Source organism: Nyctereutes procyonoides, unplaced genomic scaffold (assembly GCF_905146905.1).
Source record: "Nyctereutes procyonoides isolate TBG_1078 unplaced genomic scaffold, NYPRO_anot_genome, whole genome shotgun sequence".
In the NCBI taxonomy this organism is placed as follows: Eukaryota; Metazoa; Chordata; class Mammalia; order Carnivora; family Canidae; genus Nyctereutes; species Nyctereutes procyonoides.
In genome coordinates, this window is record NW_026575042.1 from 9,280,992 (window position 1) to 9,353,080 (window position 72,089).

The following is a 72,089-nucleotide window of genomic DNA, read 5'->3' on the forward strand; positions in this document are numbered from 1 at the left end:
AAGATACAGATGCAGTGAAATGGCAGAACACCTGCACCCCGATGTTTCTAGCAGCAATGGCCACAATAGCCAAACTGTGGAAGGAGCCTCGGTGTCCATCGAAAGATGAATGGATAAAGAAGATGTGGTCTATGTATACAATGGAATATTACTCAGCCATTAGAAATGACAAATACCCACCATTTGCTTCGACGTGGATGGAACTGGAGGGTATTATACTGAATGAAATAAATCAATCGGAGAAGGACAAAAATTATATAGTCTCATTCATTTGGGGAATATAAATAATAGTGAAAGGGAATAAAGGGGAAAGGAGAATAAATAAGTGGGAAATATCAGAAAGGGAGACAGAACACGGAAGACTCCTAACTCTGGGAAACGAACTAGGGGTTAGTGGAAGGGGAGGTGGGCGGGGGGTGGGAGTGACTGGGTGATGGGCACTGAGGGGGGCACTGGAGGCGATGAGCACTGGATGTTATTCTGTATGTTGGCAAATTGAACATCAATAAAAAATAAATTTATTATTAAAAAAAAGTTTGCCAACTCTTGCCTTAGACTAACAATGACTAGAAACATGACAGTCAATCACAAGTATAAGGCCTCGATTGGACTCTGGATTTTTAAAAAAGCTGTAAAAGAAAATTGGAGAAAATTTGAGAAAATTTGAGTATGAACTATATTATTATTATATGTTAAATTATATTATTGAATCAATGTTAGATTTTTTGGGTGTGATAATGGTTTTGTGGTTATGTGGAAGGAGTCCTTCCTCTGAAGATATATGCTGATATAGTTAGGAGTTCAATATCAGGATGCCTGTAAGTTACTTTTCAGCCAAAGAAGAATCTCTCTCTCTCTCTCTCTCTCTGTGTTCTGTGTGTGTGTGTGTGTGTGTGTCTATAAAGAAAGATCAAACAAATGTAGTAGATTGGTGAATCCAGATAAAGGTTATATGATGTTTGTTAAAATTTTGTTTGACTTTTTAGCTTTGAACTTTTTCCAAAAATTTCACGTGTGTGTGTGTGTGTGTGTGTGTGTGTGTGTGTGAGGTGTAGTGAAAGAAATCTTAAAAAAAAAAAGAACTTTCTTAATCTTAATTCTCAATCTGGATAAATATTCCAGAAGTCAGTTTTCAGGCTGCTTAAAATGATTCATTTATTTTTTTCAAAATCTAAACATGAAAAAATTTGAAGCAAATTTCTCCAGAGTCCTGACATTCTCTTCCTATTCTCATAGATAGAATGATGATAGCTGTTTGAGAGGAGAGGAGCTGGGTGCTTTCAGCCTGGGGGGGGCCCAGACACTGAATCAGCGGGCTGAAAGGGAAGGCCACCATAATGTAAGAATATCTAGTTACAGGGCAGTAACTAGAGAGAGCAGGTGGCCTCTCCTCTCAGTTCCTAGTGGTTAGTTTTGAACTTTAAAGAATGGGAAATTTCCGAATTAACAACAGCTCCATGGAAAAAATGTGGTTGAGTGGTAACATGGTCCTGGGTTCAAATCCCAGCTTGGCCACTTTCTGCTAGTAGGGTGTGTCGAATAAAGACAACCATCAGTGCCCGAGCTAATATTCAGGGGATATTTGCTGTGTGCCAGGGTATGTTAGAAGTTCACAAATATCCATTTAATTCTTACAGCACTGGGAGGTGAGCTGTTGTTGTCATTCTCACTTTACAGAGGAAGAACCTGAATCCAAATTTGTTAAAAACTGGCCCAACGTCTCCTGCATAGTGGATGAAAGAGCTGGGGTTGGCATCAAGCCATGTCCCTCTGAAGCTCCCACTTGTCACCATGACACCATACAGCCTTTCAGATACGGCTGTTAGGGAGAAGAATCACGGTAAACATCAACCAGCTGATGGTTTGGCTTTGACGAGGGGCCAGTCTACGTGCATGACCTTTAACACTCTCAGGTAAAGCATGCACTAGAGTGACTCATCTTTGTGATTGGGCCATTCCAGATGAGGTCTCTGCAAGGACGATTTTTAAGGGAATCAACCCCAATCCACAAAATGGGAGATCCTTTATATGGAATGATGTAAAAGTTTACCAAATTCAGTTCTGGGTGGCAGGTGGGTCAGCTAGCAAATTCTAGAAAGCCAGGCTTTCCACTGGGGATATGTGCCTGAACATCCTCCCCATGGAACTCTAGACACTTACTCTTCTTTGCTGCACACTCCCTCCTCTTCACTGGTAGCAGAAAAGAGCACCCAGGGCAGCCCCAGTGGCACATCGGTTTAGCACCACCTGCAGCTCGGGGCATGATCCTGGAGACCTGGGATCGAGTCCCACGTCAGGCTCCCTGCATGGAGTCCGCTTCTCCCTCTGCCTGTGTCTCTGCCTCTCTCTCTGTGTGTGTCTCTATGAATAAATAAATAAAATCTTAAAGAAGAGAGCACCCAGGGTGGATTTCCTGTCAGCTTAGCCAGAGAGGCTCCCTCATGCGGGTTGGGGCAGGAACCAGTCACAGATACTCCCAGGGAATGAGAGTGAGCTCAGGGAAAGATCATGCACTTGACCTCATCAACTTGAAGCTTTACCCCAAACTTCCTTTTTAGCCTCTTGTAGGTACGTAATAGTGTGCCCGAGTTGGAGGGACTGAGCTCTCAGACTTTGGGGCCTGCCCTATGGTTGGATAATGATCAGACCAGGGGGCTGCAGATAGCCTTGGCATGGTTACCTAGCTTGGTGCCTCTGTGTGGCACACACACACACACACACACACACATCCATGATAGTTCCTTAACGTGGGTCGGTTTATCCTGGGATGCTGGTATTTCCCTGGATGGCATCATGCCACCCTTTTGGGTGTGTGTAATCTCCAGACTACCCTACCCTGGCGAGGTTCCTTGAAGGGAGGAGATCAGCTCATCCTACACCTCTCCTGTCCCATCAAGCACAGAGGTGGCCCTGCTGGAATAGCCTCTTTTAGTCCTCTCTTCCTAGAGCCTTGGGTTCATTTCTAGATAAGTCGAGACTTCTCTGTCCATTGTTAGAAAGACACTATTCAGATTTTGCACATAGCTGCGCAGGCAAAAACAAGATTTCTAATGCTGAGGATTGGAGAGGAGTTTCGCAACTCACAATCCAAAGGAGAAGTGTGGGTTTCCTCAGCTTCCCCCCACTATGGAGATTAATGTCATTGCACCAGTGACCAACGGGCAGTGGGGCAGTAAAATAAATATGCATCATGCCAGGAGGAGCATGAGGACGCCAAAGGCTTCCAGCTTCCCTCCCTCCTCAGCTGAGGGGCTGGTGGGCCAGGCTTCCTTGAGGGAAATCAGCCAGCTGAGAGACCCGGGAGCACATCGTGCAAGCAGCAAGTGTGGCCACAGCTCTGGAGGCAGCCTTCGGCTTGGGCCACACCTCGCTAAATGTCCTACACAGGAAGGAGGAGGCACATGGGGGCAGACTGTGAGAGCTTTCCCTCCTCACACTAGGCGCTTCCAAACCCTTCCCATCATTCCTCACCCACTGTCCCTCTGTGGCCTGCCTTTCTGACTGTGGGTTGTGGCTGGAGGGCAGATGTGGGAAGGGACTTTAAAGAGAGAAAGGGAAGGAAGAAGAGAGGGGAAAAAGAATAAAAACTGAGAGCCATTGAAGTCAGAGGAGCAGGGAGAGTGGCCAGAGGGAAAGTGGGCCCAGAGGGATGGAAGATGGGGACATCTGTTGAGACCTGATCCAGCTCCACACTAAGCACTCCTACCGCAACTAAGCAAATCCTTAAATTCTCCTGACAGAGGGATGTGAGAAGGCACCCCCAGACTTACCTCAGGCCTCCAACTACGGGGGTGTAATGGACTGCTGTGCCCAGTGGCATGAGTGTGGTGGGAACATCAGGATGGGTCCATCCCCACTCCTCTGGCAGTGACTTTGGCTCCATGACACGCCAGTGGCCTTGCCCAAACAGTCTTCCCTCTGTCCAGCCCGGGACACATCTACATGATGGTCTGAAGGCCGTCTTAATTCCCCAGGCCTCTCCACTTCCCCTCATGTCCCTGTGTGTCTCATCTTTTCCCAGCCCGGCTTTGCCTCTCCAATGACCCGAAGTAGCAGAAACCCTAACACTAGGTACTAGTGTTATGTTTATTTGACATCTGGGAAAACCAGGGCACAGAGAGATACAGTGAATTGCTTCAAGTTTTGCAGCCAGTATGTGGCCACACTGAGACTTGAACCCACCTGCTTACCTGCCATCCACTCTCAGTACCCTTTCAGACATGGGGCGACAGACTGAGACAAGTTCAGAGGTGAACCCACTGCCACATGGCTATTGTGGCTCAGATGCCCCAGGGTACATAGGAGGCAACCGTCGGTGGTCTGGGGCCCTGAGCTCCCCTGCGTGGGGATGACATCTTCCTGTGCCTTTCAGGAGTCACAGGGGGTAGCTCACAGGTGTCAGGGACAAGTCTATGCTCTTTGATGGCATCCCTCATGTTTTCCCAGGCATCAGCCTTCCCCCACCTGGCATCCATGTCTCCTGGGGAGCCATGTGTACACCTTGGAGGCTCCAAGCAGCTTCAGGCTTGCTGGTTTCCACATGGATCTGGGGAAATGGTCTTGCCCCTCGAAGGATCTGGGAAGGTCCCATGAAGGCCTGGGGCCACATGCCTCCTGCTCCTCCTTCTCCCTTAGCATTGCCAGGCCCAAGTACCTCAATACAGAAGCAGCTTCCTGAGCTACACTCTAGTCACCCCAAAAAGACAGCATCCTGCTGACTAGGGAACAGCTCATGTCTGGCTTCTGAGAGGGACTCAGATAGCACATCCTGCCTCAACTGAGATTCAACCTTCATCTGCCTTGGTGTATGAAAGCCCTGCTCTTCCTTGAATTGGTGGTGGAAGGACCTGGAAGACAGGGAAGTAACAGAAGCCAGGATATAAAATGATGAGTGGATATGGGGAGGAGAGAAGGTGCATCTCCAAAGATGTCAGGTCCCCACCAGGAGCAGGTCCTTTGGCTGGCAGCAGGCCAGGGTGATGTTCATTTGGCTTGCCTGGACTATGAGGGCTGCTGGGTGGGTTTGCCCACGTCAACGCGACCCTCTGAGGTCCCAGGATCACTGCTCTTTCAAACATCCCTGACCTTCTCAGCTGGCTCAGGGATCCTCTCAGTGGTCCCCTGGGTTCTCCTGGGGCTGCTTCGTCCTCTTCGGCAGACAGAAAATCCACACTTCCAGGTTATAAAGCCACTGCTACTGCCCTGTACCAACTTGTCCCTCTTTTTGGCCCAAGGAAGGAGTGTGTGTGTGCATGCACGTGTGTGTGCATGTGCACATATGTGTGTATGCGTGTGCACACCTGTGTGTGGTACCCAGGGCTCTGTCTCTTCCCCATTCACTCCTGGCTGCACAACTCCCCCACCCCCAGAAAGGAAGAGTGCCAGCATCAGAATGGTGACAGCAGGATGAAGACCACCAGTCAGTGCTGGTGGGCTTTTTGCAGAGATGACAGAAAAAGGGCGTCCAGCAAGGCAAGCCCCATGACCTCTCAGACGGTGGCCTCTGACTGCAGTTGCCTGGCAGGTAGATGAGGATGCTGTGAGGGACAGCAGAAAGGTGCTGTGTGGCAGAGGGTTCTGGGGTGTGTGATTGCAGTGAGCAGGCCGCTCTGAGGCCTGGCTGGGGAGGTGAAAAAGGGCAGAACCAGAAGGGAGGGGTCCCTTCAGTCCCCTGTGTCCTGCGCCAATGTGGTCGCTCCTCCTGTGCTGTGACCACACTTAGCATACCAGCCTCTTCCTCACCAGGCTGAACATTTTCCCACCTCGCTGGTTTCTAAGTCTGCCACCACAGCACCCACATTACCTAACCCCTCTGCCTACAGCCTTTCTCCTCTGACCTTGGGCGGCCTGAGGCCCTGCCACGCCAGGGGGGTGGGGGCACACACTACCCTCCCTTTTTCTCATTCCTTCTTTCCAGATCCATTCATATCTACCCCATTTGGAATGTGTGCCAGGCCCTATAGAGCAGGAAAAGTCAGGGGATTTTCACCTAATATTTTTCTGGTGACTTTTCAGACACCTAAATTCCTTAGGCAGTGGTAAAGAGGGAAGTTCCCACTGTTCTTTCCTTCTAGACACTAAGAAGATCTCTTGGGCAGGAGGAGGGGGCTGGGAACCCATAGATGTTGGTCCCAGAGAGCAAGGCCCTGCCCCTGCCTCCTGCAGAGCCCTGGACAGGCTGCAGGGCTCTCAATCACCCATGAGACCCCAGGGGCAAAGGGGATCTGTGCCTTGCTTCCTGGGCAGAGTCCTCAATAGGAACAGGCTCCCAGACAGGGAATGGATCTAGGCAGACAGGGCCATAACCAGCAGAAGCCATGCTGGATTGTGGCGTGAATTCTGGACCTACGGTGTGGCACGGACAAGTGAGGACAGAAGCTGTCCAGGAGGCCCAGGCAAACCAGAAGGGGAGCCAGGCCACTTGCATGGCTCAGTGGCTGGCATGTAGGGGAAGGTGGCAGTCTGGTGGGCACATGCATAGAGAGAGAGGGGATGACAGGAAGGGTAGCTACCAGATAGGATTGCATGGAGCTGTAAGGAGCAGAAAATCCAATGCATGGCGGTGTGAACAGTGGGAGGTTCTGTGACTTCTGCATTTGCGCAGCCCAAGTGGATACAGTGCTGTAGTAACGCCACTTAGGCCACCAGCACCTTACCCCTTCCTTCTTTATCATCCTTTTACTAGGAAAAAAGAAGGAGCCAGTTGTGGTTTTTGATATAGGAAATAAATTTAGTTCATGCAAATGATCCATCCTTAGAAAATGAATCATAATTATAGAAGTGCATTCTTCTTTAGTTATATTTAAATATATCTCACAAATATCAGTGTGCTAACTAACTATAGCTACTTCTGAAACTTGAAGTTGCCTCCTACTCAGCCAAATGGCAAGATTTTATCAGTGGAAACTTAGTCACTATTCCCCCACCAACCTAGCTTTATTGAGATATAATTTACATACATTTAGGGTATACAGCCTGGGGGTGCCTTGGTGGCTCAGGGGGTTAAACATCTGCCTTAGGTCATGATCCCAGGGTCCTGGTCATTGGGGTCCTTGCTCAGTGAGGAGTCTGCTACTCCCTCTCCCTCTGCCATGCTCCCCTCTTTGTTCTCTCCCTCTCTCTTTCTCAAATAAATAGATAAAATCTTTATATTGAAAAAAAAAGGAATGTACAGCCTTATGATTTGGCACACATATATATTGCAAAATGATTACCACAATAAGTTTAGTTAATACATCCATCACCACACATAATTATCTTTCTTTGTGTTTGGTGAGAAACATTTAAAATCTCCTGTCTTGGCAAAGTCCAGGTATTGTTAACTATGGTCAACCACAGTGCAATTAGAGCCTCAGGACTTACTAGTCTTATAGCTAGAAGTTTGTACTCTTTCACCAACATCTCACCATTCCCTGCACCCCCTCCAGCTCCTAGCAAGCCCCATTCTACACTGTTTATATGAGTTTGGCTTTTTTAAACTTCACGAATAAGTGAGGTCACACAATACTGGTCTGTGTGTGTGCCTGATTTGTTTCTTTTTTTTTTTTTTAAAGATTTTATTTATTTATTTGAGATAGAGAGAGAATGGAGGAGGGTCAGAGGGAGAGGAAGAAGCAGACTCTCTGCTGAGCAGGGAGTCTGATGCAGGGCTCGATCCCAGGACCTTGGGATCATGACCTGAGCTGATGGCAGATGCCCAATTGACTGAGCCACCCAGGCACCCTTGATTTGTTTCATTAAACCTAATGACCTCAAGTTTTATTCATATCATCCCAAATGTTAGGAATTCCTTCTTTTTTATGATTGAATAATATTCCATTATATATATATATATATATATATATATATATATATATATATAATCTTTTTTTTATCCATCCATCCATCCATCCATCCATGTATCACTTAGGTTGTTTCCATATCTTGAGTAATGCTGCAGTGAACATGGAGGTGCAGATATCTGTTTAAGATAGTGATTCTATTTCCTTTTTATTTCCTTCTGGTAAATACCCAGAAGTTGGATTTCTGGGTCATACCATGGTTCTTTAAAAAAATTTTTTTGTTGAATCTCCCTACTGTTTTCCACAGTGGCTGCATCAGTCTCTTATCTTTTGATACTAGCTGTTCAAACAGGTATGGTATGGTAACTCTTCGTGGTTTTGATTTGCATTTCCCCAATGATGAGTGATGTTGAGCATCCTTTCATGTTATCTGTTGGTCATCCATATATCTTCTTTGGAAAAAAGCCTATTCAGGTTCTTTGTCCATTTTCTGACTGGATAATCAGTATTTTTTTTCTCCATTAATTTTACACCAGTAAATCTTTACTACTTTATCAACATCTTGCATATTCTATTTTTTTTAAAGATTTATTTATTTATTTATTTACAAAAGACGCAGAGAGAGAGGTAGAGACATAGGCAGAGGAAGAAGCAGGATCTCTGCAAGGAGCCCGACGTGGGACTTGATTGTGGGCCCTGGGATCATGCCCTGAGCCGAAGGCAGACGCTCAACGACTGAGGCACCCAGGCATCTTTCTTGCACATTCTAAATAGCAGCTGCTGAATGTACCCAGCATATGTTGGTAAGCACAGAAGTCATATATTTCCAAGGCCCACTCACGCTAACTACAGAGCAGAATAATATCTTTTGCATTTCACCCTTCATATTCTGGTAAGCAAAACCGCGTTCATGAAAATGAATGTAAAATCCATAGTGTGTCCCAATCTGAATATGCATCTCAAGCACTTTAAGATATCACATAGGTTACTCGGGATACCTGTGTACATAGATGTCAAGCCTACATATCCTTGCCTCCACTCTGCTCTTGAAGAGGGAAGAGAACTTACAGGCCCATGGGAAGGTTCCTAAACACTGGAATTAAGGCCAGTGGGTTTGAGATAAGGGCAGCTAAACTGTGCCCTCCAGGGCAGCAGACAGAGGAAAAGAGATGTGAGCCTGTGTTAGCCCCTCCTAGAAAGGGTGCCAGGTGCTTGCACTGTAATCTCTCATTTTCTCCTCTGAATACAGTCATCAACATCCCATTGTTCTTTTTTTTTTTCATCCCATTGTTCTGATGGCTAAACTAAGGCCCAAGGCAATTAACTAAACTTCAAAGATCAACACTGTCAGGGCAAGGATGCTTAACCTTCAAGTCCAGGCTGATGGGGAGGGGTAAGGATAGATCTTAATGGACATGACAGTAGCAAGATGGCCCAGGGCTCCTTCTGGTCTCACTAAAGGCTCTGTGGAGGAGAGATGCTAGACCCAGGAGCTAGCACATCTGTAGTATTTGGAAAGAGGAGGGAATCTGTGGGGGCAGATATTCCTTTCCCCTGGGAGTGGCCAAAGTTTGTCAGTGTGAGTGGAAGAGAAATTCCTGAAAGACTAAAGTTGATTACCTGGGCTCCTTATATCTCCTAGGGTTGCTCTGGCATTATATTTAGGATCCGTACACAATGCTTTCATTGTCCTCTTTGGCCAGTAAAGGTACAGAAGATTTCAGACATAGTCTTAATTCTTCACTGTTGCAATTGCACTATCCCTAGGCCGTGCATTTTCAAAAATCCTTCCTTCTGTAAGGTTCTGCTGCCATCTTATTGGTTCATGCCTCTTCAAGTAAAATACCTGGATGCCTTTAGGCGTGACAAACCAAGTGTGATAAATACTCCAAAGAACTGGCATTAGCATCCTGTGCCCATTATTCCCCAGCCTGTGTGTATCCGCCCATGTTTTGAGTAATGATGAATTAGTGCAGTCATTTCTGCTACCTCTGATTAACTTACGTCAATAAATACAATAACCATGTTGTAGCTAAGAGTCATTTTCTTTACTTTCAGATTTGAATAGCATCTGGCTAGCAGCCTTTGGGACAGCCCCTTGTAATATTTCATTAAAATGCTAATGAATGCATAGGACAAGCTGAAAATGCAAGGTAACACCAAAGACTAAGACTAAACACAACCTTAACAGAATAGGGGAAGAATCTGCATTATCTACAAAGCAGGATAATTTGCAAAGAGAAACCACTATGACTTTTGCCTTATGAAACAGAAAAATAGTAAATGACATCAGGAAACAATATTTGCAACATATATGACAGACTAAAGATGATTCTATTTTTCTATAACAAGCTCTTAAAAATCAATTTTATGGACAACTGCATATAGAAGAATGAAACTGGACCACTTTCTTACACCATACAAATAAACTCAAAATGGATGAAAGACCTAAAGGTGAGACAGGAAAATCCATCAAAATCCTAGAGGAGAACACAGGCAGTAACCTCTTTGACCTCAGCCACAGCAACTTCTTGCTAGACACATCTCCAAAGGCAGGGGAACAAAGCAAAAGTGAATTATTGAGACTCCATCAGGATAAAATGCTTTTGCACAGCAAAGGAAACAATCAACAAAATTACAAGGCAACCTATGAAATGGGAGGAGATATTCACAAATGACATATCAGATAAAGGGCTAGTATCTAGAATCTATGAAGAACTTCCTAAACTCAACACCCAAAAAACAAAAAATGCAGTCAAGAAATGAGCAGAAGACATGAATAGATATTTCTCCAAAGAAGACATACAAATGGCCAACAGACACATGAAAAAATGGTCAATATTACTTAGCACTAGGGAAATACAAATCAAAACCACAATGAGATACCACCTCATAGTGGTCAGAATGACTAAAATTAACAAAACAGGAAACACCAGATGTTGGCAAGGCTGTAAAGAAAGGGGAACCCTCTTACACTGTTGGTGGGAATGCAAACTGATGCAGCCACTCTGGAAAACTGTATGAAGTTTCCTCAAAAAGCTAAAAACAGAAGTACCCTACAACCCAGCAATTTCACTACTAGGTATTTATCCAAAGGATACAAATGTAGTGATCCGAAGGGGCACATTCACCCCAGTGTTTCTAGCAGCAATACCCACAGTAGCCAAACTATGGAAAGAGCCCAGATGTGCATCAACAGATGAATGGATAAAGAAGATGTGGTGTATATACAATGGAATATTACTCAGCCATTGAAAAGAATGAAATCTTGCCATTTACAATGACACGGATGAAACTAGAGGGTATTATGCTAAGTGAAGTAAGTCAGAGAAAGACAAATACCGTATGATTTCACTCATATGAGCAATTTAAGAAACAAAACAGATGAAAATAGGGGAAGGGAAGGAAAAATAAATTAAGATAAAAACAGAGAGGGAGATAAGACATAAGAGATCCTTAACCCTAGGAAACAAACTGAAGATTACTAGAGGGGAGGTGGGGAGGGGATGGGGTAACTGGGTGATGGGCATTAAGGAGGGCACTTGAAGTAATGAGCACTGAGTTTTGTATGCAATGGATGAGTCACTAATTTCTACCCCTGAGACTAATAATACACTATGTATGTTAACTAAATTTTATTTAAATTTTTAAAAATTGGGATCCCTGGGTGGCGCAGGGGTTTGGCGCCTGCCTTTGGCCCAGGGCATGATCCTGGAGACCCGGGATCGAATCCCACGTCGGGATCCCGGTGCATGGAGCCTGCTTCTCCCTCTGCCTGTGTGTCTGCCTCTCTCTCTCTCTCTCCCTCTCTCTCTCTCTCTCTCTGTGACTATCATAAATAAATAATAATAAAAAAATAAATTTTTAAAAATTTAAAAAATCAATTTTAAAATGTCGAACATACCAAAAAAATGTGCAAAAGCCACCAAGAAGCAATTCACACAAAAATATTCATTAATTCTCTCAGTAAATGTTTGTTGAGTTCCTACTATGTGTTAGGCACCATTTGGGGCACTGTGTATCTGGTCCTTCAATGCTGATATGGAAGATAAATCAGAAGTAGGCAAATATCTAATGTAATGTCAGGTAGAGATAAAAGTAAGAAAACCAATAAAGCTAGGAATGAGGGTGGTGGTGGAGTCTATGTTTTAGATGGGAAGATTTGTGAAGGCCTATCTGTGGCACTGGAGGTGACACTGAAGCAGAGGCTGAGTGAAACTAGGTGGTAAGCCATGCACAGATCTGGTAAAAAGAGACTCCACCTGCCCACCCCCCCCACCAAAAAAAAGAGATTCCCAGCAGAGAAAGGGGCAAATACAAATGGCCTTGATAGAGAAGAGCTCAGCCTGTTTCAGGAAGAGCTCAGGAGCCTGTGTACCTAAACAAAGTGTGGGAGGAAAGTCTTGGGATATCAGACTGGAAAGGAGGTTAGAGCTGGATCATGCAGGGCTCCTAGATCTGCTAGCAGGAGCCCAAGATATAGGGTGTCCATAATCCATTGTGGTTTGGTTATCTAATAAATTCACTTCCATGTAAAGTATAAACAATTTGTGATATGCATCTGGAGAGAATTTGCTAGAGATTTAAATAAAGTTGCATGTGCCTCGTTTTTTCCTTTCTTTCATTTTGCAGGTAACAAGCTCCTCATTACACTGAGACGGCTATAGCCAAGTGTATCCAAAACGATGGTGGGTGCATTAAAAGTAGACTTCCCTGCAACCAACTATGCTAAATACTGATTAGATTTTCTCTTCTGTTGCCTTTAGCAGATTGTCTCTATTTTGTACAGAAGTGAATTTTTTATACACTCAAATTGTACAAGGACTCCCTGGATGCCCTGTTCATCCCTACTTCTCCTCTAAAATACTTCCCACCTTCAACCCCAGAGAAAATGTTGCTACCACCTTCTGTTCCTTGATTTTGTTGGAGTTTTTTCCCCCTAAATTTTTATTGTGGTAAAACATACATTAAATTTACTATTTTAGCCATTTAAAAAAATTTTTAAAATATTTTATTTATTCATGAGAGACATAGAGAGAAAGAGAGGCAGAGACATAGGCAGAGGGAGAAGCAGGTTCCCCACGGGGAGCCTGATGCAGGACTCAATCCTGGGACCCAGGACACGGGGATCACGCCCTGAGCCAAAGGCAGACACTCAACTGCTGAGCCACCCAGGTGCCCTATCTTAGCCATTTTTAAGCGCACAGTTCAGTGGTATTAAGTACATTCAGTGTTGTGCAGCCATTACCACCACCCATTTCCAGAACTCTTTCATCCTATAAAATTGAAACTCTAATCCTGTGATATAATAACTCCTAATTCCCTCTTCCCCCAGATCTTTAATGACTCAGATGGCCTCTCCTGCATTCCCTAAACCCAAGCACTAAGCAGTCTCTTAAAACAACTTAAAATAATTTCTTTTGTGACGTTAGTGTTCACTTTAAAAAAACCCGTCTCTTTTTTCTTTTCTCTCTCCTAGATAGCAGCCTTACTACCTCCCCTGAGGAACAGAAGTCTTTTCTCTCTCTCTCTGGCTCTTAAGTCAGCAGCAAGTATTTTATAAAATAACAAAAGCCTATAATGTCCAGATCCCAAAGCTTGGGAGGTAGAGGTGGTGTCAGGGAGTGGGGTTCTTAGAGTGTTAACTGTATGGCATCATCATTCTGAAAAGCAATTTTGTAGTAGCTAGCAAAAGACACACAGATGCTTTAATTCGTTGACCCAGTAATTCCTCTTAGACAATCAAAGATATGCACAAATATTTATGTTCAGCACAATGTTCTACATAATAGTGAAAACCAGGTATTGCCTCTATGTCCACTGGTAGGGACTTGGCTAAAGTCTATATGCAATCATTAAAAATCATGTTTGAGTTTAATACATGGGAAAATGTTTATGCTATAATGTTAAATGAAAAATACAAGATAAACTGTATGTTATGATCTCAAATTTTTTCTTAAATTTGTATCTGCAAAGAATAACTGTAGAGAACCACCTCAGTGTTAAACAATTCTCAAGGAGATGGAATAGTGTGCAATTTTAACTTTTTATGTATTTAAAATTTATTTTTGGTTTCCACTTAAATCAATGAGGAAATATGGAGTAAAAGAGTAATTTTCCAACTGAGCATGTTTTGTGGTTTCTAGTGCTGTGTAGGGTGTGCCTGTGGAGGAACTGTGGCTGTTGCCTAATGACATGTCTATTCATCAGAAATGGAAACATGGTGCCCATATCCTTGAGAAAATGAGTTGGCCTTTCTATGCGTGGAGGGTGTCTTGAAGAGAAACCGATATTTCTAAATTTGTTAAGAACTACTTTTGTCGGGATCCCTGGGTGGCGCAGCCGTTTGGCGCCTGCCTTTGGCCCAGGGCGCGATCCTGGAGACCCGGGATCGAATCCCATGTCGGGCTCCCGGTACATGGAGCCTGCTTCTCCATCTGCCTGTGTCTCATCCTCTCTCTCTCTCTGTGACTATCATAAATAAATAATAAAAAAAAGAACTACTTTTGTCAGTTGCTCTCAGATGACACCACTTTGGGGTAGCCCACCATGGGGTTGCCACTTAGTGAAGCAGACAGTATTACTATTAAGTCATGTTGAAACCGAGTGGTGCCTGTGGGCCAGGGGAGTGGAGAAGAAAATTAACTTCTGAATTGGGACAGACTACCCTAATTTTGAGGGCAGTAATGAGACATCAATATGGGGCCAGGTGATACCCAAGATGGACCTCTCAGTCAAGTTGTCATGTTCCCATGTGTAGTTGTCGGCCCTGTGGGGCCAGAGGTAAATTCCCTGGGTGCTCAGGGACAGACTGGCAAAGAGAGATAAGGGAAAGCCCACCAGACCTTATATACATTGCAGATGCAGTGGGTTATAAGGTTAGTAGTTCTTCCTACCAATCCAAAGAGTGTGTTCTCCAGCTTTCTTGGTGGCAGCATCCTTGGGAAGATGACTTCTCCCTCAGATGGTCATTTGATGGGCACAGAATAAGCCTAAAGTGGGTAGGGTTATTTGGAAGAGGCTGGACACTCCTCCCAGGGTGTGGCCATCTCTGGACAGTGGCCCTTCTTGGCTAACGCTCTTCCTACTACCCGAAATCCTGTTGATAGATTTGCCTCTGGGAATCGTGGTATCCTTTGCTGATGAGTGTCTGTTCACCATCTTCATTAGAGATATTGATGTCACAGAATAGCTGTCACCAAAAGCTGCCCCATTCAGGCTGCATCTATCATTGTGAGTGGATTGACTCAACATTGTAGAGGGCCAACCTCTCCTCCCTGCCTAAGTCATCCACCTGCAGATCTTCCTTCTGGGTTTTTTCCATGTTCACCTGTGTTCTCTGCTCTTAGAGGCAGGGTTGGTCTGCATTTATTTCCAGCTTTATTGAGATATAATTGATATACAGCATTGTGTAAGTTAAAAGTGTACAGCGTGGTGATTTGATGTATGTGTATGTTACAAAATGATTACCACAATAAGGTTAGCTTAGACATTTACCACCTCACATAGTTAAACTTCTGTGTGTGTGATCAGAATTTTTAAAATCTCCTCTCTTAGCAACTTTCTAATATGCAATACAGTAGTGTTAACTACAGTTATCATAGGTTTGGTCTCTATTTTTATCAAGATGAGGAAAATATCAGTAGACTGAGAGTCAAGGAATCGACCTCTTTCATTAATTCTCTGTGTGATCATGGAGCAGCCTCTGGCCCTCTCTGGGTTTCCTGTCCCTCACCGGCACCTACAATTCTGTGATTCTGGAACTAAGAAGAGTAAGAAGGCAAGGACAACATAGTATGAGGTTCTTCACTGCAAAAGGTTCAATCTAAGAAGAAGGAGGAGGAAAAAAACAAAAATAGTCACCACCATTTATTCGCGCTTGCTTTGCCAGGTACTGTGAGCACTGTGAGGGCAATCTTACTAAATCCTCACAATAATCCTGAGAGGTTGAGGATTTTTCAAATGAGGAAAGTGAGCCTCAGAGATGTCAAGTAACTTGCCTAAGGTCACAGAGTTAATATGTTGAGACTTCATCACAGATCTCAGTCTGCCATCGGAGTCCTTCTGCTTTTGAAAAGCCCAGAACTCAGAAGCAGTAGTGGGTCTGATCCAGCTGTGCTCTCAGGGCCAACTGTCTTTTTCAAATGTGCCTTCCTTTGTTAAGACGCAGACATCATTGCTATTTAGGGCTTTTCAATGAACTTCCCTGTTTTCTTCCTATTCTGTCTTACTCGGCAAAATGAATGCATGAATGTTTTTTATGATACAAATTTAATTTCCATTTAGAAATGAAAGTATTTGCCTCTCTACTTTAATTTCCCAAGCCAAAAGATTTTTTCTGTCTTTTTTTGGGAGTCCACAAATAAGTTAAAATTTAATTAAATGTTTTATAATTCAACAGTTGCCAAGAGGTTCAAGTGATAATGGAGCAAACTTGTTGATAGCCTGAGAAGAATGCCCCACCTCTGTTAGTTGTTTGAGCCAACTTTCCAGAAGATTCTCCCCACCCACTCTACTCCTAATGCCTTTCAATATTCATATGCTTTTCTCACATCTTAAGATCCCTATGCCCTCACATACCTCCTTTACTTATGCCATTCACTGAAGCCAGAGTGACATCCCTTTCTCTGCCTGGAGAGCTCCTTATCCCTAAAGAGTCCAGTCTGACTACTTGTGTGACCAATTAATATAAAGTATATTTATTTGTTTACTTCTCTGTTCTGCAGGTGAATGTTAAATCAATGAGGGCAGAGGCCTGGTCTCTCTCATCTTTGGAACCACTCTGGATCTGAGCCCACATAATGCATATAATATATGCTCAATAACGATTTTGCAATAATTTTGTGTGTATGCATCCATAGCCAAGCATTTCCATGCCCTTTGACCCAGTTATTCCTATGATGAGGAATTTATCCAGAGGATATCATTGAAGAGGAGAAAGAGAATTACACAGATAGAAGTGCCGTAAAATATGTATTTGCTAAATAGTGGAACAAGCATAATGGTGAGTAAATTATAGTACACGATCTTGATGGAACATGATTCATTCTCATTGATTAAACCAACATATTGACTGCCAAGGAGATGTCAGAAATACAGCAATGAGTCAGATGCCTTCAACAAGTACACAACCTGGCACATCCTTCTAGAGGGATCATTACAAAACTATACAGAAACAGAACTATTTGTGGCCTAACATTAAGAGAAAAATAGCAGATTACAAAACAATCTGTACATGATGCTTTCAAATCTAAACAGTGTGAAAGTGTGAACATGTTCTGGGTGGGCAAATGAAGGTATTGCATGGTTAGGTTATAGATGACATTCTCTTTAGCGTTATTACAATTGCTTTTTCAAGCTCTAAAGTATTAGACCAACCCAAATGTTTACTGAAAAGGCGGTGGGGGAAAGCTGCTCCTGGGACCCTGGCTCTCCAGGTTGGGCAGGGCCCATAAATGATGGGGCAGGGGCTCTCTAGATGGGCAGGGCCTGCCATGAAGCAATTGGAAAGGCATATTCAAAGCAACTGGAGGACTTGGTCAGGGAAGACTATCAATCTATATTTGTAGGAGTGTCCATTGAGTGCCACTGTAGGAACCAGCCTTCTCTGTATTTGAGCTACATCAAAGAGCAGAGTCAAGGCTCTGTCAACACTGCTCCTTTAGCACTGTGCCAGGTGGGTGGAAAGCCAAAGTCTGGTTCCCAGATAAGAGAGTTGAGACCTGCAAGAGTTGGTAGTTGGTTCCTCATGCTGGAAAGGATATTCCCTATATGAAAAGTACCATTGTCTCCATCCTACAGATGAGGAAGCTGAGGCTGGGCCGGACCCAAGCTACCCAGCAGGCAAGTAATGAGCTGGAATTGGAAACCATCCTGGCTCAGTCTGGGCCAGGGTTCTTTCTATATGTCTCCCTGGGCCTGATGATGCATAAGGCTGGATGGAAGAGACCTGGATGGCTGAGAGGCTGGATATTTGGGGAATGGAAAGAAATGGGGAACCTGTTGGTGTGACTCACCAACTGGAGGGTGGTATGATGGAGGGTCTCAGATTTGAAGCAGTAGGCACTGGGTGACCATTGTAGGTTTGGGGTATGATAGAAAAGAGTTTAAGGAAGAGGAGGCTGGTAGCATGTGCTGGCTGGTGTGATCAGTGAGGAGACTGGGCCAGACACATGGTAAAGTTGGTGGGCATCTCTCGTTCTGGCAGGTCAGAACAATACCTGCCCCTTGAGTTTCTTAGAGATATGTCTTCCTGCATCTCTAACCATGAGATTGGAATGGAAGTTGCCATCTTATCTACTGTCTCTCTGTGGATACAGCCTGGTCCAGGGATGGACATCTGATTCAAATCTGGCCAATGAGAGCCCTTCCCTGGGAATTTTAACCTTGGGACCAGTCTCTCACTATTAGCTAAGCTGAGTCTGGAAGCTCTGTCACCACTCAGAGATTTGAGAGCCTCAGAGAGAGGAAATTCTAGCTGAACGCAAGTTCTAGTTTCTACTTTGAGGGCTTAGCCACTCTCTTGCTCATACCACCATGTGAATAATACTCCCCACCTCCTCTTTAGCTAAGCTGGTCTGAGTTTAATCTTTGTCATTTGCAAACAAAAAGCTCTAATATTTGCTGTTAGGGACATGCCTACTCTTTATCAGTCAAATTTTGGGCAGAATTCTAAAAAATGCTTTAGGATTGTTTTTGGGCATTCGGTTCATCATCTCTTATATATAAGAAACAAAAAAGGTCTGTCCTCACTATTCAGTGTCAGGCTCAGGAACTCTGGGCTCTCTGTGGGGACAAGGCTTTGGTATCTCTTCAGAGAAGGATGGACCCATCTCCATCACTGGTGTGGTGAGTAAAATTGCTGCTTAGTATGCTTTCCCGCCTGCTTGTTTGTGATTCAGTCCGGGAGAAACTGACATGGACAGGATGCCCACACAGGACAGCCAGACATTTCCTATACAAGTGGTAAAGATATCTCCTGAACTTCTCTCCAGCAAATGCATAGATAAAGGGATTGAGGCAACAGTGGGTAAATGCGATTGTCTCAGTCACACTGAGGGCCAACCTTAGATCCCTCTTCATGTCACAATTGGGAAAGAAGTCATAGAGATTAAGTGTCTCTAAGAAAATCATGATGTTGTAGGGTGTCCAGAAGAGGAAAAACACGATGACCACCAGAAATATCAGTTTGATGGCTTTGGCTTTCTTGTGGTTCTTACAGGAAAACAGTGTCCGCATGATTCTGAAGTAACAGTAACTCATAATGAGCAGGGGGAGCAGGAAGCCAAGCAAATTCGCTTCCACATTGCGGAGCACAGGCCAGAGTTCCTGCAAGACCTCAGGGTAGTCACCAAGGCATTCATTTGCTTTTTGTTTCGTGAACATGAACTGAGGCGTTGCCACCAAGATAGCTGCTGCCCAGACACCGAGACTGATGGTGACGCCATGCTGCACAGTCCGGTTGTTCATGGAGTTGGCTGCCAGGACAATGGCCAGGTACCTATCAATGCTGATCACAGTGATGAAGAATATACCTCCAAAAAAGCCAATGAAGAAGAATGCGGTGGTGAGTTTGCACACAGCATTGTGAAAGCCTTGTTCACTCATCAGGTAGTGAGTCCAGAAGGGTAAGGTGGCCACAAAGAGCAGATCAGATAAAGCCAGGTTCAGGAGGTAAATGTCGGTGATACTCCTGGGCTTCTGGCTGTTGGTGAGGGCAAACACCACCAGCAAATTTCCCAGCAGCCCAAAGGCAAAGACAAGGGAGTAGAGTATGGACAGGAAGACAGTCCCAATGGCCACGATGTCCCCCAAATCACAGGCTTCAGCAGACTCATCGTACTCAAAGTATTCTAAAATCGATTCAGGGGAGTAGGTGGGCATGGTGAAAGCCTGGATCAGAAAGGAAAACAAATAGCAACATTAGTTCTCAGAGAAACAAAGTTGGGATTCTATTTGGTCCCACACATAAGCAGGCTGGAAGAAACAAATATTGATTGCATGTCTGACCAATATATGTCCCAATGTCACGCATGTCATCTTGCTTAATCCCCACACCAGACTCTTTTTTTTTATTTTTTTTAAATTAAATTAAATCAAATTTTTTTATTGGAGTTCAATTTGCCAACATATAGCATAACACTCAGTGCTAAAAAAAAAAACACTCAGTGCTCATCCCATCAAGTGCCCCCCTCAGTGCCCGTCACCCAGTCACCCCCACCCCCCGCCCACCTCCCCTTCCACCACCCCTAGTTCATTTCCCAGAGTTAGGAGTCTCTCATGTTCTGTCTCCCTTTCTGATATTTCCCACTCATTTTTTCTCCTTTCCCCTTTATTCCCTTTCACTATTATTTATATTCCTCAAATGAAGGAGACCATATAATGTTTGTCCTTCTCCTATTGACTTATTTCGCTCAGCATAATACCCTCCAGTTCCATCCACGTCGAAGCAAATGGTGGGTATTTGTCGTTTCTAATGGCTGAGTAATATTCCATTGTATACATAGACCACATCTTCTTTATCCATTCATCTTTCGATGGACACCGAGGCTCCTTCCACAGTTTGGCTATTGTGGCCATTGATGCTAGAAACATCGGGGTGCAGGTGTCCGGCGTTTCATTGCATCTGTATCTTTGGGGTAAATCCCCAGCAGTGTAATTGCTGGGCCGTAGGGCAGGTCTATTTTTAACTCTTTGAGGAACCTCCACGCAGTTTTCCAGAGTGGCTGCACCAGTTCACATTCCCACCAACAGTGCAAGAGGGTTCCCTTTTCTCCGCATCCTCTCCAACATTTGTGGCTTCCTGCCTTGTTAATTTTCCCCATTCTCACTGGTGTGAGGTGGGATCTCATTGTGGTTTTGATTTGTATTTCCCTGATGGCAAGTGATGCGGAGCATTTTCTCATGTGCTTGTTGGCCATGTGTATGTCTTCCTCTGTGAGATTTCTGTTCATGTCTTTTGCCCATTTCATAATTGGATTGTTTGTTTCTTTGCTGTTGAGTTTAATAGTTCTTTATAGATCTTGGAAACTAGCCCTTTATCTGATACGTCATTTGCAAATATCTTCTCCCATTCTGTAGGTTGTCTTTTAGTTTTGTTGACTGTTTCTTTTGCTGTGCAGAAGCTTCTCATCTTGATGAAGTCCCAGTAGTTCATTTTTGCTTTTGTTTCTCTTGCCTTCATGGATGTATCTTGCAAGAAGCTGCTGTGGCCAAGTTCAAAAAGGGTAGAATTTTGATGGAATCTTGTCTCACATTTAGATCTTTCATCCATTTTGAGTTTATCCTTGTGTATGGCCCACACCAGACTCTTGATGGAGTCTGTAACAGATTCCTCTGACAGAAGAGGAAATCAGGTCTCTGAGAGGTTCAAGGATTTGCCCAAGGCTATGCAGTGAATGCCTCAGCTAGCATTTGAATCTAGAGCTTTTGAAACTTGGGACAGATAATTTCTTCTTTGATTTTCAAATATCTATCCAAAAGATTGACTAGTGTGTGGGTAGCGGGTGATAAGACTGTGGGCGTAGAGAAGAGGGAGTAGGATGGTAGGGGTGCAATCATAATTCACATGTCTAGTCCAAACTTCCTGAAGCAATTATCTATCTCCTTCCTTATTCCCACCTCCTCTACCCTTTGAGACTGAAGAGAGAGGTCTTACACACTCTTCAGACACACAGCCCTGAGCAGACCTGTACCCAGAAGCCCCTCATCTTTGTTTTTGAGAGCCTTTTCTCTTCCTCTTGGAACCAACAGGTCCTTCTCACCCTTAAGGGGTAAGATACAGAGTCAAACACTTTAGAGTGACCACCTTGTCTCAGTTTGCCCAGGACTTTTCTGGGTTTAGTGCCAAAGTTGGAAACACCTCAGTTCTAAGAAGACAGCCATTCCACAGGTCCAAATGAAGAGGAGTGTTGCCATTGCCAGAGGGCCTCTGCTTTCATGAAAGGACTGATCAATCCTGTATGGGGGATCATGCTCAGTTAGACTGCTGTACTGGGCCCAGGTAGCTAATTCACTCCATACTTATCAGCCATGCATTCACTGTGGCTTGTCCTTCCCCACGATTCATAAGAGTTTTGTTCCTTTAGAACAAAAACCAAAGGAGAAGACATTACTGCACAGGTTGAGAAGCAACATTTGTCCCCTTCTCCCCTGATCTGCCCAGCCAGGACTCGCTTGTCATTCACTCCAGGAACTGTAGGGGCGACCCTTTCACTCTGGCCACTGAGAACCCCCAAGCATATTCAGAGCAAATCTCCTGGTTGTCATTGTCTCCCTCCCTACCACAACTGAAAACAAAGTTCACACCTTTTTAACCAAGGGAGTTTCCACACCCCACTGCATCCTTTTCATGCTGGTTTTACCAAATGAGGGCCCACCCTCCCAGCCAAGGCTTTGCTTCTCTCTTCCCAGGCTCGGCTTTGTGTTCTGGTCCATCTCTGCATCTCAGATTCTTCCAGGAAGAGGTGGGTTAAGCCTTTCCAACCTGGGCCATCTCAGGCTGGGATGGAGTTCTCAACCCCCAGGGAAATAGTATGCTTTCTTGGCTTTAAGCCACAATGCCCTTTTCTCAGAGATAGACCTCTGTCTGCGATCTTAATCAACAATATTTAAGTTTAACTACATAAAATGGCTGATGAGCTACCCTTTTTGAGCTATACCAATGTCCATTTCAAATGGCTCAAGCTGAGAGAGGGGGAGACAGGGAAATTCCTACTCAGTGCAGGTAGCTTTTGGCAGCAGCACATTTTCCCAGAAGCACAGCTGTGTGAGAGTGGAAATAGTCAAGCCCAAGGTGGTCAGTCATAAGTTAGGAAAGCTAGAGCTACCACCTTCTCCCTTTCCTCCTAGTGAAAGGAGCTGGTACAGTTGGCCTTGAGAGAAGGCCAAGGAAGAGAAAGATTGTGTGGTATTTCTTTTTTTCTTTTTTTTATATATAAATTTATTTTTTTATTGGTGTTCAATTTGCCAACATATAGAATAACACCCAGTGCTCATCCTGTCAAGTGCCCACCTCAGTGCCCGTCACCCAGTCACCCCCACCCCCCGCCCACCACCCCTTCCACCACTCCTAGTTGTGTGGTATTTCTTAGTGCCTGTGTGCAGTCCTGCAGCCTAGGAACTTTATACTGATGGATTGGCTTGATTTTGCCAAATCTGCATGAAGTAGATTTAATTTCCACTCTTGACACTGTGCCTTATACACAGGGACCACCTCTAAATCTTCCAGCAGGTGTCTCTGGGTCATAGCGGAGGGAGAACAGGTAGTGGGCAGACTCAGGCTCTCCTGTGGCTGAATCTCATGTCTGTTTCTCTGGCCAAGTGACCTCGGGTGAACTTGGAACCTCTGGCTCTGACATTCCTCATCTGCAAGACTGAGTGCAACTCATTCTCAAGTCTGCCCACAGTGCTGTTCTGAGGAGAGGACCTGGCAAGGTGTGTTTCATACAGCAGGCACTTAATAAATGCATGTGGTGAGGAAGCAGAAGCACTTTGGAACTTTGCAATCATCCAGGTTGCCTGCAAACTCTTGTGCTGTTTACTTCCACCTTAGGCATTGTGGAAACTTGGTCTGTAAAGTCTGTTTCATTTTTTTCCCTGAAATAAAAAATATTTTCCTTTCAGATTTTTGTTGGGGGAGGGAGAAGTAGGGAGTAAAGCAAATCTTTACTGAGTTTTTACTCAAGTGTCAGGCTTATTGTTAAACACATATTACCTATTTTGGGAAAAAAAATCATTAATTGACTTGAAATTTTAAAAATAAAAATAATACGAGTTATATGAGAAATTAAATAAGCAAGCAGACAGTCTAATATGATAACCAGCACATAGTACATGCTCAATACATGGTAGTTAACACATAACAGGATACTTATCTCTACTTTAAGGGCAAGTAGATGCACTGAGAGAGGGTGAGTCACTTGCTCCAGGCCACACAGCTGGTGTGTGACAGGGCTGCTGTTTGAGCCCATTTGTGGTCAGCCTGTCTGCCCTGCCCAAGACTGGGAGTTCCTGAGAAAGGAACAGGGTCCACTTCAGCTCTGTAGACCAGTGTTCAGCAGAGGGAGGAACCTGGCACCAAGCAAATGCCACAGTAATATTTGTAGAAGGATAAACACTGTCTCCTAGACTTTCATTCCAAATTGCTTTGTGAGAGTAGTAGTGACAATGGCCTTTCAATCGTCCAGTTCCTAGAGCTGCCCACAGGGCACACCAATGTCCTTTCTGACCCCAGGCCAGGGGCCTTTGCTTGAACCCTGGGTTATTTGTGAATGCCTAGTGTGTTGAATGAAGGAATGAGTGTGTGAGTGAATGAATGAATGAATGAATGAATGAAAGGCATAGAGAAGCGAGGGAAGTGCCACTTTTGTCACATTGCAGAGCTCCGGGAGATAAGTCCAGACCCACCAGCTCTCCAGGCTAAGAATTCACAGCTGCCCATGTCAGCACACTCTTCCGTGCCAGGGTCAGGACCTGGCTCTGCCTCACCTCATGGCTCAGGGGTGGCCCAGGGTTCTATGCAGTTGGGAAAGGCAGCTGCAGTCTGAGCCCTTGGGCCAGTTTGAACCCAGCTTTGCTGGTTGAGGAGCCCAGAGCATGCGAGGGTGCCATTTACATCAGAAACCTGACATCAAGGAAGAACGTCACTGTATTATCCCTGTTGAACTTCACAGCCTTATCAGGGGAGGGACCTTTTTAGGAAGGGTGGGCCTGAGCTCAGTGGTCTTCTTATTATTTCCAGATCCTCTGAGATGTCCCATGATTGACAGCCAAAGATGAGGCCTCTTGGCAGCAGATGGGAGTAGGGCCTGTCCTCAAGGGTGGCCTTCAGGGCAGGTTGAAGGGCCACCAGGGATCTTATTGGCTAGACACTGGCTTTCTGGGCCTCTGAGGAATCCAAGGAGATAAGCCTTCTTTGGAGGGCCTACTCAGCCAAGTCTCCTACAGCTGGGGGTGCGGGAGGAAAGATGCGATGCGTGCCCGACTCGCTGAGGGCTGTGGCCAGCAAGAACACAAATCCCTCCAGGCTGTTCCCAGGTCTCCTCAACCTCTCTTCCCATAAATCAAGGTTTACTAAATAACGGTGAACTGCAAGACTTTGAGCTGAACGCAGAAGCAGAGCTTTGAATGCACATGTGTTTCATACTCAAGTAGAAATGAACCCTCCCTTATCAACTCGCTTGCTCGCCTCCATCTCCGATCCGGCACTGCTTCCTCTGGCCCATTTCCTTTTCTCAAGCCTGCTCATTTATTTTTCAACTTTTTTTGGGTCATCATTTACCCGTTGTTTCCAATCAGCTTCCCTGTTCTCCACTTCCCTTTTCATTTAAGTGGCCCAAGTCCACTTTCCTCTTCTGTCTCACATCCCCTTCGGGTTGCTTCCCCGTCTTTTGGCTTCACATCCTGCTTACTGTCTGCTAGACCCGGGTGTCTTCCTTTTGTTTGATGTTTGTTTGTTTTCCCTCCTTGCTCTCGGCTTATAGCTTTTTAGACCTCTGAGTGAAGAGTGAGCGGGTTGGAGGTTCTGTTGGTTTCTGATGTCAAGAAAATTGTGGTTTGATGTTTTTCCTTTGAATGGAAGGAAATTAGAGGCTAGTAAAGATTGCTCGAGCCCTGACCCCAGCGTTCGTGGGGATGCCACTGGGCCCAGACCATTCCAGAGTCTGGAGCTACCCTCAGAAAGCCCAGCGTGGAAGGAGAGGAGGTCTCCTGAGTGCCACGCTCTGTACACAAGATCCTACTTAATTCTCTGAACAACCTCACATGAGAATGGTTGCCCTTTCTGTGCAAATGAACCAATGGCAGCTCTGAGAGATCTGGAAACTCATCCAAGGAGCAATAGAGCCAGGATTTCAGCCCACATGTGCCTCTCTACAGAGCCACCAGGCTTTCCCTCTTGGAGGGCAACTCTGCAGCTTATCACACATCACTTCTCTAGATCTAGAACTGAGAAATAGTAGAGGCAGCGCCCCCCCTGGAAAGAAGGTGATCCGTGATGCAAGTCTGCACACTTTTCTGGGGTTTCTCTCCTCTGGACTCAGAATCTGCCAGGCTGACTCTGAGGGGAAAGGCAGGCCAGTCAGGAGATGAGGAGGGTGGGGATATTCACCTCTCCAGCCATGACTAGGGGGTCCTCACTGCCAGACCCCCAGAATCTAGCTCTCATCAATCGCTGGCGAAGAAATCTGGAATCCTTTCTTCTGGAGAAGAAGAGGCTGAAGGCTGTAAGGTCTCTGATTTCCTGCCTTCAAATATATGGTGACCACGGTACACTTATGCTGAGCACTGAGTAATGTATGGAATTATTGAATCACTATATGGTACACCTGAAACTCATATAACACTGTATGTTAACAATACTGGAATTAAAATTAAAAGTTAATAAAAAAATATGGTGATGCTTTCCTGAGCCTGTGCTTCACAGGGGCCCACACAAAGCCCATGGATGACCAGAGAGCTCATTCTGGCTCTGCCTCAATTTCATCATATGTGAAATGAAAGCATCGACCAGATCATCCCTAAGGGCCCAGCCAGCTCTGGAAAACTTAATTTTTCGACGATAACCAAACAGAAGGAAGGACACCTGGGTGGCTCAGTAGTTGAACATCTGTCTTCGGCTCAGGGTGTGATCCCTGGGTCCTGAGATGAAGTCCCGCATCGACCTCACCACGAGGAGCCTGCTTCTCCCTCTGCCTGTGTCTCTGCCTCTCTCTATGTGTCTCATGAATAAATAAATAAAATCTTTTTTTTTTTTTTTTTAAAGAACCAAACAGAAGGAAATAGTCTTCAGGCACACCATGAGTCCTGCATCAGTGAATGCACGGCCTGGTGTCAGCTCAGCAGCCCACCCAGCAAACATGAAGCTTCTAGGCTCAAAGCCTGCCAGCATTTGGGTGGGGTTCTGTTTGGAGACAGAGAGCTGGATCAGTTGATTTTGGTCCTGACAAGTCTTGAGCCTCATCTTGTCCTAGATAGGAAGCTTTTGGGTCTGGTCCTAAGCCCACACCTCTGGTTCTTTGGATACCCGAGTTTTACCAGGTTCTGATGTTTTTCGCATTTGCAAAGACAGCTAATTTTCTAAGAGACACCCTGTGGGATGCAGGGAGAGGTAAGGATGAGAAGGCAAAAGAGGAGCAGATGGAGGGGTCTCACATTGCACGCTAAAGAGCTGTAATGGCACATTTTGCATCTTGCAGCCCCCCAACCCTATGCAAGTAAACTGAATGGCTCTCTCTACATCAGCGAGCAGCCTACCTGACACAACACAGCTTCACCCACCCACCAGCGTTTGGACCGGCCAAACCAGCAGCCCAACAGTCCCGACGCTGCTCAGTGAGCTGGTCCTTCATAGAGCCGCCCTCTGTTCTAGGTTTGACGCGCTTCCCTCTCGTTTCCTCTTCCAAGTACACTATGCTATTTGGTTATCTCTGCCAAACTGTGAAGTTCTGGAAGGAAATGCTTTAGGACTTTTCTCCAGTAATTGGGAGAGATGGTTTTTTTTTAAATTTTTTTATTTATGATAGTCACACACACAGAGAGAGAGAGGCAGAGACACAGGCAGAGGGAGAAGCAGGCTCCATGCACTGGGAGCCCGACGTGGGATTCAATCCCGGGTCTCCAGGATCGCACCCTGGGCCAAAGGCAGGCGCTAAACCGCTGTGCCACCCAGGGTTCCCATGAGATGGGTTTTAAATTAATTATTAATTAAGCTGGTATCTGTTATGTGTCTTAACCATATGCTTCTGCAAGGATGAATACAAATAGTAAATAAGAGGGTTACTTCTCTGGTTGAAAATAAGGGAAGAGACTCTACTTTGCCTCCTCCCTCCCTTCTTCCTGGGGCACTTGCTTTAGAAAACTTGTCACTGGAAGAACTTTCTCCTCTCTCAACTATGGGTATGTGTCTTTTCTAAAATGTGATCACCCCTTTTGTCAGCTTTATGACCCAGGAATCTTTCTCAAGGACCTGGGGGCCCTCTCTTTGAAAAGCAAACATAAAGAATTAGGGCTCCTGGAGCACCTGGGTGGCTCTATTGGTTAGAAGTCTGCCTTGGGCTTAGGTCCTGATCTCAGGGTTCTGGGGACGAGCCCCAAATAGGGCTTTCTGCTCAGGGGAGAGTCTGCATCTCCCTCTCCCCTCCTCCTGCTTGTGTTCTCTCTCTCAAATAAATAAAATCTTAAAAAAAAAAAGAATTAGCGCCCTTGTCACCCAGTTTCTTTGGAACGGTGGGAGCCTAACTTGGGTGGGTGCCTTGCTCCAAGTTGCAAAAATACCTCCCATCATAAGGGATATGAGTTTATTTCTTCTCTGGATGAAGCCAGTCAGCTAACACAGATGGTCACCCCAGTTACCATGGTAAAGTTAGGATGACTATGTATGACTGTCGAGTTCTCTTGCTTGAGAACTAGGTATGTGTCTCTCACATTACAGATTGTATCAGCTTGGCTCTATAAAAGGGTAAGAGTTTTTTTACTCCATCTTTGCAATCTCTTAGCAGATTGCCCAAGATGTGTATCACATTCTTGTTTCATGCCTAGTTAATAATAAAAATGTTTCCCTTCTCTATTATCTCTGTGAGAGGTTTTTCTGGGTTAGAGATCTTATTTTTAATTTTATTTCCCCAACACAAGGCACTGTGTTCAATTTGATGGAGGTAAAAATGGCTAAGATACCATCTCAAAATTGCTGTTAACGTTTAGTAACAGAATACATGAAAAGTTAGGGAAAACCCAAGGGTTGGATTACTTACGCTGAGTCTTAAACTTGGGGGATCTTCCAGGTAGTCAGAGATGGGGGTGGGAAGTGGGGATGGGGGCACTGAAGACCCAAGACACTAAGGGTCTGAACCCAGGGACGTTTCCCGGAGTCAAGGCTCAGCACGGAGAGTATGAGGGAATATACCAGAAACAGATGGAAGTGAGGATGGTGCAGTGTGGTTAGAAGGGGCCAGTATGCTCCTGGAGCCTTCATGGGAGTCGAGTTTTGATTGAGTGGAGGGTTCAGGAAAAGATGCAGAGAAAGCAAGGGCCGAGAAGGCAGAAGAAGGGTGAACAGAGTCCTCAAGTTCCACACTAAGGAACTGTAGGAGAATTATAAGACTTTGTAAGGGGGGGGGAGTCACTGGATGCCCTATCTTACACACCCTTCAGGGCTACCTCTCCCTTTCATTGCCTGGCCAATATATAGCTCTATAAGTTTGGGAGACTGATAGCAATGCAATAATCGTGCTTGCAGAAATAGAAACTGTAGCTAGGGGAGATGTGCTTGATAACTGTCCGGTGGTTAGGGACTAATTTTGTATTTATCTATACATTCCTCCCAGAGTTTCTGGAAGTATCTCATTCATGCTATTGCTGTGGCTGGTGTCTGCTCATCGCATAGCTGAATAGGCAGGCACTGTATGAGCGTTCCGTGGTGATCTATCCCACTACTGATTCACACCTGGGTGGCTTTCAGCATGGGGCCTCTATGGACAACACTGCCATGAGCATTTGTGTGTGTGCATCTATATCTCCCACAGCATGGATGCATATTAAAAATGCAGACCCAAAAGCAGACCTACTGTGTGAATCCATGCATATGAAGGTCAAAAACAGGCAATGATAATGTGTGTAGTTAGGGATGCACATCTAGGTGGTAAAACTCTAAGGATGAGCAAGGAAGCGGTGACTTCTGGAGGGAGGGGTGGCAGTCAGGAAGGGATATAAGGGAGACTGCTGGGGGCCAGCCTGGGTCTCTCCTGCTGCCTGGCTGGTGGTTGGGTGGGAGGTTGATTTATAAGCTGCTAACCTGCACAGTGCTCTTTGAGTGTGCTGTATTTCACAATGAGCATAGGTTTAAGGAAAAGGACAAAGAGGGCCTGCAAAAACATTTTTTTTATATTTAAAGAGAGGTGCCTGGGTGGCTCAGTGGGTTGAGTGCCTGACTTGATTTTGGCTCTTGTCATGATCTCAGAGTCGTGAAATCCTGAGGCTCTGCACTTGGTATGGAGTCTGCTTAAGATTCTCTCTCTTTCTCTCTCTCTCTCAAATAAATAAATAAATAAATAAATAAATAAAATATTTTTAAAAATATATTTATAGAGATGTGATATAGATTTTCTTCCCTACAAAGATGCATAACTCAAAATAGTTGTTCTTTGGCCAAATCAGAAGAGGAGGTAGTTGAAGCCTGTCTGTGGCTGCAGAACCATGAGAATTGCAGCCCCCGAATGCACTGCCCCAAATGCAGCCAGTGCATTCTGAGCCCCATGGAGGGCGAGCAAGATCAGGACTCAGCTGGAAGCCTGAACTTTGGCACTCCTGGGCAGAGTTGGTGATGCAAGCCCTTGGAATCCCTAGACTGTGCTGCGGGGAATCAGAGCAGGTTCCCCGAAATGTCAGCGGAGTCCTGGCCTTTGCTGCCATGGCTCCACCTCCTGGCAACTGTGATCCGTTGTGGGACAGTGGAGTTCCCTTCCCTGGTTAGCTCATCTGCTGTGGGTGCTGACTCTGGACATCTTCAAGAGGGAAATATTTGACCCTGAGTAAAACAGGGGGTAGCCGAGGACCCTATTCCAGGTGAGAGGCTGGGCTGGGGAGGGGGTAGCTGAATGTCCCAGACCCTGAGAAGGAAGGTCTTTGAGGCCAGAGTTTCTGCAGTGCTGAGACCTTCCACAGCCTGGTCAGGGTGGGAGTGAGGTGTCTCCTGGAAGAGGGTGGTTTGGGGAATGGAAGCTGTTTCTGATCTGGGTGGACTCTCGCATACCCCTTCCCTTCTCACAACCTCATTTGAATGTGATTAGGGGTCTTAAGGTACACAAATCTTCTGATCTTCAGGTTCCCACGATGACAACACATATTATTTATTGAGCACCAAATATGGGCCAGACGATGGGGTCAGAACTTTATATACCTTGCCTTTAATACAGATTTTCAACCGATACCCATCACTGGGCTTGAGAGATTATCAATTCATGGCTGGTATTCATTTTAAAGCAGGACTTGAATGAGGCTTAGCAAGGTCAAGTGCAGAGTCAGGGCTTCATTCCAAAGCCAAGCTGCCTCTCCCACCCACTGTGAAGCAGGGAGAGTAACAGTTGTAGAGCTTGGCTAAGGTATGGCTGGTCTGTGGCTGACACAGCGGGGCTTCCTTCTGGGGGGTGTTGGCAAGAGCCACAACCTGCCCTGCATCCCTGTGTGAAAATGAAGCCAAGCCAAGAGGCAGGCAAAGGCTGTAAATCTGTATCTGCGCATGTACACACGGGGACACACACACACACACACACACACACACACACACACACACAGTGGTGCCCAAGGCTCAACAGCCCGGTTGCCACCTGCCTCCTCTTAGAGAGCCCAGTCCCCTCCCAGAGCAGACCTGGAAGGCCCACAGGAGCTTCACCAGGAAGCTAGCTAACTTGCTTGCTTTCCTGCTTGCTTTCTTCTCTCTTTTTTCCCTCCCTTTGAGAAAAGGGAAAGAGAGGGTTTGCTCAATGGGGAGGGAGAGAGACAAGCAGACTGTGCTGAGCTCGGAGGTGACATGGACAGGTCTCACAATCCTAAGATCAGACCTGAGCTGAAATCAAGAGTCTGAGAGCCAACTGACTGAGCCATCCAGGGGCTCCACCAGAAAGCTTTCTTGTCCGTTTCTCACACAATCCAGTCTTCTTGTCTCCTTTAAGTTCAACTTTTGTCTACCTCAAGTTTTCTATCTGAAGTATTTGAAAAGGAAAATGAACATTTTTGGGAGAGGGAAAATCCTAAAACTCCCTGGTCTTTCTCTAAGCTCAACTGAGAACCTGCAGAACAGAGACTGCAGAATCTGTGAGGCCAAGATGGCCAGATAAAGGTCAAGCGAGGAGAAATGACAGGCCCAGTCAGTCCTCGCTTGAGGCCTCTACGTAGTTCCTCTTCTCTTGCACCATGTGTGCGTCTGCTCAGAATACCTGAGACTGTTTCCCACAACACAAACCTTCTGAGCCTGTGTCCTCACAATGGTTGTAACATCATATATTAACATCCAACATTGAACTTGTGTCAGGGATTTGTTCGTTAAAATAGTTGTCATTGTCAACGCAATAAGTGCTCTTTATAAAAAATGTAGATGGCACCAAAAAAGCACGGAAAGAAAACGAAAAAACAACATAGAAGCAAACTATTTACCACCCAGCTTCCCAGAATCGACCATAGATGGCTAGCTTTCCACCTTTCCCCATCCAATTGCTATGCATGTTTTATATTGGTATTAAGTATAGTTATTTTATATTTAAGATGCAGGTGCTATACTAAACATTTTTTATTATAAAGCTTTCAAACATACGTAAAAGCAGAGAGAACTGGCGCATGCCACACAGCTTCAATTGGCAACTCATGGTCATAATTTCATCTATTCCCCACTTCAAGCCCTAACAGATTACTTCAAAATAAATCCAGGTGTCAGAGCATTTCACCCATAAACAAGTAAGTGTGAGTCTCTAAAAGAATAAGAACTTTTTGTAAACAAAATAATGACTTCAATACTATTTCTCACTTTAAAAAGTTAATAATTCTTCCCTATCATCCAGATGCAATTTTAGACAATGCTTCTTTCAGTAATTACCTACCCACGAGCATTTCTCCGTGCCCCTAACATGTAATTACCAACACTTATCATATTCCGCGTCAAGTGCATCGTGGATGGTCTGACCACCATCCCTCAAGCCCCTTGGACATTAGGCTGCAACAGCTTTGGGAAAACAGTCCCTCTTGTTAGCATGTAAATCGAACCAGCGTTGGTGCCCACTGTGACCTCTGACCATTGTGCCCCGCCCCGAAGAGCCCACAGGTGCTGGCAAGTTCTCTGCTCCTACCTGGGCCGGGCCTGGGAAGGGAACCTCTGATGTATCAATCAGCCACCCTGTCCCACTGTCTCTGTCACAGACCATTTCCCTTTCCTTCCCTCTGAGGGCATCTTTATTTGCGAAGTTAGCCAATAGTATTGGGTTTCCTGTGAGGTAGACTATGTTTAGATGTTGTCACAGGCAAGCCCAGAAGCTCAGGCTAGTAGCCAGTTGGTGGCAGGAGGCTCTGAATTCACAAACCTGGAAGACAGGAGCCTGGGAGCAGACCCAGCCGGGTGTGAAAGACGTGAGGACGCGGGGGCAAATAACCTTGCAGGGAGGGCAGGGAACAGTGCAGGTCTCAGGAGCCACTAACACTCACTGAACCTCAATTTTCCTGCCTGTAAAAGGGGAGCCCACGACACTCCCTGGGCTGCACTGGGGCACAAATTAAATGAACAACAGCTTCTCCCTTCTCAGTGCGGTCCCGGTCACTGGGAGCCTACTTGTAATGCGGCACCTCGGGCCCACCACTGAATGAGTCTCTGCATTTTGATGAAACTCTTAGGAGGTTGCTATGTGCATGGATTTTAAGATCCATCGGCACAGAGAGCACCTAGTGAGTACCTGGCACCTGGTAGGTGCTTCTGAATTATTTGCCCTTCACCTCCCTCCTCCAAGGCTTTTAGTGGCTCCCTATTACACTCCAGTCAAGCCTAAGGTACATTTCTGCTGGGCACCCACAAACTGGTGCAGGCTCGTTCCCCAATGTCTCCCACAGCCCTTGCTGCTCCAGCTGGATGGGGAGCAGCTGGGTCCTACTCTTCCTGGCCATGTTCCTGCTCCCTACCCTGGCCAGCCCCATCCCCCTCTGCAGCTCCAACCTCAACCAGCATGGCCTCACTGCCTTCCCACCACTTCCTTACCTGCCTGGCCCACCTACAGGGCAAAAAATATTTCTGATCGCTCCCTCTTCTGGGGCCTACCCAGGATCGAGTACCCCCGGCACACATTTATTAAAGGGTCAGTGGCTCCTCCGAGGCCTTCCTGGCTCCTCGATGCCTGCCCTGCAGCCTGCGCCCAGCACCGCTGTGGTTCTAACAGCTGCATCTTCCTGCGGCCAGGGCTGGACTGCGTGATCCCCACCTGGCTTTCTCAGTCCTGGAGGCCAGGACAGGGCTGTGGGTGGGACTGCAGTGCCCCAGGCTGGGTGACCTGCTGGCGTTTGAGGAAGTCTGCGGCCAGTTTCCCTTCCTCATTTCCCTCTGGCCAGGAGACTGCAGCACCTCAACCCCCATGCCTGCCCTTCCTCATCGTCACCCACAGCCACCCGTCGCAGAGCCCACCCAGCAGGACAGCTGCTTCAGCCTCCCTTTGCCTGCCTAGGACTCCCCTCCTGCTTCTCTGAGTGCTCCTCTCTGGGATCCTGCCAAGACTCTCTCTTCCAGTTACACAATCTTCTTGGGCAATCTCATCCATGTCATTGTCTTCCTAGGGAACCTTGCTCACTGCCCTGTTACACTCATCAGCTGTCCTGTCTTCCTGGACAACCTCACCCCCTTCATGTCAGTGACTACCTCTATGATCTGATTCCACAGCCTTGTCTCCAGCCAGGGCCCAAAGAGTCTCCAATGCCCATCTGTGTCCTTCACACCTCTTGCCATTTATCCCATTGACCATTCTCCATCCGGAAGCCAGAGAGCTCTTTCCAAAATGCAAACTGCCAGCCTGAACCCTCCAGGGGTTCTCAAAGCTGGGAGTTTCAGTCCCAAGCTGGAAAGCATGGCGTTGGCATGATCCCACCCCTTCGGACTCCCATCCTGCTGTCACCATCCGCCCCACCCCCCCCAGCAAATGGGGCATGTTTGTGCCAGTTCCCTGGCCTTCCGAGTCTTACAGAATGATGTGCATGGTTGGCCCAGATCGATGCTTGCACACGAAGGAGGTTATGTGACAAGAGAAGAACCCCGAGCTTGAGGAACAGGCTATTTTATAGTAAGCTGTGAGCAAGCCTGCTCAACGGCCCAAGGGAGACATTACCTCATCCCTCGGGCTGGAAACATCACCCTGAGAAACAGGCCAAGGGAAGTGCAGCTGAGGCTTTGCATTCTCAGTGCCCTCTGATAGATGGTAGAGCCCAGCAGCCTTCCCCCTTGGGCCACACTTCCATGGACTTGGAAAAGGCACCTCAGGTTCTGCCCTGGGGACTTTCTCCTCTCTGGACCCCTGCTCATCCCTCCCCAGGTCTCCCATTCTCTGCTGCCTGGGGCCAGTCTTCATCCCTCACTTTCACAGCCTCTTTGGTTTTGACCCTTTGTTTGAGCTGTTCCTTGTGATGGGTAACAGAAAATGTTAGCACCAAATATGCCATTGGGTGTACCCATTATTTTGAGCTATAAGCCCTCAAGAAATAGCAAGTATTTCTGAACTCTTCCTCTCTATCTAAAGACAGTCTCCCAAAGGAGTTCAGGTGTCATAGAGCCCCCCTCCCCTGCCCGCCCGGGAGTTTCAACAAGCAGGGAGCATTGAGGCTTGTCAAAAGGAAAGAAACTAGAAGTCCTCACCACCCCTGAACACACTTGGCCACAAACCAACATACTTCCCATCTGGTCTTCCAAGGACCTGTTCATTTACCCTCTTCTGAGAAGAACACACACCCCTGCCCTTTCCCTACTAAACTGGTATTTATGTCTGAATTCTTTTTTTTTTTTTAAAGATTTTATTTATTTATTCATGAGAGACACAGAGAGAGAGGCAGAGACATAGGCAGAGGAAGTAGGCTCCCTGCCGATGCGGGACTCAATTCCAGGGCCCTGGGATTACGCCCTGAGCCAAAGGCTGATGCTGAACCACGGAGCCACCCAGGTGCCCCTTAAGCCTGAATTGTAGGCCACCGTGAGGAGGAGGCACTCATTTTTCCCTGCGTATCTCCCATGTATATATGACACATACATGTTAATAACCTTTTTTGTGTTTCTTTTGGTAACCTGTCTCTTATCTCAGGAGCCTCAACCTAGAACTCAGAAGGATAATTATTTTTCCTCCCCAACAGTTTCTGGTGACCCAGACGGGACCTCTGAGATGCCTTACAGATGGGATTCTGGGAAAACGGACAAAAGCCAGTGAAGGATAAGGATTATTTGTCCTCCCACACTTGCTTTTAAGTCCTTATCAGCCTCGTTTTCTCTTGCAGTTGAGACAGTAACTGCCTACAGTAGCCTAGTTTCTGTCGGGTGGAGGGTAAGTGGTGCTGGGCGGACTTGAAGGCAAGAGCCATGGTGGAGAGACGGTGAGGATGGGGGGCGGGAACAGCCTGGCAGTGATGGGCACAGACGCACAAGCAGGCGAGGACTGGAGACTTGGTTCAAATAAAGCTTTGTGGGAGAGACACAGCAAAGGGAAATGAGGATGTGATTGATTATGCCTTGCATGCCAGTCCACGGTATTCCCACTTTATGCTACAGGCTGGGGGAGTGTTTTCGGGATAACCACAGCAAACCTTTACATAGCATGGGAGATGTGCCAGTCAGTGTGCTAAGTCCTCTGTGCAGGTGAACTCATGTAACCGGTGACCCCAGAAGCACCTGTAACACTTACAGGAGGACACGGAGGGGAGGAGAGGTTATGTGACTTGTTCAAGGCCACACAGCTCATATGTGGCAGAGCCAGGATTTGAATTTAGCCTTTAGGTTTCCTGGTCTATGCCCCGCATTCTCTGGGGTAGGGTGGGGGGTAACGATGGATTCTTATGCTTTGTGTCTACTGTGCAGATATACACATGGTACAGAAACAGATAGTGTATCTATGTTGTAAAAATCTCATGAGAGGTGATTAAAAATATGATGTCTAAAAAGACCTATGTGGGGGATGATAATGGGAAAAAGTTAAGAGCAGTTGTCTCTGCTCTTAATCAGACCATGGAGCTGTATCTTGTGCTTCAAGCCTGGGGTTAGGGAGTAACAGGATGAAAGTGACATCTTCAGAAAAATAAACCAATGGTTGAGTGGACGTGAGGGAAAGCTGGCAGAGCAGATGGGAAGGAACAGATGCATGTCCGGAGCTTCTCCACGCCAGGCACTGGGCTAGGTATATTACCTATAAGGTCTCCTTTTGATCTTCACCTTCACATTTTTAGATGGTGAGATGGAGACAGGAGGAACAGGTCCTCGGCCACTAGCTGGAAAAGAGCCAGGGCAGGACTCGAACTTCCTGATTCTGAACGCAGGCAGGCAGAAGGCCGTGGACGGAGTAGATAGCAGGAGAGAGAGGGTGATTTGGCTAACGGAGAATGCAGAGCATTGGTGAAAGATTGAGTCTATTTAGGATTGGGCCCATTTAGATTGGGCCAGGGATTGTTTTGCTGCCATCAAGTCAGTACCTTTATACCAGTTTTCAGAAGCGGAAGGAGGTACTTCGTTCCTCTTCTCCCGCAAAGACCAGATGTAGAAAATTGGGAAGTTAGAAAGGAGTAAGAGTAGACAAAATAAATTCTATTTACTTGTTCCCTCTGCTTAATGTTTACATTTTAACACCACTGGTTAATTGCCACCAATTTCTTAGGCTTGTTTTCATAATTTCTGCTCTGTTTTCATAGTCTCCTGCTCGGGGACTAAAAGCACTCCTCTTTGATACAAAGGTAACAGGACCTGGCAAAGAGCTCCAGGAGCATTTTGGATGAAATATTTTTAGGCATCATTAAACTATTTTCTTGGAAACATTTAAAAAGTTCCACTCTTCTCCCTCCAAACATGGTGCGTGTTCCCAATCATGTAGAACCTACTAATGGAGAATAATGAAAAATGAACAAATGAATGCCAACTTGAGTTATAACAATATTTCCATTTTAGCCCTTTAAAGTACACGAGGAATTCAAATTAATTCCTAGAATGTCTTTATATTGCTTTCCGATGTTCTGGAGGGTCTGCTTTAGGAAAAAAAAAAGAAAATACAATAGCTGTCTTTCACAAGCAATGCCCTTAAAGCAGTTTTCTTTATTGCTGCTATAGAGATGATATAGTGCTCAATACCAGGGGGCAATAAAGCAGAGCCCCTGGGTTCCTATCATTGACCAGCTATTGAAAATAAGCTGCTGGGGCACTTGGGTGGCTTAGTCGGTTAAGCGTCTGCCTTTGGCTCAAGTCATGATCTTGGGGTCCTGGGATCAAGCCTCACATGGGGATCCCTGTTCAGCAGAGAGCCTGCTTCTCCCTGTCCCTCTGCACCCTGCTCCTGCTCATGCTCTCTCTCTCTCACACATAAATAAATAAACTATTAAAAAAAGAATTTATTAGGTCAGCCAGTCCATGTATATGCTCACCTATAGGGTAAACTTATATGTGGCATCAGTGACTCTAGTCGTGGCAGACAAACTCCTAATCCAGGAGGATCCTCTTTATTTCAAACACTATCATTCACAACATAACAAAAACTTCATAGTGAAGTACAAATATCGGGGAGCAAATCCACTGGTAGCCTTGCACTAGTTTGCACAACTGCATCAGTTCCCCTTGACCTGAAGAAACTAATGCCAGGTTGTTATGGGATCATATTGTGCTTTGGGGACTGGAGTGCATACTATTTAATACAAGACTGTAACTGGACAACAAAACAGAAGGTGAGATTTGGCATGCAGTGCAGCCAAATTAGCTCCTGATGAACTTCCTCAGTTGGATAGACGTGAACCATGATTTAAGGCACCTCAGGTGCACTTTTTAATCCTTCAGGACCAATAATGTCACTTAAAGTGACCTGACACTTGTTTTAAAAGTACATTATAAGATACAAAGATAGCAAAGGCTGTGAAAGAAATATTTGACCATCTAATTTCTCAGCATGCAGAGAATCTGAAATTAGCAGTCATTTGGCAGCATTTGTCATTGCAAACTTGCAGAGTATGAAGTTGTAGCTGTGACCACAGGTAAATACGGGCAAATCAGATTACAGAGTTTCTGCAATCATCTTGTTGTTACAGTGCCATGCTTTCTTCTTCGGTACTTTTATAGACTTTTCTTTTATAGCAAAAAAAATTGTTTTTCTTATAATAGATCAACTTGTATTTTATTCAGAGCCAGCTTCTGATTTCAGTTCTGAAACAGAATATCAATATTTATTTCTGTTTGAACCAGCTGCCCAAAGAATCAGTTCTGAGTAAATCCCAGTTACATTTCGATCCACAATCCACCGTTTGAAGGTATTGAAGGGTTGGGCTCCCATGTGGCTGTAGAGAACATTTATCTGACTGTTTGCTATCATGTAGACATGTTGATAGGTCCTCGAGTGACAGTTGGCAAGAAGGTGGCCAGGGAACCATGCTGAATCATTTTACTCAGTTGGTACACTTCTTGGTGCTGAAACCTACAGTAACACTTCAGCACAAAACGAGCCACATGCTGGGGACACCTGAGTGGCTCAGTCCATTGAGCATCTGCCTTCAGCTCAGGTCATGATCCCTGGGTCCTGGAATCAAGCCCCTGGTTGGGGTCCCTGCTCAGCAGGTTGCCTGCTTCTCCCTCTCCCACTCCCCTTGTGTGTGCTATCTCTCTCTCAAATAAATAAAATCTTTAAAAAGGGAGAGAGAGAGAGAGAGAGAGAGAGCAAGCGCCACAAGCTGATGCCAGGCTTACTTCAAAGTCTTCAACATCCTATTTGGTGACTAGACCTCAGGCTGTTTCAGTACTGTGAGTACTTTCACTTCCAACAAATTTGAAAGAGTCTCAAATCCGAATTGGCCACAAGGAGGTGTATATTTCAATATTTTGAGTGGCTTTAATGGATAATTTACTTAGAACCCGCTTTGCAAAAACGTTTTGGATCAATGATCAAGATTTTGTCAACTGACAATGTCAAGTCAATTTAACCTGCTTGCAAAAGGGGCTGAAGAGGTATATTTCCCTGAAGCCAGTACATGTTCTGCGGTTTAAGTGTACGTCTGGTTGGATAAAGAAGCCAACATTGGCTTGAAATAATATATCCAAGCCACAAAACTATAATTCCTAGGTTATGACATTTCTCCATATGGGGCATTTAAAACACAGTTTGGGTAACATTTTGTCATATTGTAAAACTCGTGTGTGTGTGTGTGTGTGTGTGTGATGATGATTAGTGTGCTTTTTTAAATAAATGAAATCCATCTGTGATTCATATGTGAAAATGTGTCTGTCCAAGAAAGAGAAATCCTTATATGATCTCACTTATGTGTGGAATCTAAAAATAACAAAATATCTGCCGATCAGCAGACTCAGCTCAGCCTCATGGACAACTTCTATCTGCAGGACCCTTCCCAGTTCACTGGTTTCATTCAAAGCTCATGGTTTTGTGCACCAAAGCATCTACAGCAGGTGCATGTCCCAGGAAGGGATGGTCTGTGCAGGTGACATTGGCAGGTGACACTGCAGGTAACACTGAGCAGGTGACTTTGGATTACTTTTTTTTTTAAGATTTATTTATTTATTTATGATAGACACAGAGAGAGAGAGAGAGGCAGAGACACAGGCAGAGGGAGAAGCAGGCTCCATGCACCGGGAGCCCGACGTGGGACTCAATCCCGGGTCTCCAGGATCGTGCCCTGGGCCAAAGGCAGGTGCCAAACCACTGAGCCACCCAGGGATCCCCTGGATTACTATTTTATAGAGAACCTGCAGACCTACCGCTATTTGGAGTCACGTTGTGCAGGTTCCAAGGCTGACCCTGCCACTCTCAAGCTGTGTGGTTGAGTTATTTCTCTGAGTCTAACTTGCCCTACTGTGAAAATCAAGATGAGGGGATCCCTGGGTGGCTCAGCAGTTTAGCGCCTGCCTTTGGCCCAAGGTGCAATCCTGGATCCCTGGGATCGAGTCCCACGTCGGGCTCCTGGCATGGAGCCTGCCTCTCCCTCTGCCTGTGTCTCTGCCTCTCTCTCTCTCTCTCTCTGTCTATCATAAATAAATAAAATCTTTAAAAAAAAAAAAAGAAAACAAGTGCTAAAAAAAAAAAAGAAAATCAAGATGATAATATCATTAGCAACAACACATGTCAAGTACTTCACATGGTGCCCAGAACGTGGTGGGCCTTCAGGAAATGATCAATGATCATTCAAAGCAAGAAGGTCCCAAAGGAGGTAATGAGTACTAGAAATCTGCACACTTGGGACACATGGAGAAAGGGATAAACTCTTCCTAATAGGTCTCGGTGATGCATGCTCAACCGCTGAGCCACCCAGGTGCCCCTCCCTCTCTTATTTTTTTTTTTTTCTCCCTCTCTTATATGAGGGAATCCCACCTGGTATAGCCCAGGGAATGGGAACAGTGCACAGGCCAGCCACAACTTGCACGTGCAGCTCAGACCAGGTTTGCAAAGATGCCCACAGGCACCCGCCCCCTTCCAAGTGAGGTTAGAGGAGTAACTTGGGGCTGCTTGGGTAGGTTGGTGGGTGGGCCAGGAGTCCACCCAGGTCAGAAATTTCCCTACTTACAGTGTTTGGCTGTTTCTCCTGAGCTGACGGAGAGCAGACAGATGCCTTCCAGGCATGCTCAGGGTGGGCAACCACAGTTCCTAAAGGCCTTCCCTTCTGGCTCTGGGAGAGCAGCCAGGCCTGGCAAAACCCGGGAGTGGCTGCGGTTGCGGTGGGTGGAAGCGTGTTCTAAATGGAAGTCTTGGCGCTCCCTCTAGTGGTTCTCACGTGAACTGCGGGTCTGAGACCGCTGGGGGCAGCAAGGAGTGTCATGGGGGGCGGGGGCGGCAGGGACTGTGTCCACTGCTGTAAGCAGTACCAACATGGTCAACTCTTGGCAGGGATTTGTCATTGACTCCTGGCACACTTAAGGGATAAGTGGTTCTTTGCCAGGCACCCACTCTGTGGTAGGCACTGTGCTACCTTGTCATGAATTCCCATGGCAGCCCCTGGAAGGAGCTCTGTCACAATTAAGTTATGGCATGGAACACCAGCTTGGGAGAGAAAGTCACCTGCCCAAGATCACCGTGGGGTGAGGGCATGAGCAGGACTAGAAGCCAGGCCTGGCAGGTTCCTATACCTGTGCTTTCCACTTCATCAAGGGTCTGTGGTCATCCCATCAAGCTCAGCTCTACTCTTTTATTTGGGAGATCCCATGGTTGCCAAGGTAGGCAATATCCAAACCCTGAAATTTCAGAGGATTTGTGCTTATCTTGGTGACCCCACAGCAGAGCCAAAGGGAGAAGACCACAAAGTCCAGATGGCTGGTGGGTGCAGGCAAAGGGGAGCAGAATTTGCCAACCCTGTCTCTTTGGCAGAAGGATTATTTTAGGCTGATTAGTTTTAAGAAACTGCAAGCACTGGAGAACCTCTAAAAACCAGATAGAAGTTACTCCTTTGTGAGAGACATTGACATTTCTAAGGGAAATTTTGACTTATAAGTGCATCTCCCTCACTGTACCACGAAGAGGGGGATGACTAAATCTCTAGAACTCTTCTCAGTGGAGAAGTAAGGACTTAAATCTGCATAACAACCTTACCCTTGTTTACTGTGCTTTTTCTGGTAAGTTTCCCAAACTCATCTCCCACCCTCAACATCGTCTTTTGTCCTTAGCTGAAGATGGTATTTAAGTTGATGGTTTCTGCCATTTCAGGGAGTTACTCAGCTGTCCTGGGTCTCTCCCATGTGTACAAGAGGTATATGCGTTATTAAACTTTTGTTTGTTTCTCTCTTGGTAATCTATCTCATATCAATTTAATTTTTAGACCAGCCGAAGAACCTAGAAGGGAAGAGGGATGAAATTTTCTCCCCTACGTAGGCAATGAGTTGTTGGTGATGTAATTTGAAGTTTGGGTCCAAGAGTGGACGGTCAAGAAAGAATTCCTGAGATGTTTTTGTTGCCAAAAGGTGTTTTTATATAGCACAGGGACAGGAGCTGGGGGCAGAAAAGGCTGCCCTTGTGATTGTGAGGACTGACTGATTATATACTTTTAAGGTTGTGGAGGGTAGAGAAAGAGAGATAATGTAAGTTTCTAAGGAATTTCTGTATGTTGACAGCAGGTCCTACAGGACCTTGGAGGTCTGACTATTGTCAAGATAAGTTTACTTAGCCTGTGGCAAAACATCAACATTAAGGCGGCCAAGGAGCTACATTTTTCTCGCCTTTGTTCTCCTTATCATTTTCCCCCCTGAATAATTTTGACCCTTAAATCTTTAAGGTTGCTGACGATGGCAGGTCTTCTTTTCTGTAATTTCTTCCTGCCTGAATAGGGGTATAGCGATGTCCCTACCTGTAGGTCAATATTGGTCAGTTGGGAAACTTACATATAGAAGTTACCAAAGACAGAGGCAGCTGAATCCAAGGTAGATAACATCTATGAACCTCCTTGAGTAGAAAGAACCATCTGTTGGCTTGAAGTTATGGCAGTGAAGGCGTCTTGGCACCTGGCAGGGAGACACCAGAAAAGACAACAAAGTAAGGTTAATATTATTATAAGAAAAAGAAGCCCAATAAAAAATACTTTTGATAGTTGACCAAAATTCTCCTCTAGTCCTTCACTGTCATTTGAAGAGAAATTTGAGGTCCTCCACAGGTTCACAGGAATAAGGTGCATTAGTTGGCACACTGGATTTCTGTGAGGAAGATACAGGTTTAATTGTTGATATATGAGTCCATGAAGAATGTCCTTCTAGTTTTATGACCCTGGGAGTACAACATATGACCCAATAGAGGCCCTTGCCTTTTGGAGTTAAATCCCCTGTTGTATTAGACTTAATCCTTTAAATAAACTATATCTCCTGGGATTATATGGGGTGGGTTCCTGGTAACTGTCAGATCAGGTTTAGGGAGGATGTGGTCTGAGTATTCATTAGCTAGATATTTGAAGAAACCAGAAGAACTCAGAATGTAGTCTAGTTTATGAAAAATAGTATTACAATCTACTATCTGGCACTTGGGTGGCTCAGTGGTTGAGCGTTTGACTTTGGCTCAGGTGTTGATCCTGGGGTCCTGGTATTGAGTCTCGAGTCAGGCTCTCCACGAGGAACCTGCTTCTTCCTCTGCCTCTCTGTGTGTTTCTCATACATAAATAAATTTTAAAAATATTTTTTTAAATAAAATCTGTCTACAAAGATGTGTCATTGAAACATTTTCTCTCTATAATCACCCTCATTTTTATCGAAGATAGCCAAATCAAGACTAATTCATCTGGAAAAGAAAAAAAAAACCCAATTTTAACAAACTTGACCTAAGGATTTACATAAGCTCAACAAGAAGAGTAGTTGATCACATAGACTTAAAATCTGCTTTGTTGGAACATTTATGAGAAATCTCAAAAGAGCTTTTAGTGGCCTCTCTAGGCCAGAAGCCAAGCCAAGTGCCATCAGACATGCCTGCAATATCTGTAGATTTGGGCAAATCTCTCTTCTTGAGGTCCCCAAAATATCCTGAGGTTCCTGTACCTGCCAGGAAGTGAGATTCTTTACTCACCAGATAAGGCTGCTGGGAATTCTGTAAACAAGGTATCAGGCCAACATTTCCAAGGGGCTCTATTGGCTTCATGATTCATAAAGTCAGCCTTAGTTCCTTAAACCTATATAGTCCTATACATGCATATCTCTCAAATATGACATCCTAGTCAAAAGCCTTGGCAAATAACCAATGTTTCCAATGGTATCCTGTTACAGGGAAAACAGATTCTTATTGAACTTATGCAAATGATTATAATTGCCATGGAAGAAAGAATATTCTCTGAGAGTTTTTAAGTCTCAGAGGGTTCAGGTAGAGAGAAAAGTTAAATTCAAATTTTTTCACAAAGAAATATTTTGTCGCATTTATGTAAATCATGGATATCTTAAGAAAAAGCTTCCTTAATCTGGAAGAGCAAACATTAGAGAACCAGCAATATTTCAAACAAGAATCACACAAATTACAACTTCTTCAGTTCATTTAGTCCCATGTTACTAATTCTTGTTCAATTTGAGTGAAGCTTTTTAGTTAGTTCTGGGAATTCTTACCTGTTTTAGTTTTATGATATTAGAGATATCAAATACCTGTATTTATCAAAAACCCTTTTTATGAATCTCCTTGAAGATGCAACATGTTTCATAGGAAAATAAGAATAACTATAAATGACAAAAGACTCAAAAATGGACATGGTTAAAGATCTGATGAGAGTTTATTATAATATAACTGACAAGAAAATCTGGTTATTTCTGTGACACCTAACACTTCAATAATCGGAATATGGAGTGATGGCCTTGTATCAGAATATAACATACCAAATAAACAAGCTTAATTAGTCAGAGACTTCATTTACAGTTTAAATCTTGGGACAGTTTGTTAAAAAAACCTCCTCGAGTTATAAAGCACATGCCTAAATAGTATTACAGATCACGACAAAAATTAAAACTTAATTGTTTATTTAACCAAAGTGGCAATAAATGATTCCAAAGGCAAATGTGTAGAGTTATACAGTTGTTAGCAAAACTTAGCTCCTTTAATATTGAGAAGTTTTAGCTTTAAGTAATCAAAGACTGGATAAAGACAAAACAAAAATTTTGGTTTTTCAGGCAGCCAAAAGAGAAAAAAACATTTTGTTTACATTTTCTTATCAAGAGCAGACCAACAATCTAAGAAAACTTTGTCTTTTATTTTTTGAGAGAAAAGCAGAATTTCAGTCTTATACCAGTGTGTTTTTAAAATCCATTCATTTCTATCTTAGTCTGTCCTGACCACATATAGAATTCCTTTCCAAAGATTTTCCTTCATAGACCTTCTATAACCTTTTTTATTCAGAGATGCTTGCCTTATTTTCATCAGTCTTAATTACATTAAGCAGAACTTTAACCCTTAGAAGACTTAATCTCCAGTGGAAACTAAGTAGTAACTGATTATGAACTATTACACCAGAATTCTTTTTTGAGATGGCAAATTTATGAATACATTTCATACTTTAAAGACACGTTTCTCCATAGAACAACCTTTTAATAAAGCACAAAGCATGTTTATCAATAGACCCAAGTATCCTCAGCTTCTCTGTAATAAGAAGCCAAAAGCACAAACCTATATTCAGTGATCAAGCTTTAGTATTTTGTCTCATTTGGAAAAGACCTACGTGTCCAATGAATTCAAACTAATTTATCATCCAAACAAAACTTTAAAGTTTTAAGTTACCAAAGACTTTGAAAGCTATCTTAACAAGTACCCATGAAAACTTTGAGACAGACAAAATTAACATCATTTTAAGGCATCTTTTTGCTAACAAATTGCAATAGAGATCATGAGCTTATTTGACCTTCAACAAACTGTAGTAGAATAAAAGTTTTATATTTCATGCTGACAACTCTAAAGACATGTCTATCTTAATTAAAGCAGCAAATTCAATTAGTTTAAAGACCAAATACGGTCCACCTGGGTCTATTTAAATGTCAATCAATTTGTTCCCCATTACCAATTTTTACCTGGGGTACTGGTGGGGAGGTCTGAAGTGGGCGGTCCAGAGGGGCTTTCTTTGCTTGCTTGATAGCGAGGGTAGGAGGAGCAGGAGCCAATGCTGCTAGAGGCACTCAGGATGGTATAGGAGCCAGTTATGCAGCTGCACCCAAAGTGGTACAGAAACAGGAGGAGGTGGGGGGAGTGCAGAGGGCAGAAGAGGTGAGGCATTGCCAGCAAGGCTGGAGGTGGATAAAAGCCCAGAGGGCAGAGAAAGAGGATTCTTGATCCTAAAGCTCATCAGCTTGAACAGATGAAAAGACAGGTTTTCTTTCTATCAACAAGTGGAAATAGGTTGTCCATATCAGGCTAGAGAAGATAGGAAACTTCCTTGAAACAAAAGGAGTTTCAGCAGCTGCTTGGGAATCTTTCTTAAAGTCTCTGTCCCAAGATAGACCAACCGGAGACACTTGGTTCCAGTTATCATAGCCATTAACCTGGGAAGTGAATGAGGGGAAGACCACAGGTATAGTTAGAGTAATCTGGGTCTATTAGGAGGAACTGAGAGAGAGACAGTCAGTGTCCCCTTTGACAGGGATGGCCTGTATTTCCTCCAGCCACATGGATTTACTTCCAAGAAGCCTATTTACACAATCACCATCTGGTATATTAGGATGGAGTTTTCTAGCCTGGTTAGTGGCCAAATACATTCTGCATAAGGGCCTTAGGTCAGGGCCCTGATTTAGGGCTATAAAGACTTGAACATAGGGCACCTCAGTACATTTACACTGTTCCTGCAGAAGAGATCTAATGGATAGATGATACTGAAGCTTAATGTCCCATTAATGGGCTATTTTTTCTCATTTCCTAAGTACTATTGAACACATGCAGTGTTACAGAAGACTAGTTCTTTCTTAAATCTTTTCTGCAACCTGAATTGTTTCCAGTTGGTTAAAAGTCCTTGGGAACTGAAAAAGAAACATAGAAGATCCATTACCAAGAAAATCTGCCCCCGCACCCCACCATCTCCCAGGTGGCATCCCACACAGGGTATGTCAGAGGTTCCTAGTGCCAAAGTAACCAGCAGCATCCCTCTAAGGAGCTGCTATGAACATGAACACCATTTTGCCTGGTAGGAGGATTGCTGGCATTTCCCTACTTTCTCATTTCATCCTAGGCTACAAATGGATGCTGGTGAATGGGCTGAAATGCTGTGTCATGCCATGAAGAACCCACTATTTTTAAGCCATGCAAAACACTAAAAAAGTTTTACAAGGGGGAATTATCCAATTTTGTAATTTAAGTAGTTAGTAGGGGACATTGATGGAAGATAGTAAAGACAGAAATCCACCATGATCTAAGCCACATTCTCACACATTTAGTCTTTTTTTTTTTTTTTTTTACATTTAGTATTTTTAACCAACTCCCCTAGAAAATGGTCCCTGGTGGGGCTTTAATTCATTTGGGTACTGGTTTTGGCTGGCTCTGTGTGGATATCCCAAGGCCAGATGTGGCTAGACCAGAGATGTGAAGGGAATCACATTAAACCAATGAAGAGGAAATCTCACATAGGAGTCTTAAGATTGGCAGCCATCCTAGTGACTTAGGTGACTGTCCTGTACCTAAGAAAGATAACTTTGTATGAGAATAAGAACAAAAAGAGAGCATCAAGTTTCTGGGTCTTATTACCATTCTGGCCAGAGTACTAGCTTCTAACCAAAAGGCAATCTTTCTCCTCCGTATAGAATAACCACAGGATAGAGAACTGCAGCTTGAACAACTGACATGAAAGTCTTCTAGTATGATCACACTCCTTGAGTTGCCCCTGAAATGAAAGTAAATGTGGAGCAAGAGAAAGTAATCACCAAGTTTGCACCATGGCTTGGAATCCAAATGAGATGCCTCAGACCCCATGCTGAATACCAAAATGATGTGATTTAAAGAGTGGGTCAGAGAGTGGCAAATAGTCATGAAAGAATTTTTGAGACATTTTTGGTGCAAAAAGGTGTTTTTATCATAGCACAGGGATAGGACCCGTGGGCAGAAAGAGCTGCATCTGTGAGTGTGAGGAGTGACTGATCATATACTGTTAAGTTTGTAGAGCAGGAGAGGAAGAGATAACGTAAGTTTCTAAGGAAATTCTGTATGCTGAAAGCAGAGTCTACAGGACCTTGGAGGTCTGGTTATTGTCAAGATAAGGTTGCATAGTCTGTAGCAAAACATCAACATTAAGGCAGCCATAGGTTCCTTGAGGAATGTCACACTCTGCATGTCTCAAGTATCTATCAGTGGGTTGCAGTTTGTAAGGAGTTTTAATTTAAGCTACATTTTTCTTGCCTTCATTCTCATTAATGGGGTTCAGGGCAGGCCAGAATAAGCCACTTTGGTGTATTGATTATCTTGAATTAAAGTTACTTGAGAAATAGCTGGTACAGGAAGGACATACTTTGTCCCCCTGTAGGCAGGAAAGACGTTTTCTATGTGAAAGTCACCCTCCCTGCACCAGGAAGTAGAAAATCATTCTTATCACCAGAGTCAGGGAATTCAGGGCCAAGAAGGCTATGTAAATACTCTGCTTTGTCTTTTCACTAGTTAATACCCAAAACTAAGTTTCTTCATCTTGTCTGTTCTTCATAAATTTTTTGTTTCTTTGTCTAAAACCTGCCTGCTTTGGTCCCTCCTTTGAGTCTCGTATTCTTAGGGGCCCTCCTATAGACTTAATGAAATATTTTTTCTCTTGTCAATCTGCGTTAATTTAATTATTAGACCAGCCAAAGAACTAAGGGAAGTAGAGGAAAATTTTCTCCCCAACAGAGCACAGGGGAACGTGGCACGGAACCTCAAGGATGGGGCGGTTCCAACCAGATGGAAGAGTGGAGCGGGCAGCAGTTGTGCTCAGAAGGCAGGCTTAGCAAGGTCAGACAAACTAGAAATCAGCAGCCCAGTAGATGTCGCCTCTCCTGTCCAGGCTGAGGAAATTGGGGGGGGGGGGGAGCACAACGTATTCTGAGGCACCCACCCTCACTTTTCCCTCTCCCAGGTGGATTGAACTGGCAAGGAGAGTTTTCAGGTGCATAGACTGACCGGGCTGGCAGAGAAGTCTGACAAGCAGGAGTGTGAATAAGAGCAGAGCAATCCTAGCCTCAGAAGGGAGTAGCCTGAGTTGGAAGCACTTCTGTGAGAGAGGGCTGAGGAGGCACTCTGAGGAGGTTGGTGAGAACAACTAAGTGACCCCCTCACCACTCTCCTCACACCAGAAAGCCCTACACAGGCAGACGTGAATGTGTGCATCTCTTGTGACCTGGTGGGCACACACCACTAGACCTGCTTTGCTAGGCTTCTGCCTCAAACAGAAACACACAGAAATGGTACTGACATTGACTCATCAAGTTTGCCAAAGACAGTGAAAATGGTAAATCGCAAGAGTAGACGAAGGATCTGTTGAAGACTGAGGGAGGCAGAGTTTAGAGGAGGGGAGATATGGAAGCTAAACGCTCAGAGGGGTCCGGTGGGGAAGAGAAGCATGAGGCCATGAGGTCCACATGCAGGTTGTCCAGTGTCTCAGGGAAAATTCACAGGGCCTGTGTGTTCTGGGCAGGGCAAGGCAGCCAGACAAGAGGGCCAAAAATTAAGCCTGTACTGTATGGATTTTTTGCTGGAGGCCCAGGTAGAAAAACTGCTTGAACTATCTTGGAAGTTCCTTTAATTCGGTTTTGCATGTAGGACTCCGATTCCAAAGTAGGCTTCAGAGGTGCTACACTGTGGGTGGCGAGGCCACAAAGGAATTCCCACTCAGGTGACATCTGAGCTGGAAGTACAGTCAGGAAGAGCTTCAGAAATTCCCCTCCCCAGCAGACAGCAGACACACATGTAATTGCTCATTCCACTCCTGTCATTATTAGTACCTGCTATTTTCCTTATCCTTTACTTGCTCAGGGTAATTTTTTCTGAATTATAGGTATTCAGGACACATAGGCTGACGCTGGATCTCAGTGGATAGCTTCATGTGGAGTGTCACTATGAGCAAATGGCTCAGTGTATTTCTCTTCACAGTAAATGAGACCATACATGGTTTGACTGGCAGTGGTTGCTGACAGCTGTTTAAAAAGTGCTTTTCAGTCATTCTTTCCACCCTCCCTACAATTGCGTATGAGAAGCAGGTGCTGGCTGGCTGGATGCTGAGCCCACATGCTGTGCCTCTGTTTCCCATTCTTCACAATGAACAGTGACCACGTCCTCCTATCGGACCTCTCCAGCTCTATATAATGTCCTTGCCATTCTTTGCCAGTTCTTTTTTTTTTCAGATTTTATTTATTTATTCATGAGAGACACACACAGAGAGAGACAGAGACATAGGCAGAGGCAGAAGCAGACTCCCTGTGCGGAGCCCCATGCGGGACTTGATCTGAGGATCCTGGGATCACAACCTGAGCTGAAGGCAGATGCTTAACCACTGAGCCACCCAGGTGCCCCTCTTTGCCAGTTCTAATAAATTTATTAAGTTCTCTTGTAGATTCACTACATGGAACCCTAAGCTGGAGCTGGGGTGAGGGTTGCAGAAATTTGAATCCCGGAGCTTTAGTTTGCAGCTTCCCAGAGACACAGCTATGTCATACTCTAGAAGGGATGGAAGACTGGAGGCCAAAGAAAAAACAAAAATTGAGAAAGAAAAATTAAAGGAGAAAAGAAGCAATTTCCAGATATTATAGGCAGCAAGAATGTCTAGAGTCATGCTTTTGGTACAGAATACCTAAGACACTAGATAATTATTTGAAAACATATTTTAAAATAAATGAGTGAGATAACAGAAAGATAAGGGAAATCCTCTGAGCCCAGAATGTAAATCGGGAGAGATAAGGGCAGCTGGAACCTACACAGCCCTGGGCCCCTGTGGTCCCTCAGGGCCAGGAGCCTGGTCTTGGAGGATCATACCCCTGCAACGAGGAGGATGGAGACAAAGTCTGGGCTGGGAAGGTTGGGACTTTTGTTTGAGGCCCATACAAAGCTGGTATCCCCAAGGGGCAGTCGCCTCAATTTGTCTTAGCCTCTTCCATAGAAGGCAGAGACTGAGGCAGAGCCTATGTGGTAATGCCATATTGGAGTACAAGATTCAAGAGAACAGAGTGAAGGAAAAGGGAAGTGCACTGGGAGATTAAAAACAACAACAACAACAACAAAAACAAATACAAAGCAGTGCAATGATTGAGCTGCCACAGTTTCATGAATAAGTACAGCTGGTCACCTGCTCCTCTGCTAAAGACCCACAGAACTACCATTTCTTAGAATAGTCGGCTGCAGGGGAAAAGGGCAAGCAATTTTATCCTTTGCTTTTTCTCTTTTCCTGTGTTTCTTTGGTCAGCATGTCCTCTGTGAGACATTCACTCCCTTGTACTTCTGGCTTATATAAACGGGGCTTTCTGGAGAGCTGCTGAGAAAGCCAAGAGGGTCCAAGGGTACAGGAAGAACAGACCTAGAACCAGAGCTGCCGTGTCTCCTGGTGCTGTGGGCATGATGCAGGCTGCCCAAAAACCGTGCTCTCATCTCTGAGGAGGCTGAAACAGGCAGTATTAGGAACTGAGGTTAGGGAGGTGGAGGCCTACGCTTCACAGTGGTGGTGAGTGCATGAGCCACCGCTGGGGTGCTCTGGCTGAGAAGCACCAGTATTCAGAAGGCCAGCAGTGCTAAGTCTTGGGGAGGCACATAAACTGGGTCCAGTGTGGGATCTCAACAAGAAATAGATGGTTTATTTATAAAAGGCTACTTTCAAATGTGTGGGCTAGTACAGTAACCTGGTCCTTATAGTACAATGCCAACAAGAACTGCTACCACCTTTAGGCTTAAAAGGACAAAGGGAAGAAGAGATTTCTAGAACTGGAAGGAGAGGGTCATGTACAGCAGATTACCTTGAGAGGAGCAGGAATCTCTAGGGAAGGAACCCAGTCAAGATGAGGCTACTTTACAGGAAGGGATCCAGAGAATTAAATACCTGAGGTGGTCCAAATAGACCCAAATAGGCAGAGTAGAGTGGAAAAGTGTGTGCTGAAACTGGATCTGGAGAAGTAAACTGAAGCTTCCTGCCATATCGATAGGTAAAATTCCAAGTAATTGGAGTTCATATTCAAAAATCAAATACATGCAAGGAACTGAGTCAGCGAATCAGAATTAGGAAAAGCATCAAACCTCAAGACCAGATTAATGCAGACTTTGAATAAAGAAATTATAAATAAAGAATATAGAAAGAGTATATTTAAAAATGAACTATTGAGGGGCACCTGAGTGGCTCAATTAAGCGTCTGCCTTCAGCTCAGATCATGATCTCAGGGTCCTAGGATGGAGCCCCATGTCTGGCTTCCTGCTTAGCAGGAAGTCTGCTTCTCCCCCGCCCCTCCCACACTCATGCTCGCTCTCTGTCTCAAATAAATAAAAAAAATAATCGTTTTTTTTTTAAATGAACTACCTGGATGATCTCAAAATAAAAAACTTCTGCACAGTAAAGAAAATAATAAAAAAACCCTAAAAGACAACCTACTGAATGGGAGAAGATATTTGCAAATGACCTATCTGATAAAGGTTAGTATCCAAAATATATAAGGAACTATACATATATATATACATATATATACAAATATACAACTCAATACTCAACTAAATAAATAATCCAATAAAAGGATGAGCAGAAGACATGAACAGACATTTCTCCAAAGATGTACAGATGGCCAACAGACACATGAAAAGATGTTCAACATCACTCATCATTAGGGAAATGGAAATCAAGACTACAATGAAATATTACCTCACACCTGTCAGAATGGCTAAAATAAAAAAACACAAGAAACAACAAGTGTTAGTGAAGTTGTGGAGAAAAAGGAACCCTTATGCACCATTGGTGGGAATGCAAACTGGTGCAGCCACTGTGGAAAACAGTATGGAAGTTCTTCAAAAAATTAAAAATAGGGCTACCCTATGATCCAGGAATTGCTGTACTGGATATTTACCCCCTAAATACAAAGACACAAATTCAGAGGGATATATGCACCCATATGTTTACTGTAGTATTATTTATAATAGCTAAACTATGAAAACAGTCCAAGAGCCCATTGGTAAATGAATGGATAAAAAAGATGTGAGATAGATATAGATATATAATGAAATACTGTTTAGCCATAAAAAAGAATGAATCTTTGCCATTTGCAACAACACAGATGGAGCTGGAAAGTATAATGCTAAGCAAAATAAGTCAGTCAGAGAAAGACAAATACCACATGATCTCACTCATGTGTGGAATTTTAGATACAAAACAAGCACAGGAAAAAGGAGAAAGAGAGAGATAAATCAAGAAACAGACTTAACTGTAGAGAACAAACTGATAGTTATCAGAGGGGAGGTGGGTGGGGGATGGGGGAAATAGGGGACGAGGATTAAAGAATACTCTTATCACCATGGGAAAAAAAGGGGCATTTTCACTCTACTGAGAGAAAATAAAATAAAATAAAAAGGGTATATTAGTATATTAATACATTTAAAGAAGTAAAAGAAGATACTAGAATGTGATGAAGAAATGAAGGGCCATCAGAAATAGTTTGGGTAAAAGGAAAAACAATAGATATTCTGGAAATAAAAAAATACAGAATAACTGAAAATATAAAATGCAACAGATGAGCCAAAATTCAGTACAGGAGAAAAAGAATTGATGAAGAAAGATCTGAAGATATTACCAGAATGCAGAGCAGAAAGACAAAAGTATAGAAAATATGAAAGAAACATGGGGCATGGAGTGAGGAGGTGCAAGCATATGTGTAATCAAGGTCTCAGAGGAAACTTTGGCAGACACACTCTTAAGACAGTTCCCATGCCATATTATTCACACCCTTGTATGATCCTCCCCTCTTGAGTGTGTGCAGGACCTGTGAATTACTTCTAGCCAATGGCAGGTGGACACAGCAAAGGTGATGAAATGTTGATTCTATGAATACTGTTACATTACTTTGTCACATTTGTCTTGCCAACAGATTCTGGATAGACTTTTTTCCCACAGGGTCTAATCAAGGATGGCATCTGGGGCCGCTTGGAAACTCATCATATTCTATGCTTGAGAGAAGTGTCCTTGGACAGAAGAAGGTGAAAACTGCCCCAGTTTCAAGTTGTGAGGAGCAGCTGCTTCCCGGGGGGGGAGAAGACAAGGCAAGAAATGGGCAAGACATCTTGTGGCATCTCTTATGTTTGGGTGCCATGAAACACACTCAAGACTGAAAAGGATAAAACTGCTCTACTTTAATGATGGTCTGAAGAGCAGCAGGATGGGATGCTAAGCCTATGAGATTTCCAAGGCCAGGTGTACACACAGACTTGTGCTCTCTGATATGAAAAACTCTTTGTAGATCTGGGCATCTTAATAGGTGGAACTCCACTTCTACCCAGAGGCAACCGCTAATAACTTTTAGGCAGAGTGCCACTGTTATGGAAGGGTGTTTTCAAAAAGCAAACTCTTCTCCTGACCCAGAAAAGCTCTCTGTAAAGGTAGTGAAGTTTGGAAACAGTTTTATTGTTGAATAAGCATAAAACCAGAATGTGATGCACATCACAGACAATCCATTTAAGAGATTGCAAAGACTGTGATAAACTTTCAGAAAGCTTGCAGCAGATTTGTTCCCACTGGGAGGTCTAGAGCATTGACATAGCACCTGAGCACCTTCAACCCAGGGGGTTCAACATCTAACTTGTAGGAGTTTCAGAAATGAAAAAGAAAAAAACAGAGGGAAGAAAATTATCAAAGATACCAGCTTGAAAAATATGAAATTCCCAAAAAACATTATATATAAGCAATTTCATATGATTCAACCCAATGTTACAGAAAATCTTTCTCAGAATGGAAAGACATGAGTCTCCAGATTGAAAATGCCAAATGAATAAAAGAGTATGAATAAAAAAAGAATCACACATCATGAAATTTCAAAACTTCAAAGATAAAGGGAAGATTTTGGAGGAGGGGGACAGAGGGGTGGATAGAGAGAGGGAGAAAGGTAGCAAGGGAGGGAGAGATCATTTACAAAAGGGTGAAGCATCCTAATGCCTTCAGACTTCTCAACAGCAGTAACTGCTCAAAGGCAGTAGAGCAATGTCTTTAAAATGCTAAGAGAAAATTATATTCAACCCAGAATTCTTTACCCAGAAAATGACCAAGCAAGTTAAGAGTAGAATAAAGATTCTTCAGACATGCAAGAACCAAATGAAATTACCTTCTAAGTGACTTTTCATAGAAAGTTACCGCAGGGTGTGCTTCAGCAAAACAAAGGAAACTAAGAACTATGACATGGGGTCCAAGAAACTGGAGTTCCATTCTGGAGGGCAGAAAAGGGAAATCCAAAGATAATTACTATTGCCTAAGGAGCAGATTGGGCAGCGCTTGGGTGGCTCAGTGGTTGAGCATCTGCCTTTGGCTCAGGTCATGATCCTGGGGTCCTGGGATTGATTTCCACATCAGGCTTCCCATAGGGAACTTGCTTCTCTCTCTGCCTATGTCTCTGCCTCTCTCTCATGAATAAATAAATAAAATCTTTTTTAAAAAGAGCAGGTTGGGGCAGGAGGAATGAAGGTGGAGCAGGGCTGGTCTAGGGTAAGATAAAATGTGAGGGGGGACTAATAGCACAGTGGACATTTGGAAAAATTACTGAAAGATTCATAGGAACATTTGGAAAAAATAATTATAGGCACATAAGTGACTGAGCAAATGTATAAAAGGAATATACCCAATAAAGGAAAAAACAGTTTAAGAAAAGAAACATAGCAATACTTTTTATGTTATAATTATTTTGAGAGGAATGGGAGAGGATAAGAAAATGAAATCCCCAACCATATCAACAGGAAATCAATCAGAAATAAAATTTATAAGTTGATAAATATCAGAATAGCATACTTATTTAGAAATTTTAATGGTAAATACCAGAGAGGGAAAGCAGTTAAAAGTATTTTTGGCGATCTTTTCTGGAATGTGGGACTGATGTGAGGGTTGGGGAACAAGGAACAGCTATATTTTGTTACAAACTTTTGGCGCTGTTTAATTTTGTGCATGTATTATTGGTATAAAAATAAAAATTAATTACAATTTAAAAACCCCTGCATACTTTTCTCCCCCACACAGAAAAAGCATATGAACTCACTTTTACATGTTTCAAAGATCAGATAACTTTTTTTTTCTGTTCTGATGTTTATCTAGAAATAAATCTATTCTGATGTTCTAAGTGAACCCTCTGACTCATACCTGGAGAAGTATTTGCATTTATGACCTCAGAGATTTTTAGATCTCTCTGCTCATGTGAGGGAATTTGTGATTCTTCTGTCTTCTTTGAATTTCCCACCTCTTGGCGGTTATCAGGGGCCAGAGAGAATGCCTATTCTACACAAGGGGGCATAGTGTTGTGGCAAGTGTTGGGACATGACTTGGATATAAAAGGATTGGTTAGAGTGAGGGATCTAATCTATAACAGGTATCCTGATGGCGCCTGAAACCCAAAACTTTCATAGAGCTTTGTTGCCTGAGCAGCTGAATTTGAGTTGATCTTGCTATTTATTAGCTCTGTGGGCTTGGACAAGTTATTTAACTGATTTAAAATTCTAATTCCTCAATTAACTAAGTGGAGATAAAAAAATAATTAGAATTTTGGTGAGGATTTAACAGGATAATTTATGCAATTTATTTATTTGGCATGGTCAATAAGTTAGCTATGATCAGTATTATTTTTAAAAACAATGTTGACCCCTTATGCAGTTAATAAGGGTACTGAGAATAATATAACATAGTAAAAAAAATTCATGGAGTTGCTATCAGATAGACTGGAGTTCAGATCTGGGCCCAGTTACTTGCCTTCTTATGACTTGAATGGAGTGATCAAACAAAAGTGAGGTGCTCAGGGCTTTCCACTGGGGCTAATGTCAGTGAGGGCCTCAGACAGTTGTGTCTAGGATGACCAGACCAAAACTCACTTGGTAAGATTTTTGAAATTGAATGAACAGAAATCAGCTCTCATCCTAGAGCCATACAAGTAATGTATACAATGTGGTAAATATATTATGTTATAGATGACATATACAATGTAGTAGATATATTATATACCTATAATATATAAAAAGTTCTTACGTATCAATAAAAAAGGTAACTAAATAGAAAAACATGCAAACGATATGTCAGAAAAAATAGAACACAATGATACCTATGTGGAAAGATTTCCAACCTGCAACATTCAAATAAATTCAAAATAATACAATAATATAGCTAGTTGATTCTGATATACAGGAAACAAATTGATATCAGTGTTTGTTTTTTTATCTTATTTTATTTTTAAAGATTTTATTTACTCATGAGAGACACACACACAGAGAGAGAGGCAGAGACATAGGCAGAGGGAAAAGCAGGCTCCCCATGGGGAGCCTGATGTGGGACTCAATCCTGGGATCATGAGCCAAAGGCTCAACCACTGATCCACCCAGGTGCCTCAATGTCAGTGTTTGTTTTTTTAATTAACCTTTTTATTTTGAGATAATCATAGATACACATGCAGTTATAAGTAATAATAAAGAGATCCCATGTACCCCTTATCTAGTTTTCCCCAATAGTAACCTCTTGAAAAATTATAGTACAATACCATTCTCAGGATATTGGCTTGATACAGTCAAGACACAGAACAATTCTATCACTGTAAGGATCCCTCATGTTGCCTTTTTATAGCAACAGCCAAGAATGTTATGTATATGGAAGCATATGGTATGTAAATTTTGGGATTGGCATTTTTTATCACTCAGTCAAATTCTCTAAAATTTCACCCCAGTCATGATGTTATTAATAGTTTTTTCTTCTTTATTGCTGAGTATTGTCGGGTAGATGTACTACAGGTTAGCCATTCTCCCTCTGAAGACAATTGGGTTGTTTACAGTCTGGAGTTACTACAAAGTAAGGTGCCATGAACATTCATGTTCAGGATTTTGTGGGAATTTAAGTGTTTATTTCTCTGGAATAAATGCCCAGAAGAATAATTGATAGGTTGTATGGAAAATTCATGCTTAAGTTTTATAAGAAACTGCCAAGCCACTTTTCACTTTTCAGCGTGGCTGTACCATTTTACATTCCCACCAGCAATGTATAAAAAAATCCAGTTTCTCCACATCCTTACTGGCACATTTTTATTATACCTATTCTAATGGGCATGTAGTGGTATCACATTTAAGTTTTAGTTAGTATTTCCCTGTTGACTAGTCATGTTGACCAACTTTTCATGTGCTTGTTTGCCATCCGTGTATTCTCTTTGGTGAAATGTCTCTTCATGTCTCTTACCCAATTTCTAATTGGATTGTCTTGAGAGTTCTCTATATTTTCTAAACACTAGTCCTTTGTTGGATGCATGGTTTGCAAATATCTTCTAACCTTCTGTAGCTTGTTTTTCCCTCCTAACAGTCCTTCACAGAGCAAAAGTTTTTTATTTTGATCAAGTCCAATTTTTCCATTTTCCCTTTTTTGAATTGTGCTTTTGGTGTCAAGTCTAAGAACTCCTTGTCTACTCCTGTACCCTGAAGTTTTTCTCTTATTTTTTTCAGAGTTTTTTAATGTTGAGTTTTACATATAAGTATGTGATATATTTTGAGTTAATGTTGCATTAAGTGTGAAATATAGGTTGGGGTTCACTGTTTTGCTTCTGAATATTTAATTGCTCTAGCACCGTTTGTTGAAAAGGTTATCCTTTCTTCATCAAATTGCTTGTGCACCTTTGTCAACAGTGAGTCAGGCCTGTTTGTGTGGATCTATTTCTTGGTTCTCTAATCTGTTCCATTAATCTAGGTGTCTATTTCTCCACCAATACTACACAGTTTTTATTATTGTGGCTCTCTTATAAGTCTTGAAATCCATTTATTATTCTTTTTCCCATTTGCTCTTCTTTTCAAATTATTTAAGCTATTCTAGTTCCTTTGCCTCTTTCTCTATGTTTAGAATATCAGAGTTATATAAGCTTTATTAAATGAATTAGGAAGTGTTCCCTCCTGTATTCTGGGAGAGATTGTTTAGAATTGCTGTTAATAAAAAAATTAATTTAAGAAAAGAATTGCTGTTAATTATTCATGTGGGAGAATTCTCCAGTGAAACCATCATAGTCTGATGTGAAAGTCAATGAAAGTAATCATAGTTCTAATTTCTTATTTGAGAGTTTTAAAATTATGAATTCAATTTGCTAAATAGGCATAGGGCTATTTCATATTAAGTGAACTGCAATTTGTGCTTTTTGAGTAAATTAGTCCATTTCATCTAAGTTGTCAAATTTATGTGTCTAGTGTTGTTTGTAGTATTGCTTTATTAACCTTTTATTAATCTTCAAGATCTGTAGTGATATCCTCTGTTCCATTCCTGATGTTGGGGATTTGTGTTTTCTCTTTTTTTCCACCAGATAGCCTGGGTAGAGGATTGTCTATTTCATTCATCTTTTCGAAGAACCAGGTTTTCTTCTTGATTTTCTCTATTGTTTTTGTTTTCAGTTTCTTTGATAACTTGTCTTTATTGTTTCCTTCCTTCTGGTTGCTTTAGGTTTATTTTACTCTTTGTCCTCTAGGTTCTTGAGACGGGAACTTAGATTACTGATGTGAGATTTTTCCTCTTTTCTAATGTAAACATTTAGTACTTTAAATTTTCCTTTCAGCACTGCTTTAATGTGTCCCACAAATTTTGATGATTATACTTCCATTTTCACTCAATTCAGTGTGTTGCTAAAAAAATTTCCCTTAAGACTTCCTCTTTGACCCATGAGTTATTTAGAAGTGTGTTGTTTAGTTTCCAAGTGTTTGGAGATGTTTCCATCTTTTTCTGTTACTGATTTCTAGTTAGATTCCACTGTGGTCAGAGAATATTCTCTGTATGATTTAAATTCTTTTAAATTTGTTGAGTTTTATTTCTGGCACAAGACATGGCCTCTATTAGTACTTGATCTTTGCACATTTAAAAAGAATGGGTATTCTGCTGTTGTTGGGTATTCTATAGTTGTTATTTATATCCAAGGTCTTCTGTATCCTGATTTCTCTGCCTAGTTGTTTTATCTATTATTAAGACAGGGGTATAAGAGTTTTATTATCATTATACTTGTGATGTGTCTTTTTCTCCTTTACTTCTATGAGCTTTTGCTTTACATATTTTGCAGCTGTGTTGACTGGAGTGTACACATTTACCAATGCTATGTGTTTTTGGCAGATTGATGCTTTTATTATATAAAATCCCTCTCTGTCTCTGGTAATTTTCTTTGCTCAGAAATGTACTTTATCTGATATTTATAGTCTCTCTCCTTTATTTTTTTTAAGATTTTATTTATTTGAGAGAGAGAGAGAGAGAGAGAGAGAGAGAGAGAGAATGAGTGAGCAGGGGGCAGGGCAGAGGGGGATGGAGAGGGAGAAGCAGACTCCATACTGAGAATGGACTCTGACTCATAGCTCGATCCCACAACCCCAAGATCATGACCTGAGCAGAAACCAAGACTCAGAGACTCAAGTAACTGAGCTACCCAGATGTCTCTTTCTCTGCCTTTTTTTTTCAAATGAATGTTTGCATTAATTTATTCATCTTTTTATTTTCTACCTGATTGTATCATTATATTTGAAATAAGTTTCTTACAGACAGCATATAGTTGGGTCACATTTTCTAGTTTGTCTTTTAGTTGGTGTATTTTTTTTTTTTTTTAGGTAAGCTCTATGCCCAAAGTGGGGCTTGAACTCACAACCCTGAAATCAAGAGTTTCATGCTCTACTGACTGACCCAGCCAGGCACCCCTTAACCGGTATATTGAAACCATTTACACCTAATGTAATTATTAATATTTTAAGGGTTACATTGTTATTTTTATTAAACACTTTGTTTTCTATTTGTTTTGTCTGGGGTTTTTGTTTGTTTGTTTGTTTGTTTTTCTGTTTTTCCTATCTTCTTGTGGACTAACTGAGCATTTTTACAACTCTATTTTGACTTATCCATAGACTTTTTAAATATATCTCTGTATAGCTTATTTAATGTTTGCTGTATGTGTTACATTACATATCTCTAACATCATAGTTGACAGTTATCAATCAACATTTTGCTGGTTCAAGTGAAGTGTAGGCATCTTACCTTTTTTTGACTATTTCTGTTTATAATTGCCTTAAATAGTCCTCTATATACATGTATAACCATGTTGGACAGCATTATAATTTTGGTTCAATCATCAAACAACTTAGGAAACTCAAGAAGAAAAGGAAAATGTATTTTTTCATATTTTTACTCTCTTTGTTTTATTTTTCCTTCTTGATGTCTCAAGGTTTCTCCTTTCAGAGACCTTCCTGTAGTTATTCTCTTTAGGGTAGTTCTGCTGATAACAAATTTCCTTAGTTTTTCTTCTTCTAAAAATGTTTTAATTTAGCACTTGAAAAATGTTGTGCCACTTCTTTCTGGCCTTCCTGGTTTCTGATGAGAAATTCATTGTCTTTTGAATTATTTTTTCACTGTAGAGAAGGTGTTGTTTGTCTCTTTTTGTGTTTAGAATTTTTTTCTTTGTATTTAGTTTTTAGAAGTATGACTATGATGTGTCATCTTGGTTTGGGCTCTTTGATTTCACCCTGCTCAGGATTCACTCAGCTTCTTGAATTTGTAGGCTTATTATTATTATTATTATTATCATTTACCAATTTGGGGAGTCCTTAGACATTATTACTTCAAATATTTTTTCAGTTTTCCTCTCACCCAGATTTTTCCCGTCTTTCCGAGACTCTGATGGTACCAATGTTCAATATTTTGTTATCATCCTACAAGTGCCTGAGGTTCTTATTCATTTCTTTTATCACTTCTATTTTCCCTCTGATTGCAGATGGGGCAATTTCTTTTGTTCTATCTTCAAGTTCATTCATTCTTTTCTGAGTCTCCTCAATACTTCTGATGAACTTGTCCATTGGGCTTTTTATTTTGTTATTGGAATTTTTGGTTCTAAGTTTTCCACTTGGCTCTTCTTTATATCCTCTACTTCTTTGAGGAGACTTTCTATTTTTTCATTTGTTTCAAGTGATTGTTCATTAAAGATTTTATGGCAGGTGCTTTAAAATTTTAGTCAGATAATTCTAATACCTCTGTAATCTTGGTGTTGGTGTCTATTCATTGTTGTTTTCTTAATTTAAGTTGAAACGTTCCTGCTTTTTGTTATGGTGAGTGATTTTCCATTGATACATGGACATTTTGGATCTCATATTATGAAAATCTAGATCTTATTTAAACCTTCTGTTTCAGGAATCCCTGGGTGGCTCAGTGGTTTAGCGCTGCCTTCTGCCCAGGGCATGATCCTGGAGACCTGGGATCGAGTCCCACGTCTGGCTCCCTGCATGGAGCCTGCTTCTCCCTCTACCTGTGTCTCTGCCTCTCTTTCGGTGTCTTTCATGAATGAATAAATAAAATTTTTATATAAAAAAAAACAGGTTTAAATAAATAAATAAACCTTCTGTTTCAGCTGATTTCTTCTGAAACTGCTCTGTCAGGGGGAAGGAGGATGCTGCCTCATTACTGCCCAATGGGGGTAGAAGTCCAGGTTTCCTACTTGGCCTCTTTTGACATTGAAAAGGGAAGAAGCTCCTCATTTGTTCTGGGTGAAGTGGGAGTTCTGGATTTCCTTGATGCCTCCACTGAGACCCTCCTGGGAGGGTCAGGAATGCCAAGAAACTGCTGCCCATATGCTTCCACTGATGCTATAGGTATTGGCCTCATTTCTGCAAGGCAGTAATTAAAATCCACGCCACTAGGTCTTCTCTAGGTCTTCTCTGACATCATCCTGGGTGAAATGAATCAGAAGGAGGTTGAAGGGCCTCATAACAGACTTCAATGTGCAGACAGTTAGGCTTCCCATAAGGCCCTAGTTGGAATGGGTAGAGATTGGGCCACAGTTTTTTTCTGCAGTTATTGGCCAGAAGAGGAAGATTATTATTGGAACGTTTTCTGTCTTGCTATGCATGCTGCATTTTTCCTGGTCCTCTGGCTAGAAAGAATAGATATTTTAGGGAGCTTTTGAAAGGATCTGTTTCTCTTGGTGTTTCCAGAGAGTTGGCTTCTTCTCTTACTGCTTTATTATGCCCTGGGTCTCAAGTGCCTAACAGGTCTGCCTTTGTCACTCCACCTTTTAGGTATTATAAATATAGTAGTGCCCAAGGGGTTTTGTTGTGTTTAGTGGGAGGAATAAGGAAAAATACATTCAATCCATCTTCCCTGAAGCAGAAGTCTAGGTGTATTTATTTTCTTGTAGGCCACTTTGTTTACCTCCTTTATAATAATAGGAAGAAGACTCTAAAGAAGGGGAAAATGATTAATAAGCGGCGACTGCTTTTTCTGTACCAGACAGCCTAAGATATAGTTTTGAACTCATTTTACAGGTGAGGAGCACATGTGCAGGTCTCAAGTTTATACAAGTGGCAGAGCTGGAAATCAAGCCCAGGTTGATAGCACCCAAAGCCATGATTCTTAATTCTCCTCTTTTTTCTTATTTATTCATCTCTTTCCAGTTGCTCATTTCTGGTGAAACTTGTGCCTTTTGGGGGCTGTCCGATGGCAGCCATTTCATAGAGAAGTCCCCTAAAGTAGGAGTGAGAGGAACACACACTGGAGTCACACTGCCCAATTCAAAACCATACCAATAATTAGCCAAATGCCCTTAAGCAAGTTACTCAACCCCCTCCATCACATATTCCTCACTTGTAAAATGGGAATAATAGTGGACCTGCCTCATAGAGCTGTTATAAGAATTAAATAAATTAATATTTGTAAACTGCTTTGAATAATGCCTGACACAAAGGTATTAATTTAGTCCATGTTATTATTCTTTACACACCATTACACAAATGGTCTCTCTTCTGGAAATATCTTTCCCCATTGCCAACCCTATTCAAAATATTTCTTTACATTTATCTTGTGACTTAGAGTGCCCTTGCCCACTGCCACTTGTCACCAGGAATATGAATATCCAATTTGGGAAATGAGAATGTGTAGTGTGCTGAGCAGGAAGCCTGGAATCTCACAGGTGCTTAGTAAAAGATTGTGATTTTGCTCTATTAGGGAAAAAGACTTCCTTTAATTCCCAATCTATATTTGTTATTCTTATTTTATAAGTTAGGAATGTGAGAGAGAAAAAGGTTGATTAACTTGCCTAAAGGCACAGGCTAATTATAGGTAGGTTTTTAAATCTTGCTCTAGTGTATGTGCACTGCCTTACGCTGCCTCCCTGTGAAATGGCCTATATAGGGCAGATCTACAAGTAGACAGTGTCACCCAGGTGGGGATTGTCAAGCTATGAGTGACTGGGAAGAATAAGGAAGCTATCCCAATATTTCAAGTGAGAGATGCTGGTGGATTCAGATATATTTTGAAGGTAGAACAAGATGTGCCATTGGTTTGGATGTGTGGTGTGAGGCAAAGAGTTAATACTGAATTATGTTTTTGGCCTGAGCAACTGAGGATATGGATGTGATTTGTTAAGAGGTGAAATGGGGAAGACCAGATTTGTGGAACATGAATCAAGTTTTATTTGGAATCAGTTATACTTATATACCTCAAATGAAATTGTCACTGTAGGGATCCCTGGGTGGCGCAGCGGTTTGGAGCCTACCTTTGGCCCAGGGCGCGATCCTGGAGACCCAGGATCGAATCCCACATCGGGCTCCCGGTGCATGGAGCCTGCTTCTCCCTCTGCCTGTGCTCTGCCTCTCTCTCTCTCTCTGACTATCATAAATAAATAAAAATTAAAAAAATTAAAAAAAAGTTAAAAAAAAAGAAATTGTCACTGTATACATGAATCAAGTTTAAGGAAGAAGTACAGGTTAGACTAAGGAAATCCATCCATCAATCAATCAATCCATCAGCCTGTTGATGGTATTAAAACATGAGAATGGATGACTGAACTTAGTTGGGTCAAGAGAGTGAAGAAGAGATCTAAGAGCTGAGCCTGGGGTCTTCTGATACAGATTAAAATTAAGTAAGGGATAACAGTGTGTGAAAGAGCTGCTTTAATGGATTCTATTGTCTGAGTGAAATCAGAAACAAGGTAGAGAATGAGGACAGAGGGTCAGGGGTGAAAGGTTGTCCTAGAGGTTGGGAGGCTGAGTTGAATAGGGATGTTGAATAGAATTGCCAGGCAACATGGAAAGTCTGCTTGAGGTTTGATGTCAGGAACTACATGCAACTTGGGGAGGGGTTATGGAATCTCAGGCAGGAGCAGCTTTGTGGGTGCAGACATAGAGCAGGCAGAGATGGGTTTAAGGGAGTTGAGGTTTGTTTGGGTAAGTGTAAGAGAGAAAGATGGCAAGAACTTTGAGGCTCCCCTGAGTCAGAGTCTCCTTTCTTGCTGCCCCAGACCTTGGTCCTGTTCTCAAGGCTGGTTGAGTTCTCACTGGTGCCTGCCTTCTGTCTCTGTGCTCCTTGTTAATCTCCTTGCCCAGCTCACCACATTCACCCCTCTGGGCCTCAGCCTCCCTCCTCCTCTTTCCCTCCTGCCTCCTGGTTTCATTTCTCATCCTGCCCATAAGCCAGCTCACCCAGAAAAACTGGAACCAGACTTCAAAAGGTATAGTAATAGTGACTTTCTCTATTCAACAAAGACTTCCACCTGCATGTCAGTGCCCAAGCTGATTTTCTTAGAATGTAGCCTCATTGAAATCAGACAGAGTTCTAATTTTTTTTAAATTTATTTATGATAGTCACACACACACACACACACACACACACACACACACAGAGAGAGAGGCAGAGACATAGGCAGAGGGAGAAGCAGGCTCCATGCACCGGGAGCCCGATGTGGGATTCGATCCTGGGTCTCCAGGATCGCGCCCTGGGCCAAAGGCAGGCGCTAAACCGCTGCGCCACCCAGGGATCCCGAAATCAGACAGAGTTCTGTTCAGCAATTGGTCCACCCATCCACAAAGCCCTACTATTTGTTAGATCCCTTGTGAAATGTGAAGTGGCCTTCCGCTGTCTTCTGCCATAAGGAGCTTGTTGTCTGGCAGAAAGAGGCTGATTCAAGTGAAAAGAATGTAGTGGGCAGTGGGGTCCTTCTGGACTGAAGGACTTATCCTGTGCCCCCCACCCTACAGCTTCTGGGAGTGCTGCTGGCAGATGCCCCCACCATCAGCCCTCTTGGGAACCATTTTGGCTGAAGATAGCCACCTAGCCAAAGGTCAAGCTGCTCAGTGCCAGGTTATAAAGGCCCAGCTTCCTCAACCCAAATTGAGACATCATAGAAGGGTCATCCCAGAATTCCCAAGGGGTGAGCTGAGGCTTTCACTGAGATTCCATCATGGCTCAGCTTCTCCTCCTCCTCCTCCTCAGTGCTTGCCTCTTACCCTCTCTTCCACAGGTGTTGGCCCTAAGAACATCCCTTAATAAACTCCCTGCACTCTAATCTCCATCTCAGAGTCGGCTTCCTAGGAACTCAGCTTACAATAGTAGGTTACAGGAGTGATTCAAGAAAGCAGATGTTAAGAAGGGATATTAACCATTTTTAGAAATATGCTTTTTTGACATTAACTAAAACCACACCAGTACTCTGAAATAATACCTTTACTGTGGCCTCATTTTCGGCTAAATCATAATTGTGTGCCATCTTGTGGGTCTCAAGCCCAGATCCTTCCTCAAATGTAAGTTGTGCCCACACTTTCTCCCCTACCGCCCCAATCTCCAGACCAACATACTGTTTCTTGAGTGTGTACGAGGACACTTGGGGTTGTGCTTACTTCTGTCACGCTGGGATCTCATAGTCTGGGCTGAAAGACAGTGATCAGAATTCGGGGCTGCCAGAACAACTGGGAATTGTGGGGCATAATTCAGCAAAAAGGCACTAGAATTCATTACAAAAACTACCCTCAGCTGCGGGGTTATCTCTGAGAACTGAAGGAACACCATAGATTAAGTGATTATATTCATATGAGAGTCCAGAATAGGGAAATTATAAATTATAGAGTGCCAAGTATATGAATGGGTGCTTAGTGTTGGGATGGGGGTGTGGAGATGGGAGGAAGATAGAGGTTACAGGTAAAAGAGGGTTAACTTCTGAGGTGATAAAATGTTCTGAAGCTTATGGTAGAGATAGTTGTGCATATCTGTGAATATGTGAAACAGACGTTAGATTGTACACTTTAAACAGGTGAGTTATACATGGATTTTATTCTGATAAAGCAGTTTAAAGTAACTGAAGGAAGAATGGAGGTGAAACTAGGGGCATCTGGAAGCAGGGGCTCTGATGTTGCCAGGACTCTTCCATCTGTTGAGTTTGCTCTTGCTGCTGCAGGATGACAGAGTCGGGGGACCCAGCAGCTAGCACTACCACCAGGGAATAGCCAGCTTATGATCTGAGTGGTCCTTAAATGCAGGACTTAGTGAAACACCCAGTCCTATGAATTTTCTCCCTACCTACCTTGATGGTAGATAAGATGAGGCTGACAGATGATAAGGAAAGACTGACAAGGGTCTTAGTTTGGGCTCCAAGAAGCAGAGCCCAAGACAGGATGTGGGTGCAGGTAGTTTATTTAGGAGGTGGTCCTAGGCATCAGGAATGAGGGAGTGAGGAGGGGTGATACAGGGAAAGGCAGAAGCCAGCCTAGGATGATACTGAGTAGCTTCTGCTGTGAGCACCTGGACCAAATCCTGATGGGGACCCTCTGAGCCAGGGCCAGGACTTGGGAGAGGCACTCAGGCTGCAAGTGCTCAAGGGAGAACTTGTTCTCAGGGGCTGATCCTTCTCTCACACAACCTGACTGTAAGGGCTGCCTTAAATGTTGCCTTATCCTAGTCCTTGCCTTGCTTTGAAAGACTAAGTAGGACTCACCGAACAATTGCCCACCAGAACTCCCGCAACAGGAAGCTGGGGTATCTTGTCACCGACCATGTCCCCACAGCCTGAGTGTCACTAAATCTTGTCACTTCCGGCCATCAGTCTGAGAGTTGAAGAGGAAGCTGCTGGCCTTCCACGAAGCACCCACTACAGATGAGGTAAACTATGAGGGCATGTGGGCCTGGGTATCAGTAGACAGCATTTATTGAGAAATGGCATTTAGGGAGGGCTTTAGCATTTCCTTCCTCCCCCCACCTTCCAGTCCCTTCCGCTTCTTTGACATTTTAAGCATCGTGGAAAACTTGGAGTATGTGGCTGGGCCTCCTGGCATCTGAGAGATGCCAGGACAAGTGGCCAGTCCTGGCCTGGGAAACCCTCCAGGTGAATCCTGACAAAGATCTGGAGTTCACTCCTCCTGAAAGCATCCCACTCAAGAAGACCATTGCATAGGACTCTGGGAGATACACTGTCAGAAGCCTAGGCCTGGGGGAGTGGTAGGCAGCCATACATAGAAGGTCTCACCCATCCATGATGCAAGCCCCTGAAAACCTCACAAAAGTGCTCTATGGCAAAGAGGTATCCTTGGGCATGCATACCACAGGGCATTGGTGCCAGGCTATCACCAGAGCAATTCCAATAGACTTTCTCTGCCCCCTCTTTTCCTCCCTCTCCCAATGCAGCCCTGGAGGACAGAGAGGCAGCAGAGAGGGTGGGGAGGAGAAGCAGGAGGAAGACAAGTTCTCCCCTCCCCCTCCCAGCACGGCTCTCTCAGCCCAAGCAAGGCCCAGGCTGGAGGAGGGGCCATGCTCAATGGGTGAAGGTCAACACTGTGGTAAGTGATTGAACTATTTTTAATACCTAAAAGAAACAGAGTTTTAACACCAAGTATGACACAGGAAGGTAAGGGGTCTGCTGAGCACTCATACCCATGGGGAAGAATGAGTCAACAGGTCTGCACGGGCAGTGAGGAGAAAGAAAATGTCATTTTCTGCTACAGCCCTCATGGGTTCATTCATCTAGCTTTGCCCAAACTTGCCAATATGGCACCATTTAAAATTCTATATATATGTCTAAAATCTGCTCAGAACCTGGAAGAGAGGAGAAGTGTGGTGAACTGGCACCCTCAGATCCTCATCAGGCAGTGAGGGCTGTCCCCGTACCATTTCTTAAGCAAAGGGAATTATTGGTTGCTAAGCAGCTACCTCAATTATGCCTGCTACAGCCACTCCCCATCAGAAGGGCCCCAGACAGTGAGATATAATCAAGCAGTCAAGACAGGAATATCTAAGAACTAGAATATTTATAGTAAGTTCAGAATTGGCATTCAGCCAGGACCTGGTGGTACTGTGGTTCCAGATGTCTATAATCAGCATAGTTATTAAATAGCTTGAACATCATTCCTGGGAAAAGCTAAACCCTGCATGCTTGTTGGTAGCTCAGTGATGAGTGGCACAAGGATTCTCCTTCCGCCCTGAGACAATGGAAGGGACAGTCTAGCTTAGAGTTTGCAAATTCAATGTGTACACAGATCATGTGGGCTTCTGTTAAGATGCAGAGTTAGGGGCAGCCCGGGTGGCTCAGCGGTTTAGCGCTGCCTTCAGCCCAGGGCCTGATCCTGGAGACCTGGGATCGAGTCCCACGTCAGGCTTCCTGCATGGAGCCTGCTTCTCCCGCTGCCTGTGTCTCTGCCTCTCTCTCTCTCTCTCTCTCTCTCTGTGTGTGTCTCTCATGAATAAATAAATAAAATCTTTTGAAGAAAAAAAAAAGAAGATGCAGAGTTAGCTTCACCAGATCCAGAGTGGGGCCAGGATTATGCATTTCTAACTTGTTCCTAGTCAATGCTTCAGTGTATGGATTACTACATTTCAGTAGCAAAGAGCCAGTCTAAGTTCAGTCTAAGCCCCACATTATAATCACATGAAGGAATCTGCAAAAAAACTGAGATTCAGATTTCATCAGTCTGGTGTGAGGCCCTGACACTGATATTTTTTAAACTCCCCCATAATTTTATAAACTGCTATGACTGAGAAATGCTGATTTTGAACATGTAAGAATTTTAACGGTTATTTATTTCATAGCTGCTCTTTACTTATGAAGATAAACATGGTTGAAGAGTTAATGCCTGCATGGCCAAAGGATGAAATCAATCTAATTCTCTCCAGATGTGGTTGAAAACGCCCAGGAAGTGCCATCCTATCTGCAGCTGTTATCTTACACTAGTGCTTTAGATGGCCACTAACCGAAGTGCCCTCGGCCCTCACTGCCATCCAGGGGCAGACAGTGCTGCATCAGACTTGGGGACAGCCCCTACTGAATGGGTTGTGGTTGCTCTGAGCTGTCTGTGCAGAAGGAGGGGAGGCAGGGTGTGTGTGCAAGTATGTGTGTAGGAGACATCTATACAGCTGTAATGGAAATTCTGCATGACTACATCAGCTGGAGTGCCCCTGGCGCCAATGGAGCCTTCCTCTCTGAGTCTCACAGCTGGAAAGTAGTTTCTTTATTTGATGCAAGGCAATGCCAGCAATGCTTTGAGACCACTGTGAAGTTCTCAAGTGCTTTTTGTATCCATTTCCTAGGGCTGGAGTGACAAGTCTATCATCAACTGGAAGCCAAAGTCCAAAATCAGGATGCTGAGAGAGCCAAGGCAATCATATCAGATTAAAGGCCCACCCTACTCAAGTATTCATCTTAACTACTAACATCCACAATGGTCCTATATCTAAATAAGGTCATGTTTGAGGAAGAACATGAATTTGTGGGGGTTGGGGGGGATATGATCTAATCCAGTACACTTTTCTTACTTATAAAGATTCCTAAGGGCATCAGAGGTACATATTAGAAATACTTTGCCCAAATGCCTTCCAAAATGACCCATAAATAGGAGTCCTCTGTCTAACACTTGAGCCCAGCCCATTCCCTTTCCAGCAACTTCGCAAGCTGCTGAATGCGTTGGAAAGACTGCAGAACGTGGAGCCTGGTGGACCTGAGGTTGAATCTCCACTTAGCTGTGTGACTTTCCTTAAGTTGCTCCTACTCTCATGATCTATAAAATGGGTCAATAGAGGGGATAACCAAACATCTCTTGGACACTTTCTTTTGTGTGATACACCATCAAAGAACCTTCAGAGTCATTATTTGATTAGTAAGATATCATTCTCATGTGAGGATAAGTTAGTTAACTTATAGTCTAATACCATGTTGGTGAGGAACAAATATTAGTTCTTTTTACTTCACTCCTCACCCAAAGTGCTGGCAATTTGATACTCCTGCCTACTCCTTAAGCACAGCTACCTGGATTATCTGCCTGTGCATTTCCTTTTTAAAAATTAAATTAGGGGATCCCTGGGTGGCTTTGTGGTTTAGCGCCTGCTTTTGGCCCAGGGCACAATCCTGGAGTCCCGGGATCGAGTCCCACTTCGGGCTCCCTGGATGGAACCTGCTTCTCCCTCTGCCTGTGTCTCTGCCTCTCTCTCTCTCTCTCTCTCTGTGTGTGTGTGTGTCTCATAGGTAAATAAATAAATAAAATCTTTTAAAAAAATAAATTAAATTAGGGGCACCTGGGTGGCTCAGTCAGTTAAACGTCTGCCTTCAGCTCAGGTCATGATCCCAGAGTCCTGGGATAGAGCTCTGCATCAGGCTCTTACTCAGTGGAGAGTCTGCTTCTCTCCCCTTGCTCCTCCCGTTCCTTGTGCTCTCTCTCTCATTCTCTCTCTGTCCCTCTCAAATAAAATCTTTTAAAAAATTAATTAGTGTAACTTAATTAATTTGCTTTTTAAGTAACTTCTACCCCCAACATAGGGCTCAAACTCACAACCCTGAGGTCAAGAGTCACATGCTCTACTGACTGAGCCAGCCAGGCACCCCTGTTTTTCATGGGCAGCATGGAACAGAAGACTTGGGGATCAGCTCTGCCAGTAACTCATTGTCTTTTCATCTGGCTCTACCTTGCTGCCTTCTCAAGAATGAGCAATATCTTATACAACATGCCAGTGTGGAAAGTGGACTTCCAGGGCCTGGGAGGTACAAGGCTCTCAGATGCTGTGGGTCGTCCCTGTCCTGAGTTCAACACCAAAGTGGCCCTGAGCTCACCTGCTCCACCTCACCATCTACCCCTACATGAGTCTGCCCGTTACCTACACTGAGTTGTGTTCAAAACACCTTATGGAGCCTCCAGATAACTGGCTTCTAATGTTTAAAGAAAATGTGAAACCAGCAGAAGATCCCCTCTCTGGGATGGGACAGTTTGTATGTGTATTTTCTTGCTCTCTTGCAGGACTTCCAATTTCTGCAGAAATTCT

General features: G+C 43.7%; 1 protein-coding gene and 1 long non-coding RNA gene across 2 annotated transcripts; one reads left to right on the forward strand and one right to left on the reverse strand.

The window, feature by feature from the left end:
• Positions 1–16,735: 16,735 nt before the first annotated feature.
• CX3CR1 (C-X3-C motif chemokine receptor 1) lies at positions 16,736–32,672 on the reverse strand. Its single transcript, XM_055320872.1, has 2 exons — positions 32,615–32,672; positions 16,736–19,673 (listed from the first exon to the last, which is right to left on the reverse strand). The coding sequence occupies exon 2, from the start codon at positions 19,662–19,664 to the stop codon at positions 18,594–18,596; it is 1,071 nt and encodes a 356-aa protein (XP_055176847.1). The 5' UTR covers positions 19,665–19,673; positions 32,615–32,672; the 3' UTR covers positions 16,736–18,593.
• LOC129506886 (uncharacterized) lies at positions 19,233–23,370 on the forward strand. The gene is made up of 3 exons (XR_008663896.1): positions 19,233–19,347; positions 22,194–22,246; positions 23,104–23,370. It is a non-coding gene; the product is annotated as an uncharacterized LOC129506886 (long non-coding RNA).
• Positions 32,673–72,089: the final 39,417 nt, after the last annotated feature.

Bases quoted from the DNA above. Each gene is read 5' to 3' on its own strand.
- CX3CR1 (XM_055320872.1), bottom strand. From the start codon at position 19,664: ATGCCCACCTACTCCCCTGAATCGATTTTAGAATACTTTGAGTACGAT.